Source organism: Aegilops tauschii, chromosome 3 (assembly GCF_002575655.3).
Source record: "Aegilops tauschii subsp. strangulata cultivar AL8/78 chromosome 3, Aet v6.0, whole genome shotgun sequence".
NCBI lineage: Eukaryota > Viridiplantae > Streptophyta > Magnoliopsida > Poales > Poaceae > Aegilops > Aegilops tauschii.
In genome coordinates, this window is record NC_053037.3 from 428,888,276 (window position 1) to 428,960,364 (window position 72,089).

Genomic DNA, 72,089 nt, shown 5'->3' on the forward strand with positions numbered 1-72,089 from the left:
GTGGCAGAAGCAGTGGTTCTACGTCACAGAACCACGCGGCACCACCTGGGCCGCAGCTGCCGAATTCCGCTCCGGCGCTCCTATGCGACTCACCTCCTGGGTCGAGAAGAGTCCGGATTGGTGTTCTCCTGACAAGCTGATAGCGCTGCAGACGCGTGTTCAGAGCATGATAACCAAGAGCGTCAAGCTCGTTGATGTGATCCAGGTGATGTTAGTTCGCCGGATCCTTCCATGCCAGCGCCGAAGCCGCCCGCTGTGGGAGTTCAATCCAAAGAAGCACCGGACCCTGGTGAGGCTCTTCGAGACTACGCACGAAGGCGCATGGAAATTGCTCTTCAAGGGTAATGAGAAACCACCGGCCACGGATTCGGACCGTGGTCACGATTGTACACACCCCGCCAGCAAGGTATGTTATTTCGAACGAGTCCTCAACCTAATTGTTTCGAGGATGATATCAGAGCTTTTATTATGGTTCCTTCAGGACTGGACGGAGAGGGCGAAGCGGATCCAGTGTCCGGCTCTGCTGCCCGAAGAACCGGTCATCCCACGCCTAGCGGAGATGCTGGTGCCGGCGCCTTATAAGGCGCCGGAGAAGAAGGCCAAGAAGAAGGCCAAGAGTGGCCCCCGTCGCAAGGGCACTTCGGACGCGACGTCCGAAGACGACGAGGCCCATTCCTCCGTCCCTTAGGACAACGACAAGGAGGAGGAGGAGGAGGAGGAGGAGGAGGAGGAGGAGAAGAGCCCTCCTCCCTAGGAGAAGAAGAAGAAAAGGGCGGCCTCGGCACATCCGGAGGCGAAAGCGCCCAAAAAGGGGAAGGGCGCCCCAGCGGTCAACACCGCGTGGGACGTTGACAGTAGTCCGGAACGGCGCCCCCGCACTAAGCCCCAGGCCGCATCGTAAGTGACAGGGCTCACTTGTGCGCACATCCTGCCCTTTCTCTCCATTATCTTGATGTGGTTAACTGTACTATTGCAGTCTGGCCCGCGACCTAATCCAACGATCATCGTCTGGAAGTTCGTTGGCTCCGTCGGAGATGGCGAGCCAGTCGCCACCGCCTGCTTATTCCCCCGGGGCCGGGGACGACACCGAAGTGTTGTCCCGGAGGGCCGATCCGAACCGAGGAGGAGCCCAGGACGCCGTCGGGGAGGTGTCACGAGGCGAGGCCTCCACTGCCGGACACATGGAGGAGACGATCCCCATGGAAACTGGCGAAGAGGGCTGTATCCAGTTTGGCTCTCAGCCGGATACGATTCCGGAGACCCATATGGCTCCGGAGTTGGGCGAGCATCCCCCTTTGAAGGAGGGGGGTGCGCCGCTTCCGCCGGTGGTCCCTGTCCATCCAGGGGCGCCAGACAACCTGATGGAGGTGCTGCGAGGCGCCTCCGTTATGGACGAGCACCGTGTCCTTATGGGCGCGGTGATTCAGAAGGTTCAGTCTGCCAAGACTGGACTGAACGAGGCCTGCAGCAACCTGTTGACAGATTTCGAGGTAAGTGACATCGAAAGAGAAAAAAACTGTAGTCAGTAGCCCCTGAGACACTGTCCGGTGAGAAAAACCGGATAGTGGATCTATTGTAGGAGAGTAGCATAGCATGTATGCATAAGCAGGCGTCGCTGTTGGCCGCAACCTCGCATGCTGCCGAAGTCTCTGGATTGAGGCAGAGGCTGGAGCGGACCGAGAACGAGCTCGGCGAGGTTAGGGTTCGACTCCAGGAGAAGCAAGGTGAATGACGACTTGCTGTATGTTCGGAAAGCGTAGACGATGTATATTGACTGTAGTGTCGTAATATGTGCAGGAGCCGCGACCGAGGTCGAGTCCCTGAGGAAGGCCCTGGGTGAGGCCGAGGAGAAAGCTGTCGAGCAGCAATCCGCTCGTAAGAAGCTCGAGGCCCGGGTCAAGGAAATCCAGGAGGAGCTCCAGGATGCGGTGAAAAAGTGTGAGACCTTGGAGAATGATGCGTCGACCCAAAAGGCCGAGCTCGCCGAGGCTCGTCAGAGCGCAGAGACCGCACGGAATGAGGCCCAGGCCGCCCTCCAGGAGATCCAGGAGGCCAAAAAGATCACGGCGGGTAAGGCATTTAAGATGCAAAGCAAGTATACGGAAAAGCAACACCTTTTACTAACCCGGGTTCGGAGTTCCCCAGGGGCTTTTGCGGATCTACCACGCAGCGTATCAGACGCTGCAGAGTACTACCGAGCCGAAGGAGGAGGTTCTACGAAGAAGCTATTCTGGTCGCAATACGCGACGCCTGAGCATCCCGTTTCCTTCACCGATCAGCTGAAGCAACTGGTGGAGCTGCACAGGATGGCCGAACTAGCCATGAAGGATTTGACAATCCGGCTATGGCCAGCCGAAGCTATGCCCGGCAGCTACTTCAGACTCATGAGGCGCATAGTGGAAGCCTGTCCGCGGCTGGACGTCGTCAAGCGCTCTCCCTGTATTGAAGGTGCCCGTATGGCCTTCGCTCGCTTCAAGATGTGGTGGGCGAAGATGAACGCTATCGAAGTTGCCAGCGGGTGATACGTCTCCAACGTATCTATAATTTTTTATTGTTCCATGCTATATTATATTCTGTTTTGGACATTATTGGGCTTTATTATACACTTTTATATTATTTTTGGGACTAACCTATTAACCGGAGGCCCAGCCTAGAATTGTTGTTTTTGCCTATTTCAGAGTTTCGCAGAAAAAGAATATCAAACGGAGTCCAAACGGAATAAAACCTTCGGGAATGTGATTTTCGGAACGAACGTGATCCAGAGGACTTGGACCCTACGTCAAGAAAGCAACCAGGAAGGCACGAGGTAGGGGGGCGCGCCTACCCCCCCCCCCCCCAGGGTGCGCCCTCCACCCTCGTGGGGCCCATGTTGCTCCACCGACGTACTTCTTCCTCCTATATATACCTACGTACCCCCAAACTACCAGATACGGAGCCAAAAACCTAATTCCACCGCCGCAACCTTCTGTACCCGTGAGATCCCATCTTGGGGCCTTTTCCGGAGCTCCGCCGAAGGGGGCATCGATCACGGAGGGCTTCTACATCAACACCATAGCCTCTCCGATGATGTGTGAGTAGTTTACCTCAGACCTTCGGGTCCATAGTTATTAGCTAGATGGCCTATTCTCTCTTTTTGGATCTCAATACAATGTTCTCCCCCTCTCTCGTGGAGATCTATTCAATGTAATCTTCTTTTGCGGTGTGTTTGTTGAGACCGATGAATTGTGGGTTTATGATCAAGTTTATCTATGAACAATATTTGAATCTTCTCTGAATTCTTTTATGTATGATTGGTTATCTTTGCAAGTCTCTTCGAATTATCAGTTTGGTTTGGCCTACTAGATTGGTCTTTCTTGCAATGGGAGAAGTGCTTAGCTTTGGGTTCAATCTTGCGGTGTCCTTTCCCAGTGACAGTAGGGGCAGCAAGGCACATATTGTATTGTTGCCATCGAGGATAACAAGATGGGGTTTATATCATATTGCATGAGTTTATCCCTCTACATCATGTCATCTTGCTTAAGGCATTACTCTGTTCTTATGAACTTAATACTCTAGATGCATGCTGGATAGCGGTCGATGTGTGGAGTAATAGTAGTAGATGCAGGCAGGAGTCGGTCTACTTGTCTCGGACGTGATGCCTATATACATGATCATACCTAGATATTCTCATAACTATGCTCAATTCTGTCAATTGCTCAACAGTAATTTGTTCACCCATCGTAATACTTATGCTCTTGAGAGAAGCCACTAGTGAAACCTATGGCCCCCGGGTCTATTTTCCATCATATTAATCTTCCAACACTTAGTTATTTTTATTGTTTCTATTTTACTTTGCATCTTTATCATACAAATACCAAAAATATTATCTTATCATATCTATCAGATCTCACTCTCGTAAGTGACCCTGTAGGGATTGACAACCCCTTATCGCGTTGGTTGCGAGGATTTATTTGTTTGCGTTGGTGCGAGGGACTCGTGCGTGGCCTCCTACTGGATTGATACCTTGGTTCTACAAAAACTGAGGGAAATACTTATGCTACTTTGTTGCATCACCCTTTCCTCTTCGAGGGAAAACCAACGCAGTGCTCAAGAGGTAGCAAGAACGATTTCTGGCGCCGTTGCCGGGGAGTCTACGCAAAAGTCAACACACCAAGTACCCATCACAAACCCTTATCTCCCGCATTACATTATTTGACATTTGCCTCTCGTTTTCCTCTCCCCCACTTCACCCTTGCCGTTTTATTCGCCCTCTTTTCCGTTTGCCTCTTTTTGCCCGTCTCTTGTTTGCTCGTGTGTTGGATTGCTTGCTTGTCACGATGGCTCAAGATAATACTAAATTGTGTGACTTTACCAATACCAATAACAATGATTTTCTTAGCACTCCGATTGCTCCTCTTACCGATACTGAATCTTGTGAAATTAATGCTGCTTTGTTGAATCTTGTCATGAAAGATCAATTCGCCGGCCTTCCTAGTGAAGATGCCGCTACCCATCTAAATAGCTTCGTTGATTTGTGTGATATGCAAAAGTAGAAAGATGTGGACAATGATATTGTTAAATTGAAGCTATTTCCTTTTTCGCTTAGAGACCGTGCTAAAGCTTGGTTTTCATCTTTGCCTAAAAATAGTATTGATTCTTGGAATAAGTGCAAAGATGCTTTTATCTGTAAATATTTTCCTCCCGCTAAGATCATCTCTCATAGAAACAATATTATGAATTTTAAGCAACTAGATCATGAACATGTTGCACAAGCTTGGGAGAGGATGAAATTAATGATACGTAATTGCCCTACACATGGTTTGAATTTGTGGATGATTATACAAAAAATTTATGCCGGGTTGAATTTTGCTTCTAGAAATCTTTTAGATTCGGCCACGGGAGGCACTTTTATGGAAATCACTTTAGGAGAAGCTACTAAACTCCTAGATAATATTATGGTTAATTATTCTCAATGGCACACTGAAAGATCTACTAGTAAAAAAGTGCATGCGATAGAAGAAATTAATGTTTTGAGTGGAAAGATGGATGAACTTATGAAATTATTTGCTAATAAGAGTGTTTCTTCTGATCCTAATGACATGCCTTTGTCTACTTTGATTGAGAATAATAATGAATCTATGGATGTGAATTTTGTTGGTAGGAATAATTTTGGTAACAACGCATATAGAGGAAACTTTAATCCTAGGCCGTATCCTAGTAATTCCTCTAATAATTATGGTAATTCCTACAACAATTCGTATGGAAATTTTAATAAGATGCCCTATGAATTTGAGACTAGTGTTAAGGAGTTTATGAATTCGCAAAATAATTTCAATGCTTTGCTTGAAGAAAAATTGCTTAAAGTTGATGAATTGGCTAGGAACGTTGATAGAATTTCTCTTGATGTTGATTCTTTAAAACTTAGATCTATTCTAGCTAAGCATGATATCAATGAGTCTCTCAAAGCCATGAGAATTTCCATTGATGAGTGCAAAGAAAGAACTGCTAGGATGCGTGCTAAGAAAGATTGCTTTGTGAAAGCGTGTTCTTCTAGTTTCTATGAAAATAAAGATGAAGATCTAAAAGTTATTGATGTGTCCCCTATTAAATCTTTGTTTTGCAATATGAATCTTGATAATGATGGGACTGAATATGATCCACCTTTACCTAGAAGGCGTTCCAAAAATTTGGAGTTTTTAGATCTTGATGCTAAAATTGATAAAAGTGAGATTGAAGAAGTTAAAACTTTAGATCTCAATGCACCCACTATTTTGGATTTCATGGAATTTAATTATGATAATTGCTCTTTGATAGATTGTATTTCCTTGTTGCAATCCATGCTAAATTCTCCACATCCTTATAGTCAACATAAAACTTTTACTAAACATATCGTTGATGCTTTGATGTAATCTTATGAAGAAAAACTTGAGTTGGAAGTTTCTATCCCTAGAAAACTTTATGATGAGTGGGAACCTACTATTAAAATTAAAATTAAAGATCATGAATGCTATTCTTTGTGTGATTTGGGTGCTAGTGTCTCCACGATTCCAAAAACTTTGTGTGACTTGCTAGGTTTCCGTGATTTTGATGATTGCTCTCTAAACTTGCACCTTGCGGATTCCACCATTAAGAAACCTATGGGAAGAATTAATGATGTTCTTATTGTTGCAAATAGGAATTATGTGCCCGTAGATTTTATTGTTCTTGATATAGATTGCAATCCTTCATGTCCTATTATTCTTGGTAGACCTTTCCTTAGAACGATTGGTGCAATTATTGATATGAAGGAAGGGAATATTAGATTCCAATTTCCGTTAAGGAAAGGCATGGAACACTTCCCTAGAAAGAAAATAAAATTACCTTATGAATCTATTATGAGAGCCACTTATGGATTGCCTACCAAAGATGGCAATACCAAGATCTATCCTTGCTTTTATGCCTAGCTATGGGCGTTAAACGATAGCGCTTGTTGGGAGGCAACCCAATTTTATTTTTGTTTTTTTGCTTTTTGCTTCTGTTTAGAAATAAATATTTGATCTAGCCACTGGTTATATGTGTTTTTATGTTTTAATTAGTGTTTGGACCAAGTTAAACCTATAGGATCTTCTTGGATGAGAGTTATTTGATCTTGCTGAAAATTCCAGAAACTTTCTGTTCACGAAAATAATTGTTAAAACTCACCAGAACGTGATAAAATATTGATTCCAATTGCTGCTGATCAATAAACAAATTGTCTAGGTCTTCCTAGGTTTTATGAATTTTTGGAGTTCCAGAAGTTTGCGTTAGTTAAAGATTACTACAGACTGTTATGTTTCTTGACAGATTCTGTTTTTCGTGTGTTGTTTGCTTATTTTGATGAATCTATGGCTAGTAAAATAGTTTATAAACCATAGAGAAGTTGGAATACAGTAGGTTTAACACCAATATAAATAAATAATGAGTTCATTACAGTACCTTGAAGTGGTCTTTTTTTTTCTTTCGCTAACGGAGCTCATGAGATTTTCTGCTGAGTTTTGTGTTGTGAAGTTTTCAAGTTTTGGGTGAAAGATTTGATGGATTATGGAACAAGGAGTGGCAAGAGCCTAAGCTTGGGGATGCCCATGGCACCCGAAGATAATCTAAGGACACCTAAAAGCCAAAGCTTGGGGATGCCCCGGAAGGCATCCCCTCTTTCGTCTACTTCCATCGGTAACTTTACTTGGAGCTATATTTTTATTCACCACATGATATGTGTTTTGCCTGGAGCGTCTTGTATTATTTGAGTCTTTATTTGTTAGTTTACCACAATCATCCTTGATGTACACACCTTTTGAGAGAGTCACACTTGATTCGGAATTTATTAGAATACTCTATGTGCTTCACTTATTTTTTTGAGCTATATAGTTTTGCTCTAGTGCTTCGCTTATATCTTTTAGAGCACGGTGGTGGATTTGTTTTATAGAAACTATTGATCTCTCATGCTTCACTTATATTATTTTGAGAGTCTTAAAATAGCATGGCAATTTGCTTTAATATTATGAGAAATTTGATGCTTGATAATTGTTTTGAGATATAAAGGTAGTAATATCATAGTTGTGCTAGTTGAGTAATTGTGGAATTGAAAAATACATGTGTTGGAATTTGTGATTCCCGTAGCATGCACGTATGGTGAACCGTTATGTAACGAAGTCGGAGCATGAAGTATTTGTTGATTGTCTTCCGTTGTGTGGCGGTCGGGATCGCGCGATGGTTAACTCCTACCAACCATTCCCCTAGGAGCATGCGTAGTAGTACTTTGCTTTGAGGGCTAATAAATTTTTGCAATAACTATATGAGTTCTTTATGACTAATGTGAGTCCATGGATTATACGCACACTTACCTTTCCGCAATTTTCTAGCCTCTTCGGTACCGCGCATTGCCCTTTCTCACCTTGAGAGTTGGTGCAAACTTCGCCGGTTAATCCAAACCCCGTGATATGATACGCTCTATCACACATAAACCTCCTTATATCTTCCTCAAAACAGCCACCATACCTACCTATTATGGCATTTCCATAGCCATTCCGAGATATATTGCCATGCAACTTTCCACCGTTCCGTTTATCATGACACATTCATCATTGTCATATTGCTTTGCATGATCATGTAGTTGACATTGTATTTGTGGCAAAGCCACCGTTCATAATTCTTTCATACATGTCGCTCTTGATTCATTGCATATCCCGGTACATCGCCGGAGGCATTCATATAGAGTCATATTTTGTTCTAAGTATTGAGTTGTAATTCATGAGTTGTAAGTAAATAAAAGTGTGATGATCATCATTATTAGAGAATTGTCCCAAGTGAGGAAAGGATGATGGAGACTATGATTTCCCCACAAGTCGAGATGAGACTCCGGACTAAAAAACAAAAGAGGCCATAAAAAGATAAAAGGCCCAAATAAAAAAATGAGAGAAAAAGAGAGAAGGGACAATGTTACTATCCTTTTACCACACTTGTGCTTCAAAGTAGCACCGTGATCTTCATAATAGAGAGTCTCTCATTTTGTCACTTTCATATACTAGTGGGAAATTTCATTATAGAACTTGGCTTGTATATTCCAATGATGGGCTTCCTCAAATGCCCGAGGTCTTCGTGAGCAAGCAAGTTGGATACACACCCACTTAGTTTCTTTTTTGAGCTTTCATACACTTATAGCTCTAGTGCATCCGTTGCATGGCAATCCCTACTCCTCGCATTAACATCAATTGATGGGCATCTCCATAGCCCGTTGATCAGCCTCGTTGATGTGAGACTTTCTCCTTTTTTGTCTTCCCACATAACCCCTACCATTATACCTTATTCCACCATAGTGCTATATCCATGGCTTGCGCTCATGTATTGCGTAAGAGTTGAAAAGGCCGAAGCGCGTTAAAAGTATGAACCAATTGCTTGGCTAAAACCGGGGTCGTACATGATATGAATATTTTGTGTGGGGAAGATGGAGCATAGCCAGACTATATGATTTTGTAGGGATAACTTGCTTTGGCTATGTTATTTTGATATGACATAATTGCTTAGTTAGTATGCTTGAAGTATTATTGTTTTTATGTCAACATTAAACTCTTATCTTGAATCATATCAAATCTGAACATTCGTGCCACAATAAGAAGAATTACATTGAAATTATGCCAAGTAGCATTCCACATCAAAAAAATTGTTATTATCATTTACCTACTCGAGGACGAGCATGAATTAAGCTTGGGGATGCTTGGTACGTCTCCAACGTATCTATAATTTTTTATTGTTCCATGCTATATTATATTCTGTTTTGGACATTATTGGGCTTTATTATACACTTTTATATTATTTTTGGGACTAACCTATTAACCGGAGGCCCAGCCCACAATTGCTGTTTTTGCCTGTTTTAGAGTTTCGCAGAAAAAGAATATCAAACGGAGTCCAAACGGAATGAAACCTTCGGGAACATGATTTTCGGAACGAACGTGATCCAGAGGACTTGGACCCTACGTCAAGAAAGCAACCAGGAAGGCATGAGGTAGGGGGCGCGCCTACCCCCCCTCCCCCAGGGTGCGCCCTCCACCCTCCTGGGGCCCACGTTGCTCCACCGACGTACTTCTTCCTCCTATATATACATACATACCCCCAAACTACCAAATACGAAGCCAAAAACCTAATTCCACTGCTGCAACCTTCTATACCCGTGAGATCCCATCTTGGGGCCTTTTCCCGAGCTCCGCCGGAGGGGGCATCGATCACGGAGGGCTTCTACATCAACACCATAGCCTCTCCGATGATGTGTGAGTAGTTTACCTCAGACCTTCGGGTCCATAGTTATTAGCTAGATGGCTTATTCTCTCTTTTTGGATCTCAATACAATGTTCTCCCCCTCTCTCGTGGAGATCTATTCGATGTAATCTTCTTTTGCGGTGTGTTTGTTGAGACCGATGAATTGTGGGTTTATGATCAAGTTTATCTATGAACAATATTTGAATCTTCTCTGAATTCTTTTATGTATGATTGGTTATATTTGCAAGTCTCTTCGAATTATCAGTTTGGTTTGGCCTACTAGATTGATCTTTCTTGCAATGGGAGAAGTGCTTAGCTTTGGGTTCAATCTTGCGGTGTCTTTTCCCAATGACAGTAGGGGCAGCAAGGCACGTATTGTATTGTTGCCATCGAGGATAACAAGATGGGGTTTATATCATATTGCATGAGTTTATCCCTCTACATCATGTCATCTTGCTTAAGGCGTTACTCTGTTCTTATGAACTTAATACTCTAGATGCATGCTGGATAGCGGTCGATGTGTGGAGTAATAGTAGTAGATGCAGGCAGGAGTCGGTCTACTTGTCTCGGACGTGATGCCTATATACATGATCATACCTAGATATTCTCATAACTATGCTCAATTCTGTCAATTGCTCAACAGTAATTTGTTCACCCATCGTAATACTTATGCTCTTGAGAGAAGCCACTAGTGAAACCTATGGCCCCCGGGTCTATTTTCCATCATATTAATCTTCCAACACTTAGTTATTTTTATTGTTTCTATTTTACTTTGCATCTTTATCATACAAATACCAAAAATATTATCTTATCATATCTATCAGATCTCACTCTCGTAAGTGACCGTGTAGGGATTGACAACCCCTTATCGTGTTGGTTGCGAGGATTTATTTGTTTGTGTAGGTGCGAGGGACTCGTGCGTGGCCTCCTACTGGATTGATACTTTGGTTCTCAAAAACTGAGGGAAATACTTACTCTACTTTGCTGCATCAGCGGGCCGCCGGAGGGCAAGGAGCACCGCACGCCCGAGAAATATTTTGCGGATGTCATAGAAGGGTCTCGACTTGTGGCAGGTCAATGTTCGCAGGAGATTATTTTCGAATGAATACATTCATGTTATCCTTTGCCTTGTATTATAAAGACAAAGCTTGTTTTGTAATTTCGTTATGCTTTAAATTGTTTCCTCCTGTGCGGCCGTGTTATATGCAATCTGAGGGTTGGCCAGTCGTCGGCTTCTGCCCTCACGTAATATGTACGGAGGTGTTCGGCATAGGATCTAAACAATCTTGATCCAATTATATGGTCCTTGAAGGAGTTGTTTAGCGCAACGAACAAGGCAATCAGACTATACGGCTTAAACGCCCTCACTTAGCCATAGGAGTTTTATAATTAAGCAAGTGCGCAGCCCCTGGTCCAAACCAGGGTGCTGTCAGCATCTGATCGGGAAGTGCCGATCCTTCGCGTGACGCCGAAAAAATCTCCAACGATTTTGTAACCCTCGAACAGCTGACCGGCTCTCGCCGTATCATGACAGTCAGTTTTCGGCTTTCTCTACTGAGGTGCTCATCCGGTCAAGGCCAGGGCACAATCGCAGTAGTTCTCCCTTTACTACCCTGGCCGATAGAGCGGAACGTAGGGTAGCAAGCACAGGAGCCGGGCAACCCAACTATTGACCAAAGACATGATTCGGAGCCAATGCATATAATGCTAAATTCGGGGTGCCGAACTTTTATACAAGAAGTGTTCGGACTTTGTTGCCGTGTTATGGGGTGATAAGCAGCCCCTGGCGAATATGAAACGTACAAAAGAGTACCGATGTAGCTGATAAGCAGATCGAAATAAAATGAAGTAAGAAGCGAAGACCACAGAAACTGGGCCGCAAATCCTTTTTATTATAACTGAATGGATACGTCAAGGCGTATCTTATACAAATAGTGCGATAAGCACCCCGACTATTTAACATGCCGGGATCAAGAAGGAGCAGCGTGCGGGTCCTGGGAAATAAGTAAAAATACCGTCAAGAAGAACGTATGGAGGTTACCCTATGCACCTATGCATGCCCCGTTTGTATGCCGATCCTTCGAAGGGGCTGGTGATCAGGCTCGCAGGAAAAGGAACCTAAAACAGAAAGGAAAAAGGTGTGTCCGGGGTCGGTCTAGCCGAACTGTAGATCCCGGGTTAGCTTGTGCCTCGGTCGATGTCCATGGAATTTCGAGTGCGTAATTATGTACGCGTGGTACGAATGCCACTACTTCATCGGGACTGGGACGGGGGCCGAATTGCTAGTCAAGCTCTTGACGAGCCTTGTTGTCCTGCTGCAGTGTAGTTCGGAACCTCTTGATGGTGTCTAGGGGCTCAGCAGCCGCACTATGGTGCTGCTTGAGAAGGCCGCTCTGTGCCTCTGCTGCTAGGGCGGCGGTGTGCTCCTCTGTTCGGAGGGAGCGTTCCGTGTTGCCATTGATTGTTATGACGCCGCGTGGACCGGGCATCCTGAGCTTGAGATAAGCGTAGTGTGGCACTGCGTTGAATCTAGCAAACGCTGTTCGTCCGAGCAGTGCGTGGTAGCCGCTGCGGAACGGGACGATGTCGAAGATTAACTCCTCGCTTTGGAAATTGTTCGGAGAACCGAAGACCACTTCCAGCGTGATTGGGCCCGTACAGCGGGCCTCGACGCCTGGTATGACTCCTTTGAAGGTAGTCTTTGTTGGTTTGATTCGTGAGGGGTCGATACCCATCTTCCGTACTGTGTCTTGATAGAGCAGGTTGAGGCTGCTACCACCGTCCATCAGGACTCGTGTTAGGTGGAACCCGTCAATAATTGGGTCCAGGACTAGTGTGGCTGAACCGCCGTGGCGGATGCTAGTTGGGTGGTCTCGTCGATCAAAAGTGATTGGGAATGACGACCACGGCTTGAACTTTGGGGCGACTGGCTCTACCGCGTAGACGTCCCTGAGTGCTCGCTTGCGCTCCCTTTTGGGGATGTGTGTAGCATATATCATGTTCACCGTTTTGACTTGAGGGGGAAATTTCTTCTTCCCCCCAGTGTTCGGCTGCCGGGGCTCTTCGTCCTCGTCCTCACTTTGTGATCCCTTTTTGTTTTCGGCATTTAACTTGCCAGCCTGCTTGAAAACCCAACAATCCCTGTTGGTATGATTGGCTTGCTTATCCGGGGTGCCGTGTATTTGGCACGGACGGTCGAGTATGCGGTCCAGGCTGGAAGGTCCTTCATTGTTTCTTTTGTAGGGCTTCTTCCGTTGGCCGGAGTTGGAGCCACTAAATCCGGCGTTGATTGTGGTGTCATCGGTGTTGTTGTCATTGCTTCAGTGTTTGTGCCTATTGCGCCGGAGCTTGCCAGTGCTATTCTTGGCCTCAGAGGGGCCTGTCTCGCTGGTTGTGTTGTTACTACGGGCTAGCCAACTGTCCTCTCCCGCGCAAAAGCGGGTCATGAGTGTCGTGAGGGCTGCCATGGACTTCGGCTTTTCTTGGCCGAGGTGGCGCGCTAGCCATTCGTCACGGATGCTGTGTTTGAAGGCTGCTAAGGCCTCGGCATCCGGACAGTCAACGATCTGGTTCTTTTTGGTTAGGAACCTAGTCCAGAATGTTTTGGCTGATTCTCCAGGTTGTTGAACTATGTGGCTTAAGTCATCTGCGTCTGGTGGCCGGACATAGGTTCCTTGGAAGTTGTCCAGGAAAGCTTCTTCCAAGTCCTCCCAGCTGCCGATAGAATTTTCAGGCAGGGTGTTAAGCCAGTGTCGAGCTGGCCCTTTGAGCTTTAGTGGGAGGTATTTTATTGCGTGGAGGTCATCTCCTCGAGCCAATGTATATGGAGAATGAAATCCTCAATCCATACTGCGGGATCAGTTGTGCCGTCGTATGATTCGATATTGACGGGCTTGAACCCCTCGGGGAATTCGTGATCCAGTACTTCATCTGTGAAGCAGAGAGGGTGTGTGGCGTCTCTATATCAGGCCGCGTCATGGCGTAGCTCTGACGGAGTCCGTCTGCGGTATTCGGCCCGGGCGTGGTTAGATTTATCACGTCCGAATAGGTAGCCGTCGTCGTGCCTCGAGGTACGCCCTCGCGATCCGTAGATCGATCTAGTATGTCCTGCTCTACTGTCCAGGGTCTACCGGAGGTCATACGTGTGACCCCGAACTCTTCCGTCTTTATTTTTGCGGGGCGGTTGGGCAGGCTACTGTTCGGCCTGAGTTGCCGCTTTATCCCGACCACGTGGTGGCCGGTCGGCCGCCCTGTCTCGACCACGTGGTGGTCGTTCCGCATTACGCGACGGAGATGTGTGCTCCAGTGCCTCCTCATCGAATTAAGGTAGCAGTCTGCGTTTCGGGTAGCTCTTGGCTGGGCGCTTGAGGCCGTATTCTTCCGCTGTCAGGACATCAGTCCATCTGTCGACGAGCAGATCTTGTTCAGCTTGAAGCTGCTGCTGTTTCTTTTTCAGGCTCCTTGCAGTGGCTATGAGTTGAAGCTTAAAGCGCTCCTGCTCCAGAGGGTCCTCAGGCACGATGAAATCTTCGTTGCCGAGGCTTGTATCCTCTTCGGAGGGTGGACGGTAACTATCGTCCCCCGAGTCATCTTCTATGGCCTGCTCATCAGGGTTGTCTTGCATGTCGTCATGTTCCTCCTGTTCGGATTCAGCACCGACAGGGTCTTCATTGTTTTCGGCGTCGCCCGGAGTGCTATTTTCTCCGGTACCAGTGTTGCTATCTTTTGAGCGGCCAGGCTTAGAACGGCATTTGGGGCGCCGGTGCTTGGACTGCGTCTCAGAAGGTTTATTCTTATCTGGCTCTTCTTTGTCGTCGCCAGATCCTTTGGGTGTATCAACCATGTATACATCGTACGAAGAGGTGGTCGTCCAACGTCCATTGAATGGCGGGTCTTGGCCTTGCTCATTGTTGGCATCGTCGTCCATACCGGTGATGTCTTCGGAGCCATAGTTAAGCACGTAGGTTAAGTCGTCGACGGCGGCTATGAAGTGAGTGGCGGGTGGGAAGCAAAATTCCTCGTCGTCCGCCTCTAGCTCGAACCGAACATAGTTCGGCTATGAGTCATCCTCCAAGGACAAGTTCTTCAAAGAATTTAGTACGTCACCCAAAGGCGAATGCTGGAAGATGTCTGCGGCGCTAAATTCGAAAATCGATAACCGATCCAGCTCGGTGTCCGCAGGCGCACTTGATCCGGAACGTGTAGCCGGAGACGAGTCCGGATTTCCATTGACGCAAGCATTGCAGGATGTCAAGTCCGTGTGCGGCTCCAAAGCCGCGGACTTTATGGCCTCGGAGGGGGTGATCTGCTTCGGTACTGAGGCCGTTGCAGCAACAGGATCCATCTCCTCGGTGTGCTCTCATGACAGATTTAAGTCATGTTCAACGGAGAGAAGGGGAGCGATCGCCGCCGTCTCAAATCCATCGAAGATCAAGTCTCCACGGATATCCGCGACATAGTTCAAGCTTCCAAATCTGACCTTATGGCCAGGGGCGTAGCTATCGACCTGCTCCATATGGCCAAGTGAGTTGGCCCGCAGTACGAAGCCGCGGAACACAAAGATTTGTCCGGGGAGAAAGGCTTCTCCCTGAACGACGCCATTACCGACGATTGAAGGGGCCATCGAGCCTTATGTCGACGGCACAGTGGAACTCTCAATGAAAGCACCAATGTCGGTGTCAAAACCGGCGGATCTCGGGTAGGGGGTCCCGAACTGTGCGTCTAGGATCGATGGTAACATGAGACGGGGGACACAATGTTTACCCAGGTTCGGGCCCTCTCTATGGAGGCAATACACTGCTTCCTGCTTGATTGATCTTGATGAATATGAGTGTTACAAGAGTTGATCTACCACGAGATCGTAATGGCTAAACCCTAGAAGTCTAGCCTATGTGAATATATGGTAATGAATCTGTCCCCATCCGAACTATGCTCTCCGGTTTATATAGACACCGGAGAGATCTAGGGTTACATGAGGTCGGTTACATAGGAGGAAATCTTCATAATAGGTCGCCTAGCTTGCCTTCCACGCCAAGTAGAGTCCAATCCGGACACGGGTATTGTCTTCGCCTTCGTATCTTCACAGCCCATCAGTCCGGCCCATGGATACCAGGCCGGACGCCCGAGGACCCCTTAGTCCAGGACTCCCTCAAAGGGGATATAGGGGGAATCGGAGGAGAGGCTCACCCCGGTCGCAGAGGAGGGGTTGACAAGGCCGGGGATGCAGCGACGACGGCGGATCGATGCGGTGAGGTGCGGCGACCGTGGCCGAGGAAGATGAGCGAATCGACGGCTCCGTGGCGCTCCAACTCGGATTCTTGTGCGTAGTGGACGAAGACGAGGACGCAGAAGCTCCTCCACATCCGTCCGTCACTCGGGGTGGCTCCTGGCCGGGAAGACGATGATGACGCGGGGGCGGTAGCGCTCGGGTGCGTGTTAGTTTGGCGCGGGGAGAGGAGAGGGAGCGAGGGAAGGGGATTTAGGGTTTCGGGTGCCGGGGGAGGGTGGCGCTGGTTTTATAGGCGAGGTGGTCGCCGGGGAGGGCCGCCGGATGGCCGCCACGGTGACGGCCGGTGCCGTGGCGGGCATCCGCGCGGCCACGCCCTCCCGTGAACAAGGGAGCGGGGAAGCAGGGGCGAGGTGGGCGGGCCTGGTGGCCTAGTGGGCCAAAGGCCAGTGAGGGGGGGTCCTTTTCCTTTTTTTGTTTGTTTTGTTTTGTTTTACTTTTCTTATTTTTCTTTTGTGTTTTCTTTTAGTTCCTAATGATTTTAGTTTTAATAAAATACCAAAGTGGCACCTAAAATTATTTTACAAATTATGTCACAACCTCAAAAGGTTTCATCCCAAAATAATATAGTTTAGTATTTTACAAAATATAAAGGGCATTTAATTAATGGTTTTAGCTACTTATTTAATTATTTTAGTGCATTTAAACATTTTTATAAAGACTTGGTTTCTCCACCAATATATCTTATGAATTATTTTTCACAAAAATAACATTTTAGTTTTAACTTTTGAAAACTTTAATTGTTTGACTTGTTTTTGAATTTGGATTTTGAATCGGTTTTGAACTAACGCGAGATTAGCAACAGTAATGGAGGTCGTGGCATCATTAGCAGAGGTTCGCTATAGCTTAATTATCCGGGCGTCACATAAAGATTAGAAACTATGCATTGTGGACATGAAAAATTATAGATGGATATGACATGAGAGATTTAAAAGTGATGCAAAGGTCCACTCATCAATTATCTTCATCCATTTCATCGTGATTGTGGTGTTGCTCTTATCCTGTGCAAGGTTAGTATCGAAGCGAATGCAAGTTCTTTTCTATAATACATAGCCAAGACTATTATCCGGTGATTTTTTTTTGCTACAATGCTAACAAATTGTTTTGCATTGGCAAAGTATGAATGCTATGACGAGGCATACCATTCCCCCTCCACAACAACCCTAGAGCTCATGTCCACAGAGCTCATCTTGTATTTTGAGAGAGTATGGTGCTTGTTGGTAATGAACTCCTTATCTCACTTATGCTCGTTGGTCATGACTTATTTCTCCAATGGATCATCTATATGTGCATATATGAGTCTATGTATGGATATGTGCTAGTATGGATATTAGAAATGGTCATGAGATCATTATGTGATTCTACTAATATGTGCTAGTTATTGTAATTTATATATGTAGTGCTTCCTGGAATAGTCTATGTATGTGTAGATGTTGTCTATATATGTGATGAATTGCCAGGATGGTACGTCCAACAAACAAGAAGAAAAAAAAGATATATTGGGCAATAAGCCGAGTTCTATACTGGACACCAAGTGCCCCACCTGACGTACGGGACACGTGTCACGATCTGGTAATGCAGGACCAAATGGCACATCACGACACATGTATAAGCCGAGGGACAGCACTTGGCTTATACCTATGCCTTGAAGTTCCAATGGAACAACCTGCTTATAAGCTAGTAGATGGTTGACCATTGGCAAACATTTAAGCAGTGGGGTGATCTCGGCTAGGATGGAAGCCGAGCGACGACACTCAGCCTATTCAACTATGTTTCTGTCGGCCGACCATCATGTGCCTTTATGTTGCTGTGGGGGGTGCATATTTTACATCCTTTGCTGAATTGGACGGCGAATAACACTCGGCTCACGTCTCTATGCTAGCTGGCCAGTGGTAAGACAAATTGACTTTGCCGATTGTAATGCTTGGCAAAGTCTTTGCCAAGTGGTTTCCGTGCTCGCCTTATGATGTTTCTACTAGTGTTTTTCCCTTTCTAGAACGGGGAAACATAATTCAATGAATCCAAACAAGTTACCGAAACATAATACATTCGAAGACATACGTTTCATTGTGTGTTCTCAGGTCTTAGATGTTAGGCTTGGCTGCGATATATGTTTGGTATTAGGCCCAGGCTATCTGCGCCCCTTCATCAACTAGATAGGTGTAGCGACAGCTTGTTGCTTAGACGGCAGCTTTAGTCTTACTGTTGTATGACTTTGTAAGGTCTTGTGAGAATAATTAATAAAGTGGCTGTATGCATCGCCCAGATGCAGAGGCCGGGGGTCAGCCTCCTTTTCTAAAAAAAAACCGTTTCATTGTGTTGTTTTAGAATGACAAATCGTGCCTTAAGAAACGATCTGTGTCGACTGCTATTGTGTTGACATTACATAGAGTCCAGTACAGCCGCGATCTGTGTCGACTCCATTTACAAACAGGTCAATTTCGGGCTAGCCATTTTTGGTTAAACCGTGAGTCGATGTTTGTTTCTCTGCGAGTGCTAATTTTTCTTTGGCGATTAAGAGTGGCGCATAACGTGCACACCAGTGATCAAAACAGACGCGCGCGCAGAGCACACTCACACACCCTTGACTTGTGGCCTTGAGTAGTGCAAGAGCATCTCCTGTCACATTTGTACAGATAAAAAGAAGTAGTGAAAGCACTCGATCATATGCATAATGTTTAAATTATCATAAGGCACCAAATTTAATCCTAGTGACGCCACTCACTGGCGCGTGGCAAACTCGACTTGAATAATGCACGAAACATGGACCAGGCAAGAGCAGCTCCGAGAAACTTGACTCTTTTTAGGTCACTAATGTCATCGTCAATCACGCGGTATACGAGCTTTTCATACACTACTGTACTGCTTTGCAAGCGCAGGCCGGTTCGCAGCTGCTCGAGTTAATGTAACCCGGTTAGTAGCTGTTGCAGCTGTTAACTCAACTTGCATGGAGTGGTTGTTGGCGTTGTGGACATTTTCCACGCAATGAACAAGTCCGATAGCAAGGCTGAGGCACGTACTGTTCCCATGTAATTTTCAACGGTCAACCTAGTTTGTCCCCACGCACAGTACACCGGCACCGCAAAATCTCGAGGCCGATCGGACCACCGACGCGCAACGTAGGCTGCTTTATATGTATATTGGTCCCTCTGATTTCTTGTGGATCTCGGCGCTTTGCGTGTTCCACAGTTTGACTTACATGAGCATGAGTCAACATTCTCCGAGGACGAGATTTGGAATGCCATTAAGAGCTTACCTGCCGGCAAGGCGCCCAGCCCCGATGGATTCATCTCTGAATTCCTCGTTGCATGTTGGGACACGATCAAGAACGACTTCTGTGAGGCATTCGAGAAGCTCTATACCATGAATGGAAGGGGCTTCCACAAGGTTAATGAAGCCCTCTTCACCTTGCTCTCGAAGCGAGCGGACGCACAAACACTTTTCGATTACCGGCCCATCAGCCTCATTCACCTCTTTCCAGGCTTGTCGCGAAGGTGCTCTTCCTTAGACTGGCACCACGATTGGGACACATGGTGTCCACCAATCAAAGCGCGTTTATTGCGGGGCGTTGCATCCACGATAATTTCCTCTTGGTGCAAAAGACCGCTCGCCTCCTTCACAACGTTAGGACGCCGCGCATGCTCCTCAAGCTTGATATTGCACGGGCCTTCGATAGCGTCTCCTGACCATTCCTCTTACAGACGTTGCAACACCTTGGCTTTGGACCCCGATGGCGTGAGTGGATGTCCATACTCCTTTCAATAGCTTCCACGCAAGTTCCTATCAATGGGCATCCGGGGCCACCGATCGACCATGCGCATGGCCTCCGTCAGGGCGACCCGGTCTCTCCGATGCTCTTCACGCTGGTCATCGACGCGCTCAACACAATGCTACTCCGTGCGGTGGACCTAGGCCTTCTCCGACGCCTTACCACTCGGCACGCGGCCTCGAGTATATCGCTATACGCGGACGACGTTGTCATCTTTTGTCACCCGGACAGCCACGACATTACTACCGTGCGAGCCCTCCTACACATATTCGGAAGACATCCGGGCTTCATACAAACTTCGCCAAGTGTTCTGCCAGCCCGATCCGGTGCGATGATGACAACATCGTGATGATCACATCCGAGATGCAGTGTCCCATGGCCCAATTCCCCATCACATACCTCGGGTTGCCTCTCTCCATCCGCAAGGCCTCCACGATTAGCTTGCTCCCAGTCGTCGACAAGCTCGGACGCAAGCTCTACACTTGGCGCACTTCCATGCTGTCCAACGGCAACCGCCTTGCTCCCGTGCTTCACATACTAAGTGTTATCCCCACGCACTTCCTCACCGCCTTCGCCCTCAACCAATCCATCCTCAAGAAAGTCAACCAGATCATCCGTGAATTCCTTTGGGTGGGAGGCACCGAAGCCAATGGAGGCCAGTGTCGTGTTAACTAGCAGCAAGTTTGCCGCCCAATCTCTCTTGGCGGTCTTGGCATCAGGGACATCCAAAGGACCGGCATGGCCCTCAGTGCGCGGTGGCTTTGGTTACAACGCACCGTCCCCTCGCGACCCTAGAGCCACTTACACATGCCTCACGACCCAGACGTGACTGCCATCTTCAGGGCGTCTACGACCTAGGACCTCGGGTCCGGCAACACCTGCAGAGTCTGGTCCGACCACTGGATAGAGGGTAGATCTGTGGCTGAGATCGCCCCCCCCCCTAGTCCTCGCCCTCGTCCCTCAAGGCCGACGCAAGACTCGCACCGTTCACGAGGGCCTCCACCTTAGATCCTGGGTGCAAGACATTCATGGAGCACTCGGACCGACGACCATGGTGCAATGTGTTGATCTTTGGCGTCGTGTGCGCCACATTGACCTCTCAGATGAGCCGGATACACTCAAATGGCGCTGGACCGCCTCCGCCACCTACTCAGCCAGCTCGTGCTATAAGGCCCTCTTCATCGGTGCTGGCGAGGACCCCCACTGGAAGTTCACATGGCGACCATGGGTACCGCTGCGCGTCAAGTTCTTCCTATGGCTCACCCTTCAGGACCGTTGCTGGACTGCTGACCGTCTAGCCCGCCACAGCTTACCACATGACGCGACTTGCGTTCTATGCGATCAGGATTCGGAGACCATGCAACACCTTCTGACTGGCTGCCCTTTCTCCAGACAGGTATGGCATGAGATCCTCAGCTGGGTGAGAGCCTCGGTGGACATACCTAATCCCGACACACCCTTCCACACTTGGTTGACGACTTCGACTGGCCTCATCACCGCCCCGATGAGGAAGGGCCTATCGACCCTCATCATTCTGACCGCTTGGCGCTTGTGGAAACATCGCAACGGTTGCATCTTCGACGGCGACGGGACATTGATATCCCTCCTCTCCAACACCATCAAAGATGAGGCACGCCTTTGGGCAAAGGCAGGCACCACCGGGTTACAAAACATCATCCTCGGCGCTTAGTTAGCCCACTGTTTCGGGGCTGAGCAACCCCATACTCTGTTGCTCCGATGCTTTCATCCATGCCACATGTGTACATGGCCTTGTAAGTGGTTGTAATCACATGCTAAACTCTCTTCTCCAATCAATGAAAAGATACGTAACTTGCGTATTCGTGAAAAAAGATTCCTTGGGGAGGATACACCCTTGAAATATGTGTTTAAACACATTTTCCTTTCCATTCTTCTGTTTAATCTGATAATCATATTTTCCTTTCCATTGTTTGGTTTAACCTTTCTGGTGATCTATATGATCTAAGCAGTAGTATTCTCCTGCTTATGTAATCACCCCGGTGTACAATTCTGTCAGTAAGACCCTGTTACTATTGTCGATGATATTCCGGTAACCACCGATGGACGAGAACTTTGCCTATTGGTCCGCCTCGTTTCGACGAGCAGGAAAATGGTTCTCTTCGTCCCTCGCCCTTGGTACCGATGTGGTTGCCGACATAAAAGACATGCTATCCTCTGACATGCCTTGCTTACATGATCATGCAAGACATCTCCGCCCTTCCTACTTTTAACCCACATGGTGGGCCCATAACCCACAGTTCCACAGGATCGAAACCTGACTCTCCTGTACACCCTTTTGTCAAAGTTATTCCTCGTGCTTGACTTTGTATGTAATTCATGGGCCACCTGCCTATTGATCTATTCTGGTATAAGACGCAATACTTATTCCCGATTGCTTTGAGCCCCTTTCACGCCCTGTTTCAGGCATCGAACGATTGCCTGGCCGCTTGAAACTCCTTATTGTACCTTCTTACTTTTCTCTCGATGTTTTCCTAAGTTTCGACTCAAGGGATACCTTGGTCCAAAACCCCAGAGCTAATTGCCGAATATCAGCCCTTGCAGACACCTGTCCTTGTAGTTTCCCTCCTATCCTTTCGTAAGTACGATGGAGTCCCCGAGGAAAGGATGCCAGCTTCATCATGTTGACCTGAAGCAGGAAAATGAAGACATCAACGTAATGGATCAACCGCTTCGAGAAGAGCAACCAAGATCGAGGACGCTCGTTAGAATTTCGCGACCAAATCCCTTTCCCGTCACTTCCCCTCTTAAATCTCGGGACGAGATTTCTTGTAGTGGAGGAGAATTGTGACGCCCGGATAATTAAGCTACAGTAATCCCACGTTAACGATGCCACGTCACCCCGTTTACTGTTGATAAACTCTCGATAGTTCAGAACCGAAACAAATTCAAAATTTAAATAAAAGCAAATGATAAAAGTTTACAAATATTAAAACTAAAATGTTCGGAGTGAGCCAAATAGTCCATATTAAATATTGGTGAAGAAACCACACTTTTGTAAAGTATTTAACTGCACTAAAGTAAGTAAAAACAGCAGCAAAACAATTATTTAAATGCTTTTAAATACTAAACAAATGTTAATCTAGTTTATATAATCACCAACCTTTTTGGAGTAGGTGGCCTATGTTATTATGCTAATTTAGGAGTAGGGGTTGTATTTTTGTAAACTGTTTTGCTAACTAAAATAAATAAAACAGAAAAGAAAAAAAATAGAAAACAAAACAAAAGTGTAAAAGCACAAGCCACTGTGCACTGGGCCAAGTGCATAGTGCCTGGTCCGAGCCTCGGCCCACTCCAGCTGGTCCGGCCCAACCCCTCCCCGGGTCGTCTTCCCCCCTGTTCCCCCGACCGGGGTCGCAACAGGGGCGAGCCCCGCCGGACCGCCTCGACGACGACTACCCGGAGAGGATAAGGCCGACCCCTCCCCTCAACGCCTCGGCCTCCTCCCCACCTACCTCCACCAACTCCCCTCTCCATCTCGGCCGCTCTCTCTCTCTCTCTGGCCCCCCCTCGCCCGAGCGAGATCGCCGCCGAAGCCTCGCCGTAGGCGTGGCCCCGACCACCGTTCGTCGAGCCGCCGAGTCCCCGAGCTCCCTCTACGTCGTCCTCGTCGACCCCGCGCTTCAGGACGAGCTGGGGTGCCCTGCAGCGGCCGGGTCAAGCTTTTCCCAAACCTCGGTCGCCGCCGCCCGCCGCGATTCATCCCGCCTCCCCTCTGCGCTCCCGTTCACTCGAGGGCCTCCGTGTGCCGCGCCGTAAGCCTCCGCCCCCTCCTCCTTCCTCTGGTTCCTCCTCACACACCGTAGATGGCTCGCGGTGCCGCCGTCGCCATTGCCGCATGCGGCCTCGTCCGCGAGCTCGTTGCGCTCACCCCGTCCATCTCCGAGCCAAGCCGTGGCCTCCGTCGAGTTGCCGGAGATCCGTAGAGCCCGCTAGCGTCGTTTGTTAGCTAGAACGCAGCCGTAGCGTGGTTTTCGGAGATGCCCGTAGTCCGGCGCCGCCCGCGGTCGTCGTTGAGCTCCACTCCGGCCACCCCCGCTCCTGCGATCACTCTAGATCGGCGCGGGACGATCTACTCGTTCGAACGCCACCGAGAACGCGCGGAATGGTACACTGTGCTGGAAATCCGAGCAACTCCGGCGAACTTCCGCCGCTGGAATGGTCGCCGGCGTGATTCCGGCGACGTCACCGACGTGGCACCCGCGTGGCACCGCCTGGGCCACTGACTGGTGGACCCAGGTCCCCCCTTGACTTGTTGACCGCGGTCAACGTGCTGACTGGGCGGCCCCCAGCCACTGACAGGTGGGCCCCGTCTGTTAATTAGGCTAATTAAACATTTTTATAAATAAAATTAACTTGTTAGATTAAACACTCACTGACATATGGGGCCCACCCCTCTAATTAGACTGTTAGTTTAGTTTAAATTACTGTTAGACTAACAGAGGCTGACATGTGGGTCCCACTGGACCCACCTGTCTGGTTTGACTGGTCAGCCGACCTGTTGACCTGCTGACGTCAGCGTTACCTCATGCTGACGTCATAATTCATTTTTGCTAAATTCAAATAATTCCAGAAATTCAAATAATCTTTGAAAATTCATATCTTTTAAACCGTAACTCGGATGAAAATGTTTTCTACATGAAAGTTGCTCAGAACGACGAGACGAATCCGGATACGCAGTCCGTTCGTCCACCCCACCTCCCTAACCTATCGAACTCGCAACTTCCCCCTCCGGTCCGTCTGTCCGAAACGCGAAACAGCGGGAATACTCATGTCACGCATCGTCATGTTTATGTTTGCATTGTATTTACTGTTTCTTCCCCCTCTTCTCTCCGGTAGACTACGAGACCGATGCTGCCGCTACCCAGTACGACTACGGTGTTGACGACCCCTCCTTCTCGGCTGACCTTCCAGGCAAGCCCCCCCTTGATCACCAGATATCGCCTATTCTTCTCTATACTGCTTGCATTAGAGTAGTGTAGCATGTTACTGCTTTCCGTTAATCCTATCCTGATGCATAGCCTGTCTTTGTTACTACAATTGTTACCCTTACCTGCTATCCTACTGCTTAGTATAGGATGCTAGTGTTCCATCAGTGGCCCTACACTCTTGTCCGTCTGCCATGCTATACTACTGGGCCGTGATCACTTCGGGAGGTGATCACGGGTATATACTATATACATTATATACATGACACATGTGGTGACTAAAGTCGGGTCGGCTCGTTGAGTACCCGCAAGTGATTCTGATGAGGGGGCTGAAAGGACAGGTGGCTCCATCCCGGTAGAGGTGGGTCTGGGTTCCTGACGGCCCCCGACTGTTACTTTATGGCGGAGCGACAGGGCAGGTTGAGACCACCTAGGAGAGAGGTGGGCCTGGCCCTGGTCGGCGTTCGCGGATACATAACACGCTTAACGAGTTCTTGGTATTTGATCTGAGTCTGGCCATTTGGTCTATACGCACTAGCCATCTACGCGGGAGTAGTTATGGGTATCCCGGCGTCGTGGTATCAGCCGAAGCCTTCGTGACGTCAGCGACTGAGTGGCGCGCGCCGTGTTGGACCGCTTTGACGTAACCGCCGTGATCGTGTGGGTTCCTAGGTCTGCTCGCGGCCGCGTTCGCAACGTGCAGGTGTGCATAGGGCGATGGGCCCAGACCCCTGCGCGCTTAGGATTAGACCGGCGTGCTGACCGCTCTGTTGTGCTTAGGTGGGGCTGCGACGCGTTGATCTTACGAGGCCGGGCATGACCCAGAAAAGTGTGTCCGGCCAAATGGGATCGAGCGTGTTGGGTTATGTGGTGCACCCCTGCAGGGAAGTTTATCTATTCGAATAGCCGTGTCCCTCGGTAAAAGGACGACCCGGAGTTGTACCTTGACCTTATGACAACTAGAACTGGATACTTAATAAAATACACCCTTCCAAGTGCCAGATACAACCCGGTGATCGCTCTCTAACAGGGCGACGAGGAGGGGATCGCCGGGTAGGATTATGCTATGCGATGCTACTTGGAGGACTTCAATCTACTCTCTTCTACATGCTGCAAGATGGAGGTGGCCAGAAGCGTAGTCTTCGACAGGACTAGCTATCCCCCCTTATTCTGGCATTCTGCAGTTCAGTCCACTGATATGGCCCTTTACACATATACCCATGCATATGTAGTGTAGCTCCTTGCTTGCGAGTACTTTGGATGAGTACTCACGGTTGCTTTTCTCCCTCTTTTCCCTTTTTCTATACCGGATTGTCTCAACCAGATGCTGGAGTCCAGGAGCTAGAGATCTTGAGGATGATGCTACATGGAGTTCGGCTTCGAGGAGTAGTTAGGAGGTCCCAGGCAGGAGGCCTTGCCTTTTCGATCGTTGCTACTTTTGTGCTAGCCTTCTTAAGGCAAACTTGTTTAACTTATGTCTGTACTCAGATATTGTTGCTTCCGCTGACTCGTCTATGATCGAGCAATTGTATTCGAGCCCTCGAGGCCCCTGGCTTGTATTATGATGCTTGTATGACTTATTTATGTTGTAGAGTTGTGTTGTGATATCTTCCCGTGAGTCCCTGATCTTGATCGTACACATTTGCGTGCATGATTAGTGTACGGTCAAATCGGGGGCGTCACAAGTTGGTATCAGAGCCGACTGCCTGTAGGAATCCCCCTTTCCACACTCCTTGGCCGAAGTCGAGTCTAGACATTACAAAACTTTTACTAACATGGCTGTGTGTCTTACGGGCCCACGTCGCCATTGGGTGGTATTAGGATCTTTTACTCCCTGCATATACTCTGGGACTCTGATCTCTCTTCTATTCGGGTTAAATGATTTTACTAAATCTAACATTAGGATCTCGTTATCACTTTCACCTGGAGAGTCCCTTATTTACTGATGATCGTCTGCTGCACGTGAAGACCCTGAAGATACTCTCTGCTGATAACCCGAGGACTTGTGTTCATCGCTTTTGCAATTCCCTTTCATCGATAAACTCCTATGGATAACCACGTATACTCGCCATTCATACAATGTTTCCCAGTTGATCTTGTTATTACAAGATACCACGAAATTCTCTCTGTTGTTCCGAGAATCCTTTGAGCTTACTGCCTTGCTGTTCTTTGTCACCTGAATACCCCTACGGATAATTCTCGCACTTACCGAGTATCCGGTCATCCCCAGTTGTTTCAAGTATTCCACAATAGTCTTCAAAATACTATTCGATCTTCCGAAAATCCTCAGGAGCCTATTGCTCTTGAAATTCTTGTTTGCTTGCATTATGGTTAATCCCAAAATTCTCGTAATCTTATTGGCATCTCTTGTCATTATCATTTTGAGTCCGTTGATTCAATTTGTTGCGAATGCTCGCAATCCTCAATCATATCCTAGAATTCATTCTTCCGGCTCAGACGTCATTTTAAACGTGAGCTGGATCTCGACCTATCAAATTGCCATCGATTGTACCCCTAAGCCTATTCAACTTATCCATCCTTGATCAGAGCGTTGCTTCTGACCCCCCTGAGTTGGAAATCATAATTCTTTTGCAGTTGAACTTTGAGTTAGTCAGTTGTTTCTATAATCAGATCTCCTGGCATTCTTCTTCCTATGGTTGAGTACCGATGCTCACATCAGATCCCTTGTGTACCATCGGTTCCCTTGTTGGATTTTATCCGACAGTGTCCTTCCTATTGAATAACCTTGTGAGCCTTTCCATGGGTATATAATGCCTTTGGTAAATTGTATCATCTGATTTTGAACAATGCCCTTCTTTCGAGCTTGTAATATTTACTCCGAAGTTTGTGGTATATGTTCCTAAGATGCCTTGATGGGTTGAACCTATACCTTCCCTAAAAACCGTATGAACCCGAAGGTTTTCACAAGCCATACCCTTCTGGTATTTTACCAGATAATTTTCTACCATACAACTTCATCGAAAGCGAGAAGTAAATGAAAGGTTATGCATTGGAGAAGTGGGAGTCGACCTTGAACTTTGCGTTCATGCCCATGGACACGATGTAGATCTTATCATTAAAGCTTTTCTTAAATTAATTATTCCTTTGGTATAAGTTCATCTTATATCTGGGATCTGGCCTTTTTCAATCATGGTTCCGACCATGTTCTCCTTTAAATACCATTTCTCGTGCAAGTTTAAGCACTTGTCTTCTGCAGAGCAATACCCTAGTCCAACCTCTACTTTGATCTGTCGTCGAGCATTACCCCCTGGTATCTCGAGATTATCACGGAACCGCATAACTTCTTATGAGTTCTTCATCAAGTACTACATTCTCACGGATTACTATTTTTCCTGGGTTTTGAGTGGTTAATCACTCGAGTACCCCGATAATTGAATCGAGTCCGCACTACGGTTCAACAACTTTTAGTAATGTTCCTTACTTACGAGTTTGTACCCGATCGCGTCATTCCTAGCCTGTTTGGCTATATCATTATCTTGATGATTTTAACTGTGCTACCTGGTCCTTATTCCCGGAGCACCACTTTCGACGATGATGCTAAGCTTACGTCGATTTTCCTCGTCATATTGTTTCACCTCGAACAACAAACTTGACCCCGAGTTTGTGTGCTACCCGTGGTTCCAATAACCTTTCGCTTTCATCATTCCTTTGACTTAATGTCATCGTCGATCAATTACATCTTCTTGAAAACCTCTCGACAAATTTGTCGTGATCATTGTCAACAATTTGACTTCTTCCAAGTTGTGTGTCGAAATTCAGGATGAGAAATACCATCCTTGCCCCTCGATAAATTATGTTATCATCGACAACATCCTTACCTCCCCCCAACACGAACTTGTTCATATTTTGTGATGTATCTTGATTTCCCCTGCTATCCAACTTATGTTATGTTCTACGGTGGAGTATTACCATTTTTGATGTCAAGAATGTCGTGAACATTACTCCACCTCTTAAGAATTCTTGGTACAGTGATACTTCTCACCATCACCATTCTTTCTTGGTCCCCGTGTTGTTTCTAAACGAAATACCGACAAATGGTCTGTGACGTGTAAATTCTAAACTTCTAGCAACCCTATTGCTTTGAAGTTATTGGTCTATAGTTTGATTCTACGTCTATGGCTTAATGAATCATCATTCGAACATTGATCGTGCTACCTAGCCCACATTTCAGGTGCACATTTCAACCAATGTTTAACTGTGTATGTTTTCCTCGAGCATACATCATTAAGTCATTCGATCTAGCTATTGTTATCTCCTTGTTCACATAGTTGTGGAAATCCATCTTTTGGAACTCTCAATGGAATGTCGCTGAGTCCATCAGCCACCTCCTATCCCTCTCTTTGGTTTAATGAAGAACTCTGGTTTCGAAACTTGCTTTCATAGTTCATTTCCCGAGAATCTTATAATGTCATCCCATCAATTTGTGTTGCACTTTTCTTCTCAGACATCCTGAGTCTGAGGTATCCTGACACCAATCAGATCTGAATCTCGGTCAGATATGATGGTTGGAACATATTTCCAAGAGTTATAACATTGGCCTATTTATGACCCGGTAAGGTGATGATACCCAGCAAACCTGGCGGGAGGACCTATTGTTATAAGTTTTCCCTTTTAGCAAGGTTAGCTATTCTTCCATGAGAAAGTGGTAAGACTTATTCTATAAGTTGTTTCCGATGGATCCTTTGTATCCAAAGTCTAACCTTTGCTTGAAGACCATGCCAATGTTATCTCGAAGCATGTCTGTGGTACTCCGATTTTCAATAAGAGCATTTGAAGAACAATGCAAAATTTTCTTTGTCCATTATCCAAACACCGTTGTATGGGTGATGTCATGAAATTTCTCTCACCTTACCTAAAGAGTTTTCTACATTATATCCTGTCCTGGATATCATGCTCTGCTTGTCCTTGGGGAGGATACACCCTTGAAATATGTGTTTAAACACATTTTCCTTTCCATTCTTCTGTTTAATCTGATAATCATATTTTCCTTTCCATTGTTTGGTTTAACCTTTCTGGTGATCTATATGATCTAAGCAGTAGTATTCTCCTGCTTATGTAAACACCCCGGTGTACAATTCTGTCAGTAAGACCCTGTTACTATTGTCGATGATATTCCGGTAACCACCGATGGACGAGAACTTTGCCTATTGGTCCGCCTCGTTTCGACGAGCAGGAAAATGGTTCTCTTCGTCCCTCGCCCTTGGTACCGATGTGGTTGCCGACATAAAAGACATGCTATCCTCTGACATGCCTTGCTTACATGATCATGCAAGACGTCTCCGCCCTTCCTACTTTTAACCCACATGGTGGGCCCATAACCCACAGTTCCACAGGATCGAAACCTGACTCTCCTGTACACCCTTTTGTCAAAGTTATTCCTCGTGCTTGACTTTGTATGTAATTCACGGCCACCTGCCTATTGATCTATTCTGGTATAAGACGCAATACTTATTCCCGATTGCTTTGAGCCCCTTTCACGCCCTGTTTCAGGCATCGAACGATTGCCTGGCCGCTTGAAACTCCTTATTGTACCTTCTTACTTTTCTCTCGATGTTTTCCTAAGTTTCGACTCAAGGGATACCTTGGTCCAAAACCCCAGAGCTAATTGCCGAATATCAGCCCTTGCAGACACCTGTCCTTGTAGTTTCCCTCCTATCCTTTCGTAAGTATGATGGAGTCCCCGAGGAAAGGATGCCAGCTTCATCATGTTGACCTGAAACAGGAAAATGAAGACATCAACGTAATGGATCAACCGCTTCGAGAAGAGCAACCAAGATCGAGGACGCTCGTTAGAATTTCGCGACCAAATCCCTTTCCCGTCACTTGCCCTCTTAAATCTCGGGACGAGATTTCTTGTAGTGGAGGAGAACTGTGACGCCCGGATAATTAAGCTACGGTAATCCCACGTTAACGATGCCACGTCACCCCGTTTACTGTTGATAAACTCTCGATAGTTCAGAACCGAAACAAATTCAAAATTTAAATAAAAGCAAATGATAAAAGTTTACAAATATTAAAACTAAAATGTTCGGAGTGAGCCAAATAGTCCATATTAAATATTGGTGAAGAAACCACACTTTTGTAAAGTATTTAACTGCACTAAAGTAAGTAAAAACAGCAGCAAAACAATTATTTAAATGCTTTTAAATACTAAACAAATGTTAATCTAGTTTATATAATCACCAAACTGTTTGGAGTAGGTGGCCTATGTTATTATGCTAATTTAGGAGTAGGGGTTGTATTTTTGTAAACTGTTTTGCTAAATAAAATAAATAAAACAGAAAAGAAAAAAAATAGAAAACAAAACAAAAGTGTAAAAGCACAGGCCACTGTGCACTGGGCCAAGTGCACAGTGCCTGGCCTGAGCCTCGGCCCACTCCAGCTGGTCCGGCCCAACCCCTCCCCGGGTCGTCTTCCCCCCCTGTTCCCCCGACCGGGGTCGCAACAGGGGCGAGCCCCGCCGGACCGCCTCGACGACGACTACCCGGAGAGGATAAGGCCGACCCCTCCCCTCAACGCCTCGGCCTCCTCCCCACCTACCTCCACCAACTCCCCTCTCCATCTCGGCCGCTCTCTCTCTCTCTCTGGCCCCCCCTCGCCCGAGCGAGATCGCCGCCGAAGCCTCGCCGTAGGCGTGGCCCCGACCACCGTTCGTCGAGCCGCCGAGTCCCCGAGCTCCCTCTACGTCGTCCTCGTCGACCCCGCGCTTCAGGACGAGCTGGGGTGCCCTGCAGCGGCCGGGTCAAGCTTTTCCCAAACCTCGGTCGCCGCCGCCCGCCGCGATTCATCCCGCCTCCCCTCTGCGCTCCCGTTCACTCGAGGGCCTCCGTGTGCCGCGCCGTAAGCCTCCGCCCCCTCCTCCTTCCTCTGGTTCCTCCTCACACACCGTAGATGGCTCGCGGTGCCGCCGTCGCCATTGCCGCATGCGGCCTCGTCCGCGAGCTCGTTGCGCTCACCCCGTCCATCTCCGAGCCAAGCCGTGGCCTCCGTCGAGTTGCCGGAGATCCGTAGAGCCCGCTAGCGTCGTTTGTTAGCTAGAACGCAGCCGTAGCGTGGTTTTCGGAGATGCCCGTAGTCCGGCGCCGCCCGCGGTCGTCGTTGAGCTCCACTCCGGCCACCCCCGCTCCTGCGATCACTCTAGATCGGCGCGGGACGATCTACTCGTTCGAACGCCACCGAGAACGCGCGGAATGGTACACTGTGCTGGAAATCCGAGCAACTCCGGCGAACTTCCGCCGCTGGAATGGTCGCCGGCGTGATTCCGGCGACGTCACCGACGTGGCACCCGCGTGGCACCGCCTGGGCCACTGACTGGTGGACCCAGGTCCCCCCTTGACTTGTTGACCGCGGTCAACGTGCTGACTGGGCGGCCCCCAGCCACTGACAGGTGGGCCCCGTCTGTTAATAAGGCTAATTAAACATTTTTATAAATAAAATTAACTTGTTAGATTAAACACTCACTGACATATGGGGCCCACCCCTCTAATTAGACTGTTAGTTTAGTTTAAATTACTGTTAGACTAACAGAGGCTGACATGTGGGTCCCACTGGACCCACCTGTCTGGTTTGACTGGTCAGCCGACCTGTTGACCTGCTGACGTCAGCGTTACCTCATGCTGACGTCATAATTCATTTTTGCTAAATTCAAATAATTCCAGAAATTCAAATAATCTTTGAAAATTCATATCTTTTAAACCGTAACTCGGATGAAAATGTTTTCTACATGAAAGTTGCTCAGAACGACGAGACGAATCCGGATACGCAGTCCGTTCGTCCACCCCACCTCCCTAACCTATCGAACTCGCAACTTCCCCCTCCGGTCCGTCTGTCCGAAACGCGAAACAGCGGGAATACTTTCCCGGATGTTCCCCCCCTTCACCGGTACCACCTACTGTCGCGTTAGGACACACCTAGCACTGCTCATTGTCATGTCACGCATCGTCATGTTTATGTTTGCATTGTATTTACTGTTTCTTCCCCCTCTTCTCTCCGGTAGACTACGAGACCGACGCTGCCGCTACCCAGTACGACTACGGTGTTGACGACCCCTCCTTCTTGGCTGACCTTCCAGGCAAGCCCCCCCCCCTTGATCACCAGATATCGCCTATTCTTCTCTATACTGCTTGCATTAGAGTAGTGTAGCATGTTACTGCTTTCCGTTAATCCTATCCTGATGCATAGCCTGTCTTTGTTACTACAACTATTACCCTTACCTGCTATCCTACTGCTTAGTATAGGATGCTAGTGTTCCATCAGTGGCCCTACACTCTTGTCCATCTGCCATGCTATACTACTGGGCCGTGATCACTTCGGGAGGTGATCACGGGTATATACTATATACATTATATACATGACACATGTGGTGACTAAAGTCGGGTCGGCTCGTTGAGTACCCGCAAGTGATTCTGATGAGGGGGCTGAAAGGACAGGTGGCTCCATCCCGGTAGAGGTGGGCCTGGGTTCCTGACGGCCCCCGACTGTTACTTTATGGCGGAGCGACAGGGCAGGTTGAGACCACCTAGGAGAGAGGTGGGCCTGGCCCTGGTCGGCGTTCGCGGATACATAACACGCTTAACGAGTTCTTGGTATTTGATCTGAGTCTGGCCATTTGGTCTATACGCACTAGCCATCTACGTGGGAGTAGTTATGGGTATCCCGGCGTCGTGGTATCAGCCGAAGCCTTCGTGACGTCAACGACTGAGTGGCGCGCGCCGTGTTGGACCGCTTTGACGTAACCGCCGTGATCATGTGGGTTGCTAGGTCTGCTCGCGGCCGCGTTCGCAACGTGCAGGTGTGCATAGGGCGATGGGCCCAGACCCCTGCGCGCTTAGGATTAGACCGGCGTGCTGACCGCTCTGTTGTGCTTAGGTGGGGCTGCGACGCGTTGATCTTACGAGGCCGGGCATGACCCAGAAAAGTGTGTCCGGCCAAATGGGATCGAGCGTGTTGGGTTATGTGGTGCACCCCTGCAGGGAAGTTTATCTATTCGAATAGCCGTGTCCCTCGGTAAAAGGACGACCCGGAGTTGTACCTTGACCTTATGACAACTAGAACTGGATACTTAATAAAATACACCCTTCCAAGTGCCAGATACAACCCGGTGATCGCTCTCTAACAGGGCGACGAGGAGGGGATCGCCGGGTAGGATTATGCTATGCGATGCTACTTGGAGGACTTCAATCTACTCTCTTCTACATGCTGCAAGATGGAGGTGGCCAGAAGCGTAGTCTTCGACAGGACTAGCTATCCCCCCTTATTCTGGCATTCTGCAGTTCAGTCCACTGATATGGCCCTTTACACATATACCCATGCATATGTAGTGTAGCTCCTTGCTTGCGAGTACTTTGGATGAGTACTCACGGTTGCTTTTCTCCCTCTTTTCCCTTTTTCTATACCGGATTGTCTCAACCAGATGCTGGAGTCCAGGAGCTAGAGATCTTGAGGATGATGCTACATGGAGTTCGGCTTCGAGGAGTAGTTAGGAGGTCCCAGGCAGGAGGCCTTGCCTTTTCGATCGTTGCTACTTTTGTGCTAGCCTTCTTAAGGCAAACTTGTTTAACTTATGTCTGTACTCAGATATTGTTGCTTCCGCTGACTCGTCTATGATCGAGCAATTGTATTCGAGCCCTCGAGGCCCCTGGCTTGTATTATGATGCTTGTATGACTTATTTATGTTGTAGAGTTGTGTTGTGATATCTTCCCGTGAGTCCCTGATCTTGATCGTACACATTTGCGTGCATGATTAGTGTACGGTCAAATCGGGGGCGTCACAGGAACAATCCCAGAGATTATGTTATTATTAACAGCTTTCACTAGCATACGAGAAAACACATCTGCTACCAAATTGAAAAGCATGGGGGAGCTCGGGTCTCCTTGTTTCAGTTCCCTCCCCCCCCCCACAAAGTAGGGGCCTAGTACATCATCAATCTTGACACAGAAAGAGCTCTGCTGCAGAATGGATAGATTGCATCTAATCCATTTAGCCCCAAAGCTCCTAGACGTTAACATCTCCACTAGGAAATCCCAGTTCACACGATCGTAAGCTTTTTCATAGTCTAACTTGAGAACGATCCCAGTTTCTCTCGATTTAGGAACCTCATGGATAGCCTCATGGGCAGTAACCACGCTTTCTAATATAAACCTGCCTCTCACAAAAGCAGATTGACATGGGGATAGCAATCTATGACCCACAGGGGAAACCCTATTTGCCATAGCCTTGCTAAAAAAATTTACCGAGCAATTACTCAGAAAAATTGGTCTAAATTTCTTCATACTTTTGGCATCTGGCTCCTTAGGAATGAGAGTAACTATAGAGTAGTTTAATCTCTGGATATCCAAAGATCCATTTTCAAAGTCTCTCACCAGTGCCATTAAATCCCCCTTGATAATCTCCCAAAAACGTTGATAAAACAAAAAGGAAAGGCCATCAGGGCCAGGGGCTCCATTAGCATAGGAGCCCATAACAGCTTCCTTAATTTCCTCCTCCGAGAAAGACCTCTCAAGCAAGGCATTTTCAGCTTCTGTTACAAGCTCCTCCTCAGACCAAAATTGGTCATCCAAGTGAATGTTAGGTTTAGGTTCATACCCAAAAAGCTTTTTATAAAAATTAGTTGCAACCTCTAGCATATCTTTAGTGGAATAAACTGGTCCATCCGGGCCCTCTAAGATAGACAGCTGATTTTTCCTTCTCCGTTGGTTGGCAACAGCATGGAAATAAGCTGGGTTCCTATCACCCTCTTTAATTTTCCTATCTCTAGATCTCTGCCACATGGCAGTTTCCTCTTTTTTTCCAAATCTCACCAAGCTCATCTCTACTTTGTTTCATCCTGAGGATATCCTCAACACTAGTTCTGTTTTGCTCAGAGAAAACATCTAATATATCAAACTCTTGAAGTAAATCCTTCTTCTTCTTTTTCATGGCCGCTTCAATATTAATACTCCATCCCTTTACAAGTTTCCTAAAAAGTTTAGTTTTAAATTGCCAAGTCTCAATAGCAGTTGTAAAAGGAGAAGGAGTGGCTCAAATTTTCTCAACCAGGGCTTGAAAGTCAGGCTGTTCAAGCCACCATTTCTCAAATTTGAATGGCTTGGTTGGGTTACACATACCCACCCCAGAATCAAGCAAAATGGGGGCATGATCACTCCCCACTCTAGGCAAAGCACACAGTGTGGTGAGAGGCAAGTGACTGTCCCAACTAGTGGCAGAGAAAACTATGTCAATAGTGGCAAAAATAGGGTTGTCTTGATTATTACTCCAGGTAAAAACCCTGTTAGACAACTTGTATTCCATTAAACCCCATTTGTTAATCCAATCGTTAAACAAAAACGCCCACGAAGTATTGATATTACCAGATGATTTTTCCTTAGCTTCCCTAATCAGGTTGAAGTCTCCCCCAAACAGGACAAGATAGCACAAGCCCTCCATACTTTCATGCAATTCAGCAATAAAGTCAATTTTATCTACAACATAAGCTGTTCCATACACTACAACCAGGTGCCAACAGAAACCATCAGTTTTATTTTTAAGGAGATAATAATGCAGTATTTCTTAATACTAAAGTCAAGGACCTCAAAAACGTTGGATTTGGTACCCACAAGGATACCTCCAACAGAACCTACTGCAGGGAGTGTATGCCACTCATAAACAGTAGAACCAGCTAATGTATTGAGAAAGGAATCAGACACAGTTTCTCTCTTAATTTCTTGAAAACCTAAAAAATCAGGTTTATACTTGTTCACTAAATCAGACAGGCACTGTAGTTTTCCTTTTTGTCCTAGTCCTCTAATATTCCAGAAAATACCAATCATGGGATCTTAAAGGGGTGTGTCAGACTAAAAAGTCCACCTCTCACTACATTCTCAGAGCCACCTACAGCACCAGCAGTGCCCTCTGGTGTGTTGGGGTCAGGAATGTCATTTTTTGGAGTACAAACTCCAACATTCTCATTACTTTCAGTGTCCAAATTATCAGGTAGAGATATCTCAGGGTTTTGAGAAGCAAATACTAAACATTTCTCAGTCTCATCTCTAATGATGTCCTTAATTAACTGGGTTCTCTCTTTTTCATTATCACCAATCATAATGTTGACTGCAGAAGCATAAGCCTCTAAATTAGATAAAGACTCAGTGGTAAAAGACTTACTTTTGAAAGTAGCAGGGATTTTCAGGTTTTTCTTCATTTTGTATGCAGCAGCTGTCTCCATGATGTTCTGCCTGCTGTGCACCCTGGTACTTGGTCTTGGAGCAATCATTGGCCCCCACTTTTTCTTGGTTGCAGGTTTTTCATTGCAGAGATCCATTTTTTCCACTAACCCCATCATCTTCAGACCACTGACTACAGGGGCTTCAAATGTGTCCATTTCCTCCTCTGATTCAGCAGCTTCACTTGCAGTTTCAGTTTCAGAGTTATCCAGCGCTTCCAACAGATCAGAGCAATAAGCTTTTTGAATGGATATGGGGGAAGTGGTATTAGCAGACCCATTCGATGGAACCGACGAGAGTCTGATATTTGTTTATGAAAGCAGGCCGTTTCTCATCAAAACGAGAGTCTGATATTTGTTTCTTGGCGAGTGTTAACTTTTCTTTAGCGACTAAGAATGACGCATAACACATACACACCAGTGATCACCACGCACGCGCGCACAGCACACTCACTCACATACCCTTGAGCAATGCAAGAGCATCTTTTATCCCATTTGTACAGATAAAAAATAACTACCGAAAGCAGTCGATCGTATGCATAATGTGTGAATTATTATAGGCACCAGATTTAATCCTTGTGTCAGCGACTCATTGGCGTGTGGCAAACTCGACTTAAATAATGCACGAAACATGGGCCAGGCAAGAGCAACGCCGGGAAACTTGACCTTTTTGGTCGCTAAGGTCATCGCTAGCCACGCGGTAACAGCGCTTTTGACGCGTGTTTGTCTAACTGAAGTTACTGCAAGGCTAGGAGTGCTCTAGAAAGCGCAGGTTCGGCCGTGAACGTCAAACGAAACCTGCCGGAGTTAATGTAATCGGTCAACAGCTGTATACTGTAGTACATGCCGGCATGGAATGGTAAATGCATGGTTTGTGACGTTGTGGACATTTTCAACTCAGAGAACAAGTCGGCGAGGAGCGAAGAACACTGTTCCCATGCAACATTCAACGATCAACCTAACTAGCTTGCCTCCACGCACAGCTCACCGGCACCGCGAGATCTCAAAGCCCGATCAGACCACCGACGCGCAATCAGCGAGACACCGCGAAAATCCATCGAACGTCGCCGGTCAGACGCTTCAGAGCAAGATGGATATGTAAAAAATACCTAACTTTTGCAATGTTCAGAGACCAAAAAACTGTCTCCAACAGATGATGTAGATGAAAAAAAAATTACATCTCCGCCTCCCGAAGATGTAAACTATAACACCTCGCGGTGCAAATTTACATCTTCAGGTGTTGAAGATGTAAAAAAGCAACCGCGCGTCAATCACCAACCGCCTGTCAGTTCACTTCCCCTTCCCCCCATCTTCATCCTCCTGCCGCCTGCTGCCGCTCGGCCACCGCCCAAATAAGCGCGTCGCCACGGATCCACCTCCGCCTCGCCGTCCGCCTTCGATTCTGCCTGGTTTTGGCCGCCGCCCGCCGTTGTACGGCCCGAATCGACCTGTCGCCACTCCGCCCCACCCCGACCCCGTCGGGCCGCCCCGCTTCGTCGCGCTCTGCCCCGACCCCGACAAGCCGCCTCGGCTCCGCCTCGACCCCTCCTCGATCTTGTCGCCTCGGTCCCGACTCCGCCCGCCGCCCCGGCCCTGCCCCGACACCGCCTCGATTGCGCCGTCTCTGCCCCGACTCGGCCGCCGCCCCGACCGCTCCCCGCCCTCGGTTTTTTTGCCATGGCGCCAAAGAAGACCCCAAGGAGCAAGACGGGGTTCTTCGGCGTGAGGCGAATCCCTCCGGGAAGTTCGGAGTCGAGTTCTCCGACTCCGACCGCCGCTTTTGGCTCGGCATTTACCCCACTGTCCACGAGGCCACGCGTGCCTACAACGTGGCGGTGTGGCGAGCCAGAAGGCCGAGGACGGACTTGAACATCCCGAAGATCGAGACCCATGCGGCTGCCGAGATGCTCATGCTGCAAGGCATCCGGATGGAGGAGATTCCGGCGAAGAAGGCGAAGAAGAAGCCGACGGTTGTCGTCGGTCCCAGCGAGAGCGACGAGGCGGCGATGGCGAGGTTTGCACGGGAGCATCCAGAGTACAGGCCGAGCAGGAGTACTTCTGGAAGCGCGACGCCGAGGAGAAAAAGAAGGAGGTGAAGAAGAAGGACGAGGCCGGCCCATCGACGGGGATCCCCATCGATTCATCGGAGGAGGACTGGGTCGAGTCGGAGGAGGGGAATGAGGGGTGCGACGACCCGGACACAGACGAGTTCTGGGCGCAGTTCCGCAGCTCCGACGATGATGATCAGTAGTTTCATCTAATAGTAGTTGGAAGTTTTCAGCATTTTACATCTCTACTCTGCATCTTTTGTTGGAGTTGCTTTTTTACATCTCCAATTTGCATCTTTTGTTGGAGTTGACATTTTTGTGAAGATGCAAAAAACACTTTTTAAAGATGTAATTTTTTACATCGCATGTTTACGTCTTCAAATTTTGTGTGGCTATGTTTTAGTCGACTGAGACTTAACCAAGTCTCAGTCAAATGATATAGTATGTAAGAAGAAGAAAAACTGAAAAGAGTTTTTTTTTCACGAATCTTCATTTAAAATCAAAAGAAGATAGTATCGACTGAGACATAACGAAGTCTCAGCCGACTGAAACTTAGCAAAACTGATCTTTTATACTATTGGATATGCTCTCAGCTGTCCGGTCCAAGTTTGCGTCCATCGCAACGTGCGCCGCCCACGAAACGCGGCTTGCCCACATACGTCGTTGCCAAGCTATTGCCTTGGTACGTGATCGTCCTGGACGACCTATAAATATGTCATCCGTAACACAGCTTGAGCAAACAACACACGACACGAAACGACCATCTCTCCAGTGACTAGTGCGAAAGGAAGATGGCGACTAAGCTCGCAGCGCTCATCGCCTTGGCCGCGTTCCTCGCCGGGCCGGCGGCGTCCGAGGCCGCCAGCATTTGCTTCAACGGCTGGCTGAAGCTACCCACCTACAACCCGGTGCTCTGTCGCCCCAGGCCGGACGTTCAGACGCGGCAGAGGAGACCTGCTCCCTCGGGGTCAGGGCTCACCTCCGGCTATTACAACACCAGGTGTCCCAGCGCAGAGAAGATCGTCACGGATGCCGTGAAGAAGGCCGTGGATGCGAATCCTGGCATTGGTGCCGGGCTCATCCGCCTCTTCTTTCACGACTGCTTCGTTCGGGTACACACAACACAACACAGCTCGTCGATTCTAAATTAATATAAGAGCATTTAGATCACTACTTTAATGATCTAAACGCTCTTATATTAGTTTGCCGAGGGAGTAATAATATGTTCATTACGATGATCAACATGTTAATTATGGGGTCCTTCATGATTACTATATTTAGGGTTGCGATGGTTCCGTCCTTCTCAACACGACCAACTCCAAGAACAGCGACACGGAGAGGGAAGGCCCTCCCAACCAGAACAGCCTCCGAGGGTTCGAGGTGGTTGACGAGGCCAAGGCGGCGATCGAGGCCGCCTGCCCCGACACAGTCTCATGTGCTGACATCGTCGCCTACGCCGCCCGCGACGCGTCCTACTTTCTCAGCGACCGCAAGATCAACATCCAGATGCCGGGCGGTCGCTACGACGGCCGCGAGTCCTTCTCCAACGAGACCGACCAGCTGCCCGGGCCCTTCTCCAACCTCACGGCGCTCCAGGGGAGTTTCGCGGCCAAGGGACTCACCTCCGACGAGATGGTCACGCTCTCCGGCGCGCACACCATCGGCCGCGCCCGCTGCTTGTTCTTCTCCAGCCGCTTCTCTGAGATGGACTCGGCATTAGCCGCCAAGCTCAGGGCCCAGTGCGGCAACGACAACAACAACGTGAACCAAGACGATGTGACCCCCGACGTTCTGGATAAACAATACTACCAGAACGTGGTCGACAAGAAAGTGTTGTTCACCTCGGACGCCGTGCTCAACTCGACGGAAACAATAACGCAGGTGACAGAAAACGCGAACATGGCCGGGGCGTGGGAGAGGAAGTTCGAGAAAGCCATGGAGACTATGGGGAAAATCGGGGTCAAGACCATAGGCAACCAGCAAGGCGCAGAGATCAGGAAGGTATGCTGGAGAGTCAACAGCTAATGCGGCTCCATGTCTGGTTCCCCCCCTGGAGGAGATCTAACTTTGCCTAGCTAGTGCCGTTGTTGGTTTTCTCATAGTAAAACTCTGTATGTGTGTGTTGTGGTGTATTATACTAAAACTCTGTATGTGTGTGTGTTTTGATATATTAATAAAGATATAATAATATATAAGTAACCGTGTATGTTCACATACGACTATTTTCATGGTTGTTTTTGTCGATTAAAAACTGACACCGAGTAGCAGGGTCCTGAGCTAAGCCTTGACAGTGAATCCGAAAAATGCATTCATTTTCTCATTTGTCTTGACAAAATGTCTGAACCAGTAAATGTTGCAGTAATTTTTCTCCAATACCACGAAAATTGAATCATTTGTCCTCGAAGGAAAAATCCTCTCCAGATATACCTACTTTCTTACGAGTAAATATGGTCGCTTTATTGCATGATTTGCATGATAATATAAGTTACAATAGCAGTATCATTCGGCTGCACGAGCGAAGTGTGACGACCATGCTTGAGGCACAGCGAGTTCTTTACAAGATTGCGTGCTTCTGTATTGGAAGCCCTTCCCTCGTGAACGAAACAGACCTATGTGAAAGATCGATGGCAAAACTCAATTTTCTGAAGGATCGAGCTATAGACACCCTTACTCCCTGTTAGGAGTATAATTATGTTAAGTTAGAGATTAGGAGATAAGTTTAAACCATGTATGACTTGCCCTCTACTTCAAGTCTCTCTCCCGCATATTATACTCTATATATACTCCTACGAGGGTCAGATCAATACAACACAATATTCATCCACTCTACAATTTTTACATGGTATTAGAGCAGTTTGTCTAACGACGTCGATCCTAGGACCTTCCACCACTTCCGCAGAGCGCCGCCTCCGGAAGACTAATCTCCTCTCCCCGGGGGCGCAACACCTGATCGATCAAAGATCAGATTGGTCCAATAGATTAGATTAGATAAATTTTGAAATTCCATCTAGTACTTTTTTTAGCCACCAGATAAATTCGATCTGTAGATCGTTGGAATTCCTGCATCTACGACGCTGAATCGGAGCAGTAATCCAGGCGGGCGGCGGCTTCGGTCACGGTCGGGAACACAGCAGGCAGCGCAGCTCTACATCGACAGTGCACGCGTCCATCTACATCGACCCAGGACGTCGTGTGCGGCAGAGCACACCACGGCGGCTATGCGCGCGCAGTAACGCGGCAGGCCATCAATCCGCCGTAGTTTTGCTCGCGCCTGCACGACCGATCCAGCCAGCAGCAGCGTGCATGCACGGGATGGATCCAGTAAGATCCATCGCACCTTCATGTGACGTGCATGCCTTGGAACACCTGCCGAGATGCACGATTTGGATCATGGGAGGTCAGACTTCCGAAACTCCGCCTACTCCAGCGCCTCGTACAACGACGACCTGCGACACCGAGCCGAGCTACACCGCTCCTGCACTGCATGGAGCTATGAGACTAGCCACAATGGGTAGTAACATAGAGTAGTAACATCGACATGTTACTAGTCTATGTTACTACCTCTATAGTGGGGAGTAACATATGTGTGGTAATATGGAGTACTTCATTTATTATGCTATAGACACATTTTGTCTTGATATGTGTGATGTTACTACTACTACTAGTAACTAGCTATGTTACCACTTTCCATTTTTTCTTCATTTATTACTTGCCACATCATCTATTTTATCTAGATATGTGTGATGTTACTACCTATGTTACTCCCATTGTGAGTAGTCTGACGATACATCTACATCGAGCCGGCCGCCGTCATCGAGTTGTGCGACTACGCCAGGACTTCGTCGAGCACGTCTACAGAAGCGACTCCTACATAATCTGGCACGGCGTGGCCTCGACACTTCGTCGTCACAAGGACGCCTTCAGGCAAGGCATCATCATTGACACGCAGCTGCGACGCATCACCGACACTTCATCACCAAGGTCTTCATCAACATTTTCGTCAACACACCGCCGCCGCCTCGTTCACAAAATGGACACCTAGCGTCCTTTGATAGACTTTTCTGCAAGACGTGACCTCGACGATGGCAATGACCCTGTCATGACGACGACATCAACCGCGTCATCTACGACTGCAGTGACGACCCCTACACGGCAACATGGTTCTGGCAAAACCGGTGTGTGCTCGACGGGTTTCCTATGGTCATGGCAAAACCGGTGTGTGCTCGACATCGGCAAGGTGCATCATCCACGACTGCAGCTTCGTCATATACATCATAGCGCTTTTTTTTGCGCCTCCGGCTTTGTGCGGCTTCATCATCCACGACGACTACACCATCAACCACGACTACCTCGACCACGGCTACATCACCATGATTGGCAACCTCGACATCGACATCGATGGCTTGGTCTACAAAACTCATCGGCAACAACTCCAGTCAGCAGCGTCCGCGTCGTCACTAGCGTTCACGCCACTCCCGCTGTGATTGCGGGAGGGAATAGAGGGGAGACAAGGAAGGCACCAGAAGGGGACAAAGTCACCGCCCTAGGTGCCGACCCATCAGAGACGCAGTGGATGATGGCGCAGCGGAGAAGACGACATAAGCGCAAGACTCCAAATTCAGTCGCAATCGTCGCTTCACTCCCGCTACGACTAGGGGGAATGTTAGAAGTATAATTATGTTAAGTTAGAGATTAGGAGATAGGTTTAAACCATGTACGACTTGCCCTCTACTTCAAGTCTCTCTCCCGCATATTGTACTATATATACCCCTACGAGGGTCAGATCAATACAACACAATATTCATCCATCCTATAATTTCTACACTTCCTTCATTAATATGCTTAGTGGTCGATCACACGTGTTGATGACCCCACGTACACACCACGGATGTCGCTGCACACTATAGCTGCCGCACCCTTCCATCTTTGTTTTGCTATACCTCCGTCCGCATTGAACTTAACCATATTAGGTGGCGGAATCCATCTGGGTGCCACAGAGGGCTCCCCCTTGACGTGCTTCTATGAAATCAAACTTGTAAACATCCTGGATGTAGTCGACAAGAAAGTGTTGTTTACCTCAGATGCCGTGCTCAACTCGACCGAAACAATAACGCAGGTGATATAAAACGCGAATATGGCCGGGGCGTGGGAGAGGAAGTTCGAGAAAGCCATGAAGACTATGGGGAAAATCAGAGTCAAGACGATAGGCAACCAGCAAGGCGCGGAGATCAGAAAGGTATGCCGGAGAGTCAACAACTAATGTTGGCCAGTAGTAATGCCCGGTAGTTTGCTGACTCCATGTCTGAATCCCCCGATGAATTAAGGAGATCTAACTCCGCCTATCTAGTGCCGTTGTGGTTTTCTAATACTAAAACTCTGTATGTGTGTGTGGTTTTGGTGTATTAATAATGATATAATAATATACTAATAACTGTGTATGTTCACCTATGACTATTTTCATGATTGTTTTTGTCGTTTATAAACTGACATGGAGCAGTGGGGTCCCGAGCTAAGCCTTGACAGGGAATCCGAAAAATGTTGGAGCTGATCGCCAGCTCCTCTTCTTCTTCCTCTAGCTTCCTCTCAAAGCTCACGGAAGAACAAAAGAACACAGATATTTGGTGGCCGCTGTATCACACAGCCGACCCTTTTCTCTTCTCTGTATTCTCTCCTCAAAGCAAACATGCGTACAAGTTCTTAAGTAGACTCACGCCCACGCAGCCGGGCCACACACTCGCCCGCTAACTGCATGCACGCACCCACTCACACCACTAACTAATGACCTGATCTTCTCCTAGAATCACTCTAGGAACCACACGACCCGACCACTCATACAGCAGCTAACAACCTCGGACATGCATACACAACAGCCTCTCGCCACCGTTCGGCATCTCGCCATGCGCCATATCTCATGGCGCCTCGCATCTCACCTCCTGCATGTTCTCCGAGGCTCCACCTACTACAACTACCTATATGCATGGACAAGCAAACTAATATGTAAATACATGTGAATCAAGATTAAAAAAGCTAACAATCACCCCTCTAATCTTGATTCCCGATTCTTCATGGAACTTCAAAGGAGAGCTTCATGGAGTGCGCGAGTTGTCGGTAGCATTGCGGCACACAGCGGAAGAACTTGAGCACGACCTTGTGCTCGGTGATGCCGTCGCCGAGGGCCTCGAGGTCGTTGACGATGCCGGTGAGGCGGACCGCGAACTCCTCCATCCTCTCGTCATCCTTGAACAGGAGATTCTCGAACTCCGATCGACGCGTCTGCGCCCAGGCCTCACGGACGCGCTCGGACCCCATCCTCAAGGTTTTGAGGGCGTCCCAAGCCTCCTTCGCGGAGTCCTTCGCCGCCAACGAGCGCAACATCTCTGGCGGCACAGCCTGGAGGATGATGCCCAATGCCTCACGGTCGTCGCGGTAGTCGATGACGGCGCCATGCTCGACCACCTCCCACAAGCCTTGCGCCTGTAGCCGTACTCGCATGACGAGCGCCCACTCGGTGTAGTTTGTGCGGGTCAGGGCGGGAAGCTGCACCAACGACGAGCTTTGCCGGACGACGCGCTCGACGACGCGAAGCTCGCCGCTGCCGCTGCCGTCCGTGAGCCGCGCCTTCGGTGGAGTCGCCGTCCTGTCGAGCTTCTTCTTCACCAACTCCGCCGCCTAGGCCGCCTCATCTCCGTTGCCTGCCATCACATGAGCAAACCAACATGGCTCTGATACCAATTGTTGGAGCTGATCGCCAGCTCCTCCTTTTCTTCTTCTAACTTCCTTTCAAAGCTCACGGAAGAACGAAACGATACAGATATTTGGTGGCCGATGTATCACAAAAAATGCATTCATTTTATTGTTTGGTCTTCAAAATGACTGAGCGAGTAAATGTTGTATTCATTTTCCTCCAATGCCACAAAACATGATTCATTATTCATCAAAGGAAAAATCCTCTCCAGATATACCTACGTACAGCTTTAGGGATAAATATGGTCGCTTTATTGCATGATAATATAAGCTATAATAGCAGTATTATTTCGGCTGCATGAGTCAAGTGTGACGACTATGCTCGAGGGACAGCGAGCTCTTTACACGATTGTGATCTTCTGAATTGGAAGCCCTTCCCTCGTGAGCGAAATGAACCTCCGTGAAACATCAATGACGAAACTCGATTTCCTGATGGATCGAGTTGTACACACCCTTACTCCCTTCATTAATATGCTTGGTTGTCGATTACACTTGCCGATGACCCCAGGTAGACACCACGGACGTCCCTGCACACTACAGCATCCGCACCCTTCCATCTATGTTTTGCTATACCTCCATCCACATTGAGCTTAACCATATTAGTAGGTGGCGGAATCCATCTGGGGTGCCATAGAGGGCGCCACCTTGACGTGCTTCTGTGGGATCAGACTTCTAATCTCCAGGTCTGTTAGAAAACGCATTTCAAATCCATGGATTGAAGGGAAGTGAGCCTAGCTCAACTGATTGAGAAGTGGATGTACAAACCCAACACTTAAGGCGTGTTCGGTAGCTCTCCACTCTCACAAACTCCTCAACTCCTCAGCCACCAGCCAGCCGCCAGCTTCTTGTTAAAATATCCGGAGCCAACGATCGTTCGGGTGGACAGCTTCTCATTTGTTTGCTCTAGCCTGGGCTGGTAGCCGATTTGTTTTGTATACAGCCCAGCCAGGGTGAATGGTCAGTACGCTAGAGAAAAGGATGGACCGAATCGGTATGCAAGTCTCACTTGGCGGTGGCACAACTCGGTAATTATCCACAACTCCTGCTTCGCTGTTTTGGTGGAGCTCGCTTTTTCCAGCTCCTCGACTCCTCGAATTTTGCCCCAGAATCATCACCAGCTTCTCATTCACAACTCCGGGAGTTTCCCCGTTCGGCCCAACTCCAGGTTCGGAGTTGAAGGAGCGAGGAGTTGGAGAGTTACCGAACAGGCCCTTAAACCTAGGAATAGTTTGACATCCAGCCCAAAACCAGTCCAGACTGTATGAGTATAGCTCCAGCGTCCAAACCAATCCAAACCAAAAACTTATAGCTAGAATCTACATCAAGCCAAACTATACGTATTTTTCACCCAATCCAGCTCAAATTGTTTCCAAGTTTTTGATTAAACCCACAAACTCAAACCATGGACAAAGCACAACAACCGTGTAACTGACTGGTGAGTAGCTCCTGCTTGGGGTGTTGGAATTTAGATACAAACAAACTTGAAGAAGGCAGTTGCCGTTCAGGTCATGATCGTTTGCTCAGAGTGTGTTGGTCGCTGGCGTCTCCTATGTTAGCTAAAACGGACTCATGGCGCACCGGCGATCATCAGAGACAATAAGACACGGTGGGAGAATGGACACGGAGAATTTGGTGGCGCACAAACACCTCGCCACACCAACGGTTTTTTTTTTCCTCATGCACGAACTCAACCAGCTTGGTACAAACATGGGAGGAAAGGGGACTTATAGGCGCGCGCACTGATGCGCCACGCCGTGCTCTCGACGCACCACACTCACACACTTGCCACGTCCCGTGCTCCACAGCTCGCGCTCCCGACACGCATGCGCGCTTAACGCGGCCGGCTCCAGCGCCCTGACGCGGTCACTCCTCCACCTATTGTGCCAACTAACACACTCATGCACGTAGACGCACACACGCGCACACACGCCCGTGCCCTGCACAGACCACTCTTGGCGCACACACGCATGGACACATGCATACATGTGCCTGTGCCCCTGCACGGCTCGCTCCTGCCGCACACGCACGCCAGTCGTCACTGTGCCGGTCACGGCTTATTCCCAACATCCTCGGTTCTACGCCGGCGTCGGCGTGGTCATGGATGTCACCCTTGTCGTTGGCGTGGTCATGGAGGTGCAGCAGGTCCAAGTCGAAGCACTATAACCCGGCCAGATAACCCACGTCGAAGTCAATATCATCTTCTCCCAAGTCAGAGGTGTCCATGGCACCAGTACAGACGTGGACGAAGCTTGGGCTGGACGATGGATGGATTGACAAGCGATTGAGCGTGTTGGGAACACGGTGGCATTTGGACCTTCGCTTGAGACGATGGATCAATCCAGTTTGGTTTCAACCGATAAGTCTGAACCCAACCCAAACCCATCCAGTCTGTTATTAGCCACAACCCAAACCGAACCGAATTGTTTGTCTCTCTAAATCCGATAGAGACCAAATCAAAAACCAAACCAAAAACTAAGTTTTGATCCAAACTATTCCCAAGTTTACCTAGGTTCAAATCCTCACATAGACGAATTTATATTCCTATTTATTCTTGAGGACCATGCTTTCCTGGTACTCACGAGCAGACCCAAATAGCGTTCTGAGAGCCCAGCCCCGTGCTGTCCCCGCTAGGGCGACACGGGCGGGCCCTAAACCCAGCCGTCTGGGGCGCACACTCCCTCCTCCCCTCCCTCCGCCTCTGCCGGTGGACGCCCGCGGGCTAAGCCCGGGGCCCGATGGCAGTGGCGGAGGACACCGCCTCTCTCCCACGTATCTGGGGTTGTGCGGGCCCCTAATCGTGTGGAGGCGCGTCCGATCCGATCTTTGCGGATCGACGGCGATGGCTGCGGCATGGCGGCGTGGTGGCCGGCCCTGCCTCAGACGGAGGCGGAGTGGGTGGCGGGCGCGGCAGCCGGGCCTTTTCGGGCGGCGGCGCGCCATCCTTTGGATCGGCGGAGGCGACATGGAGGGCCTTGTGGACGCGTCGGCGGCACCTCCGGTCAGATCTGTTCTGGCCGGTACAGCCAACGGTGGTGGTCATCTCTTCTGTCAGAGGTGGTCGTCCTCCGGCTGGGTGATCGGATCTCGAGATTTGTCATCTAGTCCCGGCTGCGAGTCGGGGAGGCATAGTTGCCGGTGAAAACCGAGCCGATGGCAGCGCTCTGCGTCACTCCCTTGATGAATGCATCGTCGTGTAGCTATTGTCGACCCACTCGTGCCGCTCCGGGGGAAACCCTAGGATCTGGTCTTCTAGATAGGACGATGGCGACACTGCAATGTCGTTTCTCTCTTTGGGAGTATCGTTTGTAAAGCAGCGCTGGAAGACTGAGGCCGGAGGTGGAGTCAGTTCGTCTTGCAGGGAGCTTCGGTGGAGATGTCAAGTCATGCCTGGCCGGCAGGTGCTACACTGGTGTCATGCCTATTCGGCAAGTGCTGCGCACGACAGATCTTCCGGAGACTTCAAGCTGTGTCGACTGGTGGTACTTGGCGGCATGGTGCTGAGGTGTGTACCGGCGGCGACCGCGACATGCTCAACAGTTCGTGCGCAGGGAGGTGGTGCCGTTGGGCGCCGTGGTGGCGTCGTCGGGTGGCTGAACTGGCAAGGATGACGCGGATCTCCTTCCTAAAGATGTGTCGGTGGTACAATGATGATAACGGCTTTTAAAACGTGTGCATGTGTGATGTCTACTACACAACCTTCTTCTTGTAGACATTGTTGGGCCTCCAAGTGTAGAGGTTTGTAGGACAGTAGCAAATTTCCCTCAAGTGGATGACCTAAGGTTTATCAATCCGTGGGAGGCATAGGTTGAAGATGGTCTCTCTCAAACAACCCTGCAACCAAATAACAAAGAGTCTCTTGTGTCCCCAACACACCCAATACAATGGTAAATTGTATAGGTGCACTAGTTCGGCAAAGAGATGGTGATACAAGTGCAATATGGATAGTAGATATAGGTTTTTGTAATATGAAAATATAAAAACAGCAAGGTAACTAATGATAAAAGTGAGCACAGACGGTATTGCAATGCGTTGAAACAAGGCCTAGGGTTCATATTTTCACTAGTGCAAGTTCTCTCAACAATAATAACATAATTGGATCATATAAATATCCCTCTACATGCAACAAAGAGTCACTCCAAAGTCACTAATAGCGGAGAACAAACGAAGAGATTATGGTAGGGTACGAAACCACCTCAAAGTTATTCTTTCTGATCGATCTATTCAAGAGTCCATAGTAAAATAACACGAAGCTATTCTTTCCGTTCAATCTATCATAGAGTTCATACTAGAATAACACCTTAAGACACAAATCAACCAAAACCCTAATGTCACCTAGATACTCCAATGTCACCTCAAGTATCCGTTGGTATGATTATACGATATGCATCACACAATCTCAGATTCATCTATTCAACCAACACATAGAACTTCAAAGAGTGCCCCAAAGTTTCTCCTGGAGAGTCAAGACGAAAACATGTGCCAACCCCTATGCATAGATTCCTAAGGTCACGGAACCCGCAAGTTGATCACCAAAACATACATCAAGTGAATCAATAGAATACTCCATTGTCACCACGGGTATCCCACGCAAGACATACATCAAGTGTTCTCAAATCCTTAAAGACTCAATCCGATAAGATAACTTCAAAGGGAAAACTCAATACATTACAAGTGAATAGAGGGGGAGAAACATCATAGGATCCAACTATAATAGCAAAGCTCGCGTTACATCAAGATCGTGCCGAATCAAGAACACGAGAGAGACAGAGAGATCAACACATAGCTACTGGTACATACCCTCAGCCCCGAGGGTGAACTACTCCCTCCTCGTCATGGAGAGCGCCGGGATGATGAAGATGGCCACCGGTGAGGGATCCCCCCTCCAGCAGGGTGCCGGAACAGGGCCCCGATTGGTTTTTGGTGGCTATAGAGGCTTGCAGCGGCGGAACTCCCGATCTAGGTTATTTTCTGGAAGTTTGGGTATATATAAGAGGTATTGGCGTCGGGAACAAGTCAGGGGGGGTCTCCGAGGCGGCCACAAGGTAGGGGCGTGCCCAGGGGGTAGTTCGCCCCCCACCCTCTTGGGTGCCTCGGGACTCTTCTGGCCCATCTCCGATACTCCGTGGGCTTGTTCTGGTCCAAAAAGAATCTCCGTCATTTTTCAGGTCTATTGGACTCCGTTTGGTTTTCCTTTTCTGCTATACTCAAAGACAAGGAAAAAACAGAAACTGGCACTAGGCTCTAGGTTAATAGGTTAGTCCCAAAAATCATATAAAATAGCATATAAATGCATATAAAACATCCAAGATTGATAATATAATAGCATGGAACAATAAAAAATTATAGATACGTTGAAGACGTATCAAGCATCCCCAAGCTTAATTCCTGCTCGTCCTCGAGTAGGTAAATGATAAAACAGAATTTTTGATGTGGAATGCTACCTAACATATTTATCAATGTAATTCTCTTTATTGTGGCAAGAATGTTCAGATCCAAAAGATTCGAGACAAAGTTTTAATATTGACATAAAAATAGTAATACTTCAAGCATGCTAACAAGGCAATTATGTCTTATCAAAATAACATAGCCAAAGAAAGCTTATCCCTACAAAATCATATAGTTTGGCCATGCTTCATTTCCGTCACACAAAATGCTCCCATCATGCATAACCCCGATGACAAGCCGAGCAATTGGTTCATACTTTTTAACGCGCTTCAGCCTTTTCAACCCTCACGCAATACATGAGCGCAAGCCATGGATATAGCACTATAGGTGGAATAGCATATGATGATGGGGGTTATGTGAGAAGACAAAAAAGGAGAAAGTCTCACATTGACGCGACTAATCAACGGGCTATGGAGATGCCCATCAATTGATGTCAATGCGAGGAGTGCATCGGATTGCCATGCAACGGATGCACTAGAGCTACAAATATATGAAAGATCATCAAAAGAAACTAAGTGGGTGTGCATCCAACTTGCTTGCTCACGAAGACCTATGGCATTTTGACGAAGCCCATCATTGGAATACACAAGCCAAGTTCTATAATGAAAAATTCCCACTAGTATATGAAAGTGACAAAATAAGAAACTCTCTATCATGAAGATCATGGTGCTATTTTGAAGCACAAGTGTGGAAAAAGGATAACATTGTCCCTTCTCTCTTTTTCTCTCATTTTTTTGTTTGGGCTTCTTTGGCCTCTTTTTTTATTTGGCTTCTTTGGCCTTTTTTTTATTTCATAGTCTCCATCATCCTTTCCTCACATGGGACAATGCTCTAATAATGATGATCATCACACTTTTATTTACTCATAACTCAATATTACAACTCGATACTAGAACAAAAATATGACTCTATGTGAATGCCTCCGGCGGTGATGTGCAATGAATCAAGAGTGATATGTATGAAAGAATTATGAAGGTGGCTTTGCCACAAATACGATGTCAACTACATGATCATGCAAAGCAATATGACAATGATGGAGCATGTCATAATAAACGGAACGGTGGAAAGTTGCATGGCAATGTATCTCGGAATGGCTATGGAAATGCCATAATAGGTAGGTACGGTGGCAGTTTTGAGGAAGATATAAGGAGGCTTATGTGTGATAGAGCGTATCATATCACGGGTTTTGGATGCACCGGCGAAGTTTGCACCAACTCTCGAGGTGAGAAAGGGCAATGCACGGTACCGTAGAGGCTAGCAAATTGCGAAAAGGTAAGAGTGTGTATAATCCATGGACTCACATTAGTCATAAAGAACTCATATACTTATTGCAAAATTTTATTAGCCCTCGAAGCAAAGTACTACTACGCATGCCCCTAGAGGGATAGATTGGTAGGAAAAGACCATCGCTCGTCCCCGAACGCCACTCATAAGGAAAGCAATCAAAGGACACCCCATGCTTCAAATTTGTCACACAACGTTTACCATACGTTCATGCTACGGGACTTGCAAACCTCAACACAACTATTTCCCAATTTCACAATTACTCAACGAGCACGACTCTAATATTACAACCTTTATATCTCAAAACAACTATCAAGTATCAAACTTCTCATAGTTTTTAATGCACTCTATATGAAAGTTTTTATTATACCCATCTTGGATGCCTATCATATTAGGACTAATTTTACAGCCAAAGCAAATTACCATGCTGTTCTAAAAGACTCTCAAAATAATATAAGTGAAGCATGAGAGATCAACAATTTTTCAAAATAAAACTACCTCCGTGCTCTAAAAAGATATAAGTGAAGCACTAGAGCAAACGACAAAACTACTCCGAAAGATATAAGTAAAGATCAGTGAGTAGTTGAATAATTATGCAACTATGTGAAGACTCTCTAACATTTAATAATTTCAGATCTTGTTATTTTATTCAAACAGAAAGCAAAACAAAAGAAAATAAAATTACGCTCCAAGCAAAACACATATCATGTGGTGAATAAAAATATAGCTCCAAGTAAAGTTACCGATGAACGAAGACGAAAGAGGGGATGCCTTCTGGGGCATCCCCAAGCTTAGGCTCTTGGTTGTCCTTGAATATTACCTTGGGGTGCCTTGGGCATCCCCAAGCTTAGGCTCTTGCCACTCTTTATTCCATAGTCCATCGAATCTTTACCCAAAACTTGAAAACTTCACAACACAAAACTCAACAGAAAACTCGTAAGCTCCGTTAGTATAAGAAAATAAAACCACCACTTAGGTACTGTTGTGAACTAATTCTAAATTCATATTGGTGTAATATCTACTGTATTCCAATTTCTCTATGGTTCATACTCTCCAATACTACTCATAGATTCATCAAAATAAGCAAACAACACATAGAAAACAGAATCTGTCAAAAACAGAACAGTCCGTAGCAATCTGATTTGTTCGAATACTTCTGGAACTCGAAAAATTCTGAAAAACTAGGACAACCTGGATAATTTGTATATTGATCTTCTGCAAAATGAATTAGCATTTTATCACGTTCTGGTGAATTTTAACAATTATTTTCGTGAGCATAAAGTTTCTGTCTTTTTCAGCAAGATCAAACAACTATCACCCAAGAAAATCCTATTGGTTCTACTTGGCATAAACACTTATTAAAACATAAAACCACATCTAACCAGAGGCTAGATAGATTATTTATTACTAAACAGGAATAAAAGGCAAAGAACAAAAAAAATTGGGTTGCCTCCCAACAAGCGCTAACGTTTAACGCCCCTAGCTAGGCATGATGATTTCAATGATGCTCACATAAAAGATAAGAATTGAAACACAAAGAGAGCATCATGAAGAATATGACTAGCACATTTAAGTGTAACCCACTTCCTATGCATAGGGATTTTGTGAGCAAATAACTTATGGGAACATGAAACAACTAGCATAGGAAGGTAAAACAAGCAAATCTTCAAGATTTTCAACACATAAAGAGGAAACTTGATATTATTGCATTATGTAGAAGCATATGATCCTCTCTCATAATAATTTTCAGTAGCATCATGAATGAATTCAACCATATAACCATCACATAAAGCATTCTTTTCATGATCTACTTGCATATAAATTTTACTACTCTCCACATAAGCAAATTTATTCTCATCAATAGTAGTGGGAGCAAACTCAACAAAATAACTATAATGTGAAGCATAATCCAATTGAAAATTAAAATCATGAAGACAAGTTTCATGGTTATATTTATTCTTTGTAGCATACATGTCATCACAATAATCATCATAGATAGCAACTTTGTTCTCATAATCAATTGAAACCTCTTCCGAAATAGTGGATTCATCACTAAATAAAGTCATGACCTCTCCAAATCCACTTTCATCAATATAATCATCATAAATAGGAGGCATGCTATCATCATAATAAATTTGCTCATCAAAACTTGGGGGACAAAAAATATCATCTTCGTCAAACATAGCATCCCCAAGCTTGTGGCTTTGCATATCATTAGCATCATGGGTATTCAAAGAATTCATACTAACAACATTGCAATCATGCTCATCATTCACATATTTTCTGCCAAGCATTCTATGTAATTCTTCTTCTAGTACTTGAGCACAATTTTCCTTCCCATCATTTTCACGAAAGACATTAAAAAGATGAAGCATATGAGGCACCCTTAATTCCATTTTTTTGTAGTTTTCTTTTATAAACTAAACTAGTGATAAAACAAGAAACTAAAAGATTCGATTGCAAGATCTAAAGATATACCTTCAAGCACTCACCTCCCCAGCAACGGCGCCAGAAAAGAGCTTGATGTCTACTACACAACCTTTTTCTTGTAGACATTGTTGGGCCTCCAAGTGTAGAGGTTTGTAGGACAGTAGCAAATTTCCCTCAAGTGGATGACCTAAGGTTTATCAATCTGTGGGAGGCGTAGGTTGAAGATGGTCTCTCTCAAACAACCCTGCAACCAAATAACAAAGAGTCTCTTGTGTCCCCAACACACCCAATACAATGATAAATTGTATAGGTGCACTAGTTCGGTGAACAGATAGTGATACAAGTGCAATATGGATAGTAGATATAGGTTTTTGTAATCTGAAAAAATATAAAAACAGCAAGGTAACTAATGATAAAAGTGAGCACAGACGGTATTGCAATGCGTTGAAACAAGGCCTAGGGTTCATACTTCACTAGTGAAAGTTCTCTCAACAATAATAACATAATTGGATCATATAACTATCCCTCAAAATGCAACAAAGAGTCACTCCAAAGTCACTAATAGCGGAGAACAAACGAAGAGATTATGGCAGGGTACGAAACCACCTCAAAGTTATTCTTTCTGATCGATCTATTCAAGAGTCCGTAGAAAACTAACACAAAGCTATTCTTTCCGTTCGATCTATCATAGAGTTCGTACTAGAATCACACCTTAAGACACAAATCAACCAAAACCCTAATGTCACCTAGATACTCCAATGTCACCTCAAGTATTCGTGGGTATGATTATACGATATGCATCACACAATCTCAGATTCATCTATTCAACCAACACATAGAACTTCAAAGAGTGCCCCAAAGTTTCTACCGGAGAGTTAAGATGAAAACATGTGCCAACCCCTATGCATAGATTCCCAAGGTCACGGAACCCGCAAGTTGATCACCAAAACATACATCAAGTGAATCAATAGAATACCCCATTGTCACCACGGGTATCCCATGCAAGACATACATCAAGTGTTCTCAAATCCTTAAAGACTCAATCCGATAAGATAACTTCAAAGGGAAAACTCAATCCATTACAAGTGAATAGAGGGGGAGAAACATCATAAGATCCAACTATAACAGCAAAGCTCGCGTTACATCAAGATCGTGCTGAATCAAGAACACGAGAGAGAGAGAGAGATCAAACACATAGCTACTTGTACATACCCTCAGCTCCGAGGGTGAACTACTCCCTCCTCGTCATGGAGAGCGCCGGGATGATGAAAATGGCCACCGGTGAGGGATCCCCCTCCGGCAGGGTGCCGGAACAGGGTTCCGACTGGTTTTTGGTGGCTACAGAGGCTTGCAGCGGCGGAACTCCCGATCTAGGTTATGTTGTGGAAGTTTGGGTATATATAAGAGGTATTGGCGTCGGGAACAAGTCAGGGGGGTCTCCAAGGCGGCCACGAGGTAGGGGGTGCGCCCAGGGGGGTAGGGCGCGCCCCCCACCCTCGTGGGTGCGTCGGGACTCTTCTGGCCCATCTTCGATACTCCGTGGGCTTCTTCTGGTCCAAAAATAATCTCCGTCAATTTTTAGGTCAATTGGACTCCGTTTGGTTTTCCTTTTCTGCGATACTGAAAAACAAGGAAAAAACAGAAACTGGCACTGGGCTCTAGGTTAGTCCCAAAAATCACATAAAATAGCATATAAATGCATATAAAACATCCAAGATTGATAATATAATAGCATGGAACAATTAAAAATTATAGATACGTTGGAGACGTATCAATGTGGGGTACGCTTTAGGTTTGCTGCACCGGCTGTAGGTTCTTATACGTTATGTGGATGGATCGTGTGACATCGGTTTTAGATATGGGGAGTGAGAGAACTCCACATTGTCGAGCTTGTAGGTGTGACTGATGGCTTCGGGTGGCTTGATGTATGTTCTTGTTAGACATTTGTTGAATACTTAATACACTACTAGAAAAAGGCTTACTAGTGGCGCACCAGTTTTGCCTACTAATGGCGCACCACTGGTGCGCCACTAGCATCACGCCACTAGTAATTTTTACTAATGGCGCACCGCTGGTGCGCCATTAGTATCTGGTACTCTAATGGCGCACCAGGCAGTGCGCCATTAGTATAGGCCCCGGTGCGCCATTAGTATGCCTCCCAGTGGGTATGTGCTTTGCCATACTAATGGCGCACTGGTGGGCGATGCGCCATTAGTATCCTTTGGCATACTAATGGCGCACATCTGGATGATGCGCCATTAGTATGTATATTACGGATTTTTTTTCTTTTCTGATATTTGCACAGATTACAAAATATATTATTGGACAGAATATAAACAGCACCACACAGCAACAGCAGATTCATCGAATACAATAGAAGATTAGTCTCCGAATACAATTCATCATATTAGTCTCCGAAATCAAAAGACCGAACAAAGATAGAACATTACAAGTCTCGAGACCGCGAGTAGCGAGTTTGTCGAAATTAATACTAATCCTAACAAGTCCTACTAATCATCATCATACAACTTCTACTCGTTATTAATAACAAGTCATACGATCATCATCCTCACAGTCATCGAACCAACCCTACTTAATTGTTCTTAGCACATGATCATCAGTATTAGGTAGGACCGAAATACCCTCTTTAAGGTAAAATAGCATAAAACAATATAGACCCTGACTCTCCATTATGGAGAATGGAGATCATCCTGTCTCCAATTCTTGCGCCTCGCTTCCTTTTGCTTCCAAGAAGCTCCTTGCGACTGTCCATACATTTTTTCCATTCTTTGATTTGCATGTCTCCACTTCTTTTAGAAATCCGGTATGGACAGTTGAGATTCGTAGGATGACCTGGTTGTATATTCAAAACATCAAGCCTACCATTCTGATACATCAAATGAGGCACACAATCCTCTGGGATTATCTGTTGAAAAACATAGTAATAACTTCATAGTTAGCAATGATAATGTACTAGTTTTAGAACTATGCAAAATATGCACGGATGTCGTAATAGTAAGAAATCTTACCAGGGTATCTCCATAGTAGTTACCGTAGTTCAACACGTGCACTAGTGGCACGTATTGAGGACCATAATGATGAGGAGTTTGATTGTAGATATTGTAATTCTCAATATCAGTACAAAATCCGACCAGATGAGTTTTCTCCTTATAAGTTAACTCGGAGCCATCGGTGTAGTGGGTTTTGTCTACCATTTTCCGCACATTTTTTGAACAATCAAAATAAGCTGTCAATGGAAATAAGTTGTCAACTATTTTGAAATAAACAATATAGATTAGTTAATAATTAACTATGTTTGAGAAACTCACATAGCGGTAGAACTGGAGGCGTATCAACAAGGACCCAAATGTCCATATTGTCTTGGTCGATGCCAGGATCACCAAGATCCATGGTGACAAGCATACCCTCATCAAAACCATACATCTTGCAAAATGCTTCCCAATTTTTGCAACCAAAATGGGTTACGCTCTCAGCATTATACAGATTTACTTCAAAATCCACATCATGATGTGTCCTTAGGTGAATTTTCTTCGTTTCAAAATTTTCATGATCTTCAAAATCCATCCTCTTCAAGACATAGCGTCTTGCATGGCATGGGATAAACTATACTCGAATTGTAAAAGATGAAATTACACGTTGGAATAGTTGAAGTCACGCTTAATTATGAAAAAAACACTTGTCGTCGTTGCGTACCGTTTCAACTTCGAAGGTCTCCTCGAGCTTAATGCTGAAGCGCCGATCATCGTCCAGGTGAGGCCTGTCGCACAGACCTCGACCGTCGTGGCACCAGTCGCACTCCCCCGAGAGACTTTCGTCGTCCGATGACGACATTTCCTATGTTCATAATTCAAAACTACATCATCTCTGTTGGGTCCAATAAGATAATCCACAGTGTGGCGAAAACACGCCCTTCGAACTGGTTTGAGCAATTGGTGAATGGAGATGGTCTATGATTTTCAGTAGTAAGAAGTGAAGTGGTAATTTTGAGAGCTAATGGTTAGGATGAGTGGTTCCTCTTTCCTGTTTAGCTTTACAATAGAATATTGTTAGTCATGCACACTTGTGCATTTTCAGCCAGGCCCAGTGGAGTTGGCCTAAAAACATTTCTTTCTTTAAGCCTGCTACATCCATCTCAAGTATTTATGGTCAAGGGTTAGCAGGGCCATCCAAATAGAATATGTTGGGGTTTGTCGACGCCGAGGCACCCTAAAAGCCTAAGCTTTCATCATTTAGGTTTTTATCGACACCGAGGCACCCTAAAAGCCAAGGTTTTATCCTTTAGGGTTTGTCGACGCTGAGGCACCCTAAATGCTAAGTTAAGTTTTCATCATTTAGGGTTTATCGATGCCGAGGGACCCTAGGTTGACTGATATATATGGGTATCTTCTAATAATACACCCTATCAAGAAAAGGGAAGGAGAATTCTAAGTTGGGCCTAATCACTTGGCTCTATTGCCACCTATGGTTTAATGCAGCAAGAATAAAGGGGCAGTTGATCCTACTTAATTAAGTACTAAGATACCCCGGCCCATGCATTAGTCGCAAGTGCCCCATATGTCCTATTTTTAGCAAAGTCATGCTAAAATTCACGGAAAATTTCAGCATGACCTTTGCTGAAAATAGGACAAATGGAGTACCCGAATTTGCCGGAACGGAAGTTAATTGACATTCCGGCAAACTCAAGGGCCTCTCGGGGTACCTGCAAAATCATCACGACACGATGGTCGGAGACAAAACCCAGCAAACTAGCACCACAATGTGCCTCTACTTTCATATGGATGAAAAGGCCACAGACCATATGGTCCTCTGCTTTCATATGGACAAAAAGCAGCTCAACTTATGTGAGCTTCCATTCCAGATCTAATAGGTCACCCAACAAAATCAGCTCAACTTAGACTGTGAGCAAACTATCTATTGAAGCAAAGGCAAATATCTCTGAAGTCTGAACTAAAGCAGGGTTTCCTTGCTAATGATCCACAGTCCCACACTACTGAATGGGTTTTTGCAGAAACAAAACAGACATCACAGGAGAGAAGTCCCAGTGGACAAGTCAGAATGGCATAAAAACATGACTGCATACATTAGGGCATATGTGATTTTGGTACAGCTACACTACTGCAGGCTGCATACATTCAGTCATTCTAAAATTTATTTTAGTCTACTACTAAAATTCAGCACTAGCATATCTTCAACACTCCAATTTCTTTCAGTTTTGGCAGTTTATTTCCAGCTTCAAAATTTCAGAGAATTAGAATAAGGATAGTAGGAAATGAAAAAGAATTATGCTCAAAGAACAATGGTAACAGCAAAATATTGAAACCTTTGGTAAGCATTATATTACAAAAAAACAAGATATGCAGTACTATACAATATCCATAACCAGAAAACAAGACATGCATAGGCTATATTTGAAACAAGATATTTTGCCAATCTTAGTTAACTGAAACTATCTACAATTCATGTGTTCAAAAATTCAGTTACATTCAGCTGTTGTGCAAAAACTATCCTCACTTTGCTTGAGCACTGCAAAATACCTTTCCTATGCAGCAAGAGAAAGCTGTAAAGCAGGTGATCTCACCTGCAAGGCACCAGGGTTGAGAAGCAACACACAGATGCCTTCTTTTGGGGAGGAAACAGCAGCCCAATTAGTAGTGCCTCATTGTTAAGGTGCTGTTCAAGCTTCTTATATGGATGAGATGGTATGATTTGTGGTCCTAGGAGATTTAGTTTGGGGGGTCATAATCTCCAACCTCATCACAAAATACTACTACTGCTGCTGCATATGATTCATGCCCTAAGCACAATATACTACTACTACTGCTACATCATATCATAGGAAATAATTGCCACTGATATCATTCCAGCCTCTCAAGTGGAAGATGACCCAGCTAACTGAATTTAGTTTCAGTAAGGTTTTCAGTAAAGCCAAATTAACTGAATTTTCAGTGAATTTAACAACAGGAATTTTCTTGCTGGCATATCTGAGAAACTTTAATTTCTCATAATTTATCAGCATGCTAGTCAACATCAAAGCTCTCCTTGTTTCGAAAGTAACTAGAACAACAATTGTGCAGACCTGGCAATTTTTTTGCACTGCAAATTCACACTGGCATTGCAAATCGTCAGGTGTAGTACTGGCATTGCATTGCAAATTCACCATAATCCCTCATGACAGTTAGATGGAGTAGCACTCTTGATTAACAGGATGGCACCGACGGCCTGGAAGTGATCCATGGAAGAACTCACCTTGATGGACGTGGTCGCAGACGAGGTCGTAGACGGCGGCGGAGCAGAGACGAGGTCGCAGACGCGGTCGTGGTGCTCCGGTGGACGCCGGCGTCGAGGAGGCTGCGGGCGGCGATCCGGAGGAAGGGGCTCGTGATGTCGTCGGCGTCCTTGGCCGCCTTCTTGACCTTTCGAGCAGAAGAAGGCACGGGTGGTGAGAGGAGGAGGAGGAGAAGCTAGGGGGATGGGGGAAGGGAGGGAGGGGACGTACGTGCTGGGGCGGGGGTGGAGTCCGGCGGGGGTCGGGGCGGCGGCGTCGTGGCAGCGCAAGACCACAGCGGCGGACGACGTGGAGGCGCGGCGGACGGAGGGGGCGGAGCAAGGGGGCGGCGGCGTACGGTTGGGGTCGAGGAGTGGGGGATCTGGCGAGCGAGGGAGGGAGGGAGGGAGGCGACAGTGCGAGGGGAACAAGTATAAATTCTAATGGCGCACCTCCCCATGGTGCGCCATACGTACGTCGATTCTAATGGCGCACCTCCCCCTGGTGCGCCATTAGAAGTTTGTTTTACTTACTAGCCCGACTGGTCAGGTTATATCCCACCTAACCCTATCTCCATCAGAACACGCCCACTAGCCCGACTGGTCAGCATGCAGCACACACAATAGGAGGTCCTGGGTTCGATTCCCAGGCTCCCCAATTTTATTTTTATGCATTTAAAATGATGTTTGATATTTATTTGTGTTTAAATATGTTCAAACTTGTTTAAATCATAACAGTAATATTTTTTTTATAAAAACAGTAATAATTTTTATAAAAAATGCATTTAAAATGCTGTTTGATATTTATTTGTGTTTAAATATGTTGAAACTTGTTTAAATCATAACATTAATATTTTTTTATAAAAACAGTAATAATTTTTATAAAAACAGGGTGCGGGGGGTGCTCGGCGGCGGTGGAGCGGGGGAGGGTGCGGTGGGTCGTCGGGGGTTGCGGGGGGTGCTCTGTCCTTGTCGTTACCGGTGTAGGATTCCATCGTTACCCCGGAGTTCTGATAACCATCGCTCTTCATGTCCTTGTCCTCGGTGTAGAATGTGTGTAGCTGTTGAATGCGAGGCGGAGGTTGCGGCGCGCGCGCGGGCGAGGGCGAGGTTGGTGTCGGCCCTGCGGCGCTGCTCCGGCGAGAGTGGGGTGGGGTCGGAGGGGAGGATGGGGAGAGGGAGGCGGCGGGGGCGCGGATTGGGAGCGGACGGAGAGGAACTGGCGCGGGGGAGAGGGACGAAGGGGAACTGGCGAGGGAGAGGGAGGAATTAGCTATAGCATTCATTTGTGACGGTGGAGCAGGCCGGAGAGGGTGCAGGGGGTCGTCGGCGGCGGTGGAGCGGGCCGGGGAGGGTGCGGTGGGTCATCGGCGGCGGTGGAGCAGGGGAGCTAGGGTGCGGTGGGTCGTCGGCGGCGGTGGAGCGGGGGAGGGTGCGGTGGGTCGTCGGCGGCGGCGGTGGAGCTAGCAGGGAAGGGTGCGGTGGGTCGTCGGCGGCGGTGGAGCGGGGGAGGGTGCGGGGGGTCGGCGGCGGCGCCCGGTGGAGCGGGGTAGAGGGTGCGGGGGGTGCTCGGCGGCGAGGGGGGCCGGATCTGGCGAGGTGGGATAGCGATCGAGATGGAGGGGGATCGAGATCAATTGTCCAGGAAATATACACTAATGGCGCACGGGGAGCAGTGCGCCTTTACTAGCTTAAACTAGTAATGGCGCACTGCACCAGGTGCGCCATTAGTAGTTTTGCAAAAAAGTAAAAATAAAATAAAAAATTAGTGGCGCACTATGTTGCTGGTGCGCCATTACTAGTTACAACTAGTAATGGCGCACTATGTCCTGGTGCGCCATTAGTATGTCTGGCAAAATAAAAAAAATAAAATTTGTTACTAATGGCGCACCGTTTGTCTGGTGCGCCATTAGTGTCTTTCACACTAATGGCGCACCACATGTCTGGTGCGCCATTAGTGGCCATTGCATCTATAGCCCTTTTCCTAGTAGTGATAAAGATGGCTGCATGCATCAATTGATGAAGAGGCCAAGGGTCTTAACCTCCTTCTCTAAAAAAACAAAAAAAACATGGATTGATATCGGGCTCTGAAAGATAGCTTCGTGTATAGCCTTTTGTCGAGCGCTCCAAATCGCCCAAACAATGACCAATAATTTGGTAAAATCCCCATGCGAGGTCGTTTCTAGCTATACCTGAGCATGGGCAGCCCAACCCGGCAACTTGGCCCAAGCCCGGCATGAAAAACCCAGGCCAAGCCAGGTTGGGATTGCCATTTTGGCTGGGCTCGGGCCTTTTGCGGTCCAAACGGTAGTTTGGGATGAGCTCGGGCTTTTCATTTTCCGCACTTCGAGCCCGTAGACGTGTGAACACTAAAAAGCAGCATTCGGCCAGGCCGGGCTTGAGCTTGAAAACGGAGTGTATTTCGGTATTCGGGCCATCCTCGGGCTTGAGAAAAGAAGGTCGGGCTTTTACAAGCTCGCCCCAAAACTCGTCTCGTCCCAGGGTTTTCCCAGATTTATTTCCAGCATACGAAACAACCACTTCCTTCATCTGGGCACCTATTCATGTAAATGTGTTCTGTGAGCGACTCATCGACTAGAGCCCATACACACCTTGCCATGGCGCAGTTCTACAAAGAGTGGCACCTGATGTCTTCCTGTGACGCCCCCGATTCGACCGTACACTAATCATACACGCAAACATGTACGATCAAGATCAGGGACTCACAGGAAGATATCACAACACAACTCTAGACACAAATAAAATAATACAAGCTTCATATTACATGCCAGGGGCCTCGAGGGCTCGAATACAAGCCCGATACACAAGCGTCAGTGGAAGCAACAATATCTGAGTACAGACATAAGTTAAACAAGGATGCCTTAAGAAGGCTAGCACAAACATCAATGATCGAAGAGGCAAGGCCTCCTGCCTGGGACCTCCTAACTACTCCTGGTCGTCGACGGTCTCCACGTAGAAGTAGGCATCCTCCGGGTAGTAGCAGTAGTCGTCTGGGGTGGCATCTGGCTCCTGGGATCCACCATCTGGTTGCATCAACCGGAAAGAAGAAGGAAGGGGGAAAAGGGGTAGCAAAGCAACCATGAGTACTCATCCAAAGTACTCGCAAGCATCAGATCTAAACTAAGTATGCATTGGTATCAAATGAAAGGGCTGTATCTGTGGACTGAACTGCAGAATGCCAGAATAGGGGGGGGGAGTCCTGGCCTATCGAAGACTAGCATCTTCAAGCAGCTCCAAGCATCTTGCAGCATGTAGAAGAGTAAAGAATAGCAGCTTATATTTAACAAGCATGTTGTAGCAATAAAGCCCAGAGATCCTTCCTCGACTCCCTGCGAGAAAGCAATGCCGGAGCCACATATCTTAAGTATCCATTTCTAGTTGTATTAGATCAAGATATAAGTCTGAACGTCCATTACCGTGGACACGGTATTCGAATAAAGATCTTCCCTGCAGGGGTGCACCAAGTTTTCCAACACGCTTGATTACTCTGGTCGGACACACTTTTCTAGGTCAATGCCTGGCCTCGGAAGATCAACACGTCGCAGCCCTACCTAGGCTCAGCAAAGAGGTCCCCGCCGGTCTACCTCCTAAGCACTCCGGGGTCTGGGTCCATCGCCCGTTGCACTCCGGGTTGTTATGGGACGAGCCGGGACGAGCACCACCTCTACTGGGTGGCACTGGCCCGACAGGCCCACAATGCTGAACTGGACATCTGACAAAGCTTCGGCTAATACTGCAACGTCGAGGCCCATAACTATTCTCGCGTGGTGGTTAGTGCGTAAAGGCCAAAGGCCAACTCAGAACAAATACCCAAACCATAGTGTATTATTAGCTTGCGAAGATGAGCAGAGACTCACGAAAATGTGACCCCGTCGCCCCGTCTTGAGGAAATACGGCAAGGGCAAGCCTAGCCCACTCGAGGGCTGCCTGACTTCCCGGCCGTGCCTCGTAACCATCTTGCGGGTGCTCTCCGGCCCCGCCCGACTTTCACCAAAGTCTCAAGTAAAGTCAAAGTAACCGTGTGTCCAGACATCAAGGGGAAAACCCGAGGAATCACCCCGGTGGATTCCACTCAATGTAATCATCAAGGCGAATGTAAGAGGGACCACCCTCGAGGTTCACACTTGAGGTGTTGCACGACAGAGCCGTATCAGGAATGGTGAAAGAGGAAATCACCCTCGATGACCACGACCGAATAGCTACACTATAGAATTATCATCAGGAGTGCGTTATGAGGGATCACCCTCGGCACCATTTAGGAAAGAAAGTGAAAGGGGAGGCAAGAGTAGTAAAAGAGACAAAAAGCTAAAAAAACCTCTCCTAACTATGAAGGAAGTTTCATAGAGATAGGTGTGGGGAAATAAGTTCTTCATTTGAAGAGTTAGTTGGCTGGCCTACCGGCCCGCAGATTAGGTTGGCTTTTATCGCCAACTGAACTGCGTAACCAAAGCGATTCCTTCTTGGTGGAGATAGGTGGGTCCTGTTCCAACCTAAGTCAGTTCGAACCTGACGGGTCGTTCGTTCATGTTGAGAATCTCTCTCCTTACTCAGGATTTCTTTATCTTCGAGGCGAGGCATATTCATATGTCGAAGAAGGGGGAAGTGTCTCCATTTACGCTCATAGAACCGATAGTTGTTCTGCAGAGTCGAGCAACAAAAGGGGCGTGATGTGATGTGAGGTGTCGGGCTCTGGTCGTCGATCACGTTGATCGAGTCGTCGATGATGAAGCAGGGGCAACAAGGAGAAGGTGGGGGTCACTGATGGATCTCTAACCAACCTATACTAAGCAGTTTAGGATAAGCAGGTAAGGTACAACAGCAGGTACAAAAGTAGGCTATGCATCAGAATAGGAGCAATCAATAACAGTAGCAAAATCTATTGCAAGCATGAGAGAATGGAATGGGCGATATCGGGATGATCAAAGGGGGGCTTGCCTGGAAGCTCCGCTGAAAGGGAAGAAGGGGTCGTCGTCGACATAGTCGATCACAGCGGCATCAACGGCAGTCTCGGGGTCTACCGGAGAGAAGAGGGGGGAGAAACAGTAAATACATAGCAAGCAAGAGCATAACAGGACAATAGGCAGAGCTAGACGTGTTCTAACGCGGTGCTACACGATACCGACGAAGGGGAGAACTCCCGGGAATGTTTCCCTGAAATTTGACATTTTTGGACAAACGAACCAGAGGGGGGCGGTTGCATCTACTCCATGCTAGGGATATGTGGCGGACGAACGGACCACGTATTCAAATTCGTCTTGTCGTTCTGAGCAACTTTCATGTAGAAAACATTTTCATCCGAGTTACGGATTATTTATTATGATTTTTCAAAGTTCTAAACAATATTCTGAAATTATCTAAATTAACATAAATGGAATTATGATGTCAGCATGACTAGAGGATGACGTCAGCAGCCAACTGGTCGGCTGACCAGGTCAAACCTGACCTGTGGGTCCAGCGGTACCCACTGGTCAGTGAGAGTGGCTATAACAGTGAATTAACTAATCTAACTAAACTAATTAGGGGTGTGGGCCCAATATGTCGGTGAGACACTAGACTACTCTAATTACTAATTAAACTTTTAACTTCAATTAGATTAATTACATGCGGGACCCACACGCCAGTGGCCCACGGGTGCCCAGTCAGCGCAGTTGACCACAGTCAACGTGGTCAACTAGGGCCAGGGGGCCCACTGGCAGTGACTCAGGGGCGGGCCCCAGGTATGCCACGTCGGCGGTGGCCGGCGGCTCAACGCCGGCGATGCCAAACGCGGCGGCGCGGCTCGGATCTCGCCGGAAAACGGCCTCAGGCGGCCATTTGGCTTGCGGCCTAGTGCATTCAAACGAGTACTCGCTCGCGCGTCTATCTACGGCGGTGGTTCGATCGGAAGCGGCTGGAGACGGTGACGACGAGCGGCGGAGGCAGCGCCGGAGTTTGGGCATGAGTGGATCCAGAAATACATGGCACGACGGAGCGAGCTAGCGCTACGGGGCCCTACACGCGTGCTGAGCACGACTACGAGCTCGGACGAGCTCACCGGCGAGCGTGGCCACGACGAGGAGCTCGACGGCGGTGCTGTGTTCGGGACCGAGCGGCAGCTACGGCTAGGGGTGCGGGGAGGCGCGGAAGGAGGGGGAGAGGACGGAGTGGAGCTCACCGAGCGGTCACGACAGACCCTTTGCGGTTTAGGAGTAGCAGACGTCGCCGGAGACGAAGAAGTTTGCCGGCGGCCAAACGAATGGGGGGCAGCTCGATTCTTGCGCTGCAGTGCTCCACGGCGCCCGTTCGAAGACGTAGACGATCATCGTCGACGTCGGCGGAGAAGAAGGACTGGTCGGCGAGGCGAGGCGAGGGCGACGACCGACGGGTTCGGTGGCTTCCGCCGGCGACAGCAGCGTCTTCGGACGCGAGCGGCGCGCCGGATCTGGTGGAGAGAGCGAGGGGGGAAGTGGAGAGGGGCAAGTGGGTGAGGGGAGATGATGGGAGCCCGAGGTGTCGCCCTTATCCCCTCCTGGCGTCGGCACCGGTGAGGTGGTCGGGGGCGACCCCTCCCCTGTAGCGACGCGGTCGGAGGAACAGGACGAGCGACCGTGGTGGGGGGGTTGGGCTGGCTGGGCTACCCAGGTGGGCTAGGCCCAGGGGGCTTCTCTTTTTTTAAACGTATTTTCTTTTGTCCTTTATTTCTTTTCTGTTTTATTCATTAAAGGGCATTTAAATACTTTATAAAATATAGGTTTCAATATGACAAATAACCAGGGATTATTTGCCACACTTTGAACATTTAAATTTTGCATGTTTGAGAAATTTGAATTTTGCACTTTAATTTGAATTTGAATCATGATTTGGATCAAGTGAGGATAGCAACAGTAATGTGATGACATGGCACCATTAGCGGGGGATTACTGTAGCTTAATTATCCGGGCGTCACACTTCCTCTCCCGCACATAATTCACAACGTCAGAAGTCGCTATATGTCGACGACGAAGCTCTCTGCTCTAGAAAGCTCAACGTTTTGAGCGTGGTCTCATGCAAATACCATGACCTTGGATGGCACCTTGAATTTCCATACTTTGATCCATGCTTTTTCTGATCTATTGGAGCTTATGCTCGGGCGCCCTTCAAGCCAATCCCCATGAGTATTTTCATGGTAACAAGTATCCTATACGCCGATCTGACGGAGAAGACATCAGTTTTTCATGACGACATGCACAAAAATCTTCGTGTGAGACTAACTAATTGGTATGTTGCATATCATATCAGCGTCCATAGGCAGGAAGTGTCTAGTAAGTTCCTCTCTGTTCCATAGCCCGAAAACGGATCAACAAGTTCATATACCAACTGATGTGGGCTTGTTGACAAAGCCATCACCGGAGTCAAACACTCCACCCTGGGATCCAATTATCTTGCCACACTCTCATGGTTTGTCTGTATCAACATTCTATAGACCAGTCCTAATTTCAAAATATCCCCGTCTTCCTCTAATAATCTCCATACCTGAGAGGGGACAAGCCAAGAAGTTGATTGAGCATCATAGTGGAAGGCGGGGACATTCTGAAATCAGATACGATGCCCAATAAGTTCTCTGAAATTCCTCTGCTCCTCAACAAGTAAGACATATCTTTAACGCTAACGAAAACAAATACGAGTATGTGGCCACTTTGACGAATCCCCTCGAGGTTTAAAAGCCTCCGTACGTTCCCCATGAAAAAGCACTGATAACGAAACCGATGTAACAATCCCCATGATAGACATCACCCATCTCTCAGTGAAACTCAACTTTAACATTATAGCCCGAAGATAATCCCACTCAACTCTATCATACGCCTTCATCATGTCAAATTTAAGAGTGCAATATTGTGAACTGATTCCCCTCTTCTTGTTCATAAAATTTAATCACTCGTATACAGTCAAGATGTGCCCAGAAATGGATCTTGAAGGCCGATGCGAACACGGCCTACTTCCAGGCCATAGCGAATGGTCGCCGCAGACGCAATACCATCCCCCTCCTTTGGGATGGCGCAACACTGCTGCAGTCCCCCTGCGACATTAGAGCCCATGTCGGTGGATTCTATAGGGCCCTTTTCTCAGCCGCTCCTCGGAGCGGCTTATCTCTGGCCCATGACTGCTGGTCCGGCCACCAGCGAGTCTCTGATGCGAAGAACGCGGCCCTTACGGCCCCCTTTTCTCCGAGGGCGAGGTCTGGGCCGCCATTAGCGGCATGAATCCCACCTCGGCCACGAGCCCTGATGGCCTCTCGGTGAAATTCTTCCAGACATTCTGGAATGTGATCAAACCTGAGATCATGGCCATCTTTGACGAGTTCTATGTTGGGTCCATCGACCTCGTGCGCCTCTACTACGGGATCATTTCGCTCATCCCAAAGGTTCCTGGGGCAGCCGACATCCACCAGTTTCGTCCGATCACGGTGATTAATGTGATCTTCCGGATTATGGCAAAAGGTTACGCTAATAGGGTGACCCTTCTTGCTGATCTCATTACCCACCCCAACAAATCCACCTTCATTCAAGGACGGTATATTCTGGATGGGGTGCTAGTCCTTCATGAAGTCCTGCACGATGTCTGATCCAAACACCTCAAGGCGGTCTTCCTGAAGATGATTTCCACAAGGCGTACAACACTGTTAGCTGGCCCTTCCTTCGGGAAGTTTTTCTCCGGAAAGGCTTCGACGAGCGATGGATCACCAGAGTGATGCAGATGGTCTCCTGCGGTCGCACTGCCATGAATATCAATGGGGAGATTGGCCCTTACTTCCCCACCCTTTGTGGGGTTAGACAAGGTGATCCTTTCTCCCCATTCTTGTTCAATATGGTTGTGGACGCGCTTGCCGCTATCTTGGACAAGGCCAAGACCGCGGGCCATATTCGTGGGATCACCCCTCACCTGGCCGGTGGCTCCGGGATCTCCATGCTCCAGTACGCCGACGACACCGTCATCATGGTCGAAGGCTCGGATGCGGACATCGCTAACCTGAAGTTCCTCCTCTGCTTCCAACAAATGTCTGGCCTCAAGATCAACTTCGACAAGAGTGATGTGATGGTAATGGGTTACTCCCCGGCAGAGGCCCTTAACATTGCTAACCGCCTCAACTGCCGCCTGGGCTCCTTCCCCACGACTTACTTGGCAATGCCTATTAGTGACTCACGGCTTACCGTTGCGGACTTGCGCCCAACGATGGCCAAGTTGCAAACCCGCATTGAGCCTTGGGAGGGTAGGTGGTTGTCGAAGGTGGCCCAGACGATTCTCATCAACTCCTCCCTCTCCAGCCTCCTCTTGTTCCTCATGAGCTTCTATAGCCTTCATGAGACTCTTCACCATGAGATCGCCCAAGTCCAATCTCGCTTCTATTGGGCTGGCGATAACAATAAGCAGAAGTACCATATGGTTAGCTCGACAGACATCTGCAAGCCCCGGGATCAAGGAGGCCTCGGTATCATGTGCTCTAAACGCATGAATATTGCCCTCCTCTCCCGTTGGCTCTGGCGCATTTCGCAAGGGCACGGCGGCCTTTGGTTAGACATCATCCGGAACAAGTACCTGCGCGGACAACCGCTCGCCTTCTGTCAAAGGTCCGGCGGCTCCCAGTTTTTGCAGTCGGTCATCCAACTGCTTCCCGTCCTCCGCATTGGGACCTCCATCTCTATCGGATCGGGCGCCGCGATGTTGTTCTGGTTTGACCGTTGGGAGGGAGACACCCCCTTCGCGGCTCGCTTCCCCGACCTCTTCTCCATCGCCATCGTTCCCTTGATCTCAGTTGAGAGGGCCCTTATTGACTTAGGGCACCTTGCTTTCCAGAGGCCATTTGGGCCTCCGGAAACCACTGCTTGGCAGGAGCTGCCTGATTGCGTCGCCCTCCATGAGTCGGTTGTGGACGCTGGCCCGGATGAGGTGTGGTGGCGTCTTGAGCCTTCGGGCCAATTCGCCACCAAGTCCCTCTACAGGGCCATTGCCCCCTCCTCCGCCCCTTCCCCCCTTACGGCAGTGTGGTCTATCCGCCTGCCACTGAAAATCCGGATATTCATGTGGCAATGGATTCGCGGACGGCTCCTGTTGGGGATATTACTACTGGGCGTAAACCGGCCAGGAAAGGTTGGGTTATCCTTATGAAGAGTTATTATACTTGAAGCCCATGAAGGCGGAGATAATGACGCTTTATGAAGGCCCAGGGCCCAAAGGAAAATTAAGACCTGTAGTCATAAACCGACATTGATATGCAAGCTTGTATTGTAAGGCAAGAATAGTAGAGACCGGGCCGGACACGTTTATGAGCCGGCCATGGAACCCTGTAAACCGACGGGCGTCAACCCATGTATATAAGGGGACGACCTGGCGGCGGTTTAGGGACAAGAGACAACAACTCGAGACTCAGGCAAAGCGTATTCGCTCCCTGGTCATCGAAACTCAAGCAATCCCACAACAACTGGATCGTAGGCTTTTACCTTCACCGCAAGGGGCCGAACCAGTATAAACGCTCTGTGTCCCTTGTCCGCTTAACCCCTTTAAGCTAACCCGTCGCAATGGCTCCACGACTAAGTCCTTTCTCTAGGACATGTGGCGTGACAAAACCACGACAGTTGGCGCCCACCGTGGGGCTGTCGCACGATGGTTTTGAGTTCTTAGAGGGCATCTTCAAAGGTCTCAAGGGTTACACTGTGGGCCGGATGACGAAGAGTCGTCGCGGCAACTCTACATCGACGACGCGGGTTGGGGCCCCGAGGCCGGCTCAATCGAGTACGGGTACCGGGTCCCCTTCGGCAGTATCCATGTTTTCATTGGCAAGATTGGCGAACCGGGACCTGAGTCGGACATCTGCACCGACATCATTGAGAT

General features: G+C 47.6%; 1 protein-coding gene across 1 annotated transcript; it reads left to right on the top strand.

The window, feature by feature from the left end:
* The first annotated feature begins 39,768 nt into the window (after nt 1-39,768).
* On the top strand, nt 39,769-41,230 carry LOC109772941 (peroxidase 2). The gene is made up of 2 exons (XM_020331654.3): nt 39,769-40,147; nt 40,317-41,230. The coding sequence occupies exons 1-2, from the start codon at nt 39,827-39,829 to the stop codon at nt 41,058-41,060; spliced, it is 1,065 nt and encodes a 354-aa protein (XP_020187243.1). The 5' UTR covers nt 39,769-39,826; the 3' UTR covers nt 41,061-41,230.
* The last annotated feature ends 30,859 nt before the right edge of the window (nt 41,231-72,089 follow it).

Coding starts and splice junctions, on each gene's coding strand:
- LOC109772941 (XM_020331654.3), top strand. CDS start 39,827: ATGGCGACTAAGCTCGCAGCGCTCATCGCCTTGGCCGCGTTCCTCGCC. Junction 40,148..40,316: donor TTCACGACTGCTTCGTTCGG/GTACACACAACA, acceptor TACTATATTTAG/GGTTGCGATGGTTCCGTCCT.